The following is a 72,089-nucleotide window of genomic DNA, read 5'->3' as shown; positions in this document are numbered from 1 at the left end:
CTCATCTTATGCCTATATGTAGATGAAATACTTATCATTGGGAGTAATGATAAATTAATCAAATCCGCTAAAGATATGTTAAACTCAAGATTTGACATGAAAGACATGGGTCTAGCTGATGTAATTCTAGGAATCAAAATTCTTAGAACAACAGAAAGACTTGTTCTTAGTCAGTCTCATTACGTGGACAAGATTCTTGAGAAATTCACCAATGATGATACTACGTCGGCATAAACGTCGATAGATACGAGTTAATATCTATCAAAAAATCAAGGTGATAGTATCTCTCAGATAGAGTACTCTTAAGTGATTGGAAGTTTGATGTACTTGATGAGTCGTACACGACCAGACTTGGCATACGCGGTAAGTAAACTGAGTAGATACACGAATAATTCCGGTGTTGAGCACTGGAAAGGGATAACAAGAGTACTGAGGTACTTGAGATATACTCGTGAATATGCACTACACTATACGAGATATCCTGCTGTGATCCAAGGATACAGCGATGCGAGTTGGATATTTGATATAAAAGACTCTAAGTCTAAGAGTGAATATATATTCACTCTTGGAGGTGCAGTCATATCCTAAAAATCTTCTAAGCAAATAGTAATAATCAGATCCACGATGGAATCTGAGTTTGTAGTTCTTGACAAATGTGGCGAAGAGGCTAAATGGTTACGGTAATTCTTAGAAGATATTCCATGATGGCCGAAATCTGTGCCGACAATTTGCATACATTGCGATAGTTAATAAGCAATTGGTCGGGCACAGAACCATCTGTATAATGATAAGTCTAGATATATACGTCATAGATATAATATCATTAGCCAACTACTCTCAACGGGAGTTATCACTGTTGACTATGTGAAGTTAAAGGATAACCTAGTGGATCTGCTAACCAAACGGTTAAATCGAGAGTTAGTTGAGAGCTCATCACGAGGAATGAGCTTGATGTCGTTGTCAGCGATCAGTACAGAGGACACCCAACCTATGCTGACTAGAGATCCCAAGAACTAGATTCAAAGGGACAACTAATTTGCACTGACTAGACATACTGTGGGGAACGACCCAATGAATCAGTGAAGGATGGAGGTTAAGCACACGACTTTTAATGATCCAAAAAGAGTAATATGGAATACTCTTAAGGGATCACCTATGTGAGAAAGAAGTGGAGCCACTTCGAAGAGAATTGGAGACACAATTCTTAGAGTTTCTTACATAACTAGGCATGTTCATGGCCAAGAACGAACACACTCATGAGAACTGAGTTGTATCAGGGAGAGTCTTGGGTGAGATTTGTCACTGCTTGCATAAACGACAGTATAGTTCAAGGGCATCATGTCTACTATCAGCTAGTAAGCAATCAGATCTTCATAAGGGGAGGTTCAAAGGGTAAAACCTACCTATCCTATACTTGACTCAACTGCTGAATGCTATCACATACCCTATCTCCATTCATGTGGAGAATTTTTGGATATAAGTGATGTGAATGGAAAAGAGGTGGAAGAGGAAAGAGGCTCTATTGTGAATGAGACTTTAGTCCCAGATTGGGAGTTTCATGGCATGTTGGTTGGTTTATATTGATTCACATGCATTAAGGATATGAACAAATGCATGGGGAAAGGCTCTCTATCACACGTGGGTGCGCAGGGGGTGCAAATCCAAGGCCCGGATTGCACTGAACCATGTTGACTCGTGTGCGGGCACAACTTGCGCGTCGAATGTCAGACCGGTCGGGGCAAAATTTGCCCAAGCGAAACAACCAACATTTTGCCACGTAAATCTTTTTGCTACTTGTGTAACGGATGCATTAAAGCAAGATTAATACAGAATCAAAACGGCCGAGTGAAACGTTGGCATTTTACAGCTTGGCGAGTAGTGATCATTAATTGATCATTAATCATGCCCTTTGGTCTTGAGTTCCTATATAAGGAGGCTGCGACTACAGGCAAAAGGTTATGCGCATAGAAAAATAGCAGAAGCTCTCCACCTATGTTCCCCTTCTCCTTTGTCGGTACATCTCTTGCTTGGCGGAGTGTCCGTGATAGCGGTCGTGTACCTCTCAGTTCACCGTGACCCTTAGTGCTTGGGGAGAATCATGATTCACCGTTGTATCCTAGGAAATAGACAACCTGAGAAAGCTTTGAAGCACAGTCAAAGGTGGGGCCAATTTGTTTCAAGGAAACTGTATTCGTCGTAGGCGTTAGTTCACTCAGTTCACTCGTCTGATCGCTTTCTAGGCTTTGCCCTGCTATTCGCTTCGTTCTGTTGCTCGGCAGCAACTCGCTTAGCAGAAGCCTTCGACTCGCTCAGCAGCAACTCGCTTGGCAGAAGCCTTCGACTTGCTTGGCAGCAACTCGCTCGGCAGAAGCCTTCGATTCACTCGGTCGGCCTTAAGCTTCTCTCGATCTGCCTCTTCGCTCTGTCGGCCTTAAGCTTTGCTCGATCGACCTTAAGTTTTGCTCGGTCGGACTCTTCACTCGATCGGCCTAAGCCTCTACTTTCGGTCGGCCTTAGCCTATTTCGCTCGGTCGACCACTATGAAGCCTGCGTTCAACATTTGACGGACATCAACCCCTACTGGCAGCATGAGATTATCAACTCAGATTATTTCAACAGATAAGTGAATTTAATTCGATGTATTTAAATTTATTTAATACCCCGTAAATCTCCAACAATAGATTATTTTTATCCAACATTAATTTACTTTTTGAATTTAATCAACCATAAATTTCCATCTCACAAATAAACCATAAGATTAAAATGTTTTATAACTTAAATTGAGTTAGATGAAATAATTAGGTGAATTTAATCAACGTATTTTAAAATTCTTAAAAGTTAGATCTAAATTAAAGTTCTTTATGGGTAAAAATATAAAGATTTGGACCAATAAATAATGAATACTCTAGACATATGACTGAGAATAAATTGAAGTTTACTAAACTAAAATTTAAAAATTTAGAATCAATTTATATTTGATAATAGAAACGTTAAGATAATTAGAACACCTGGATGATTTTGATGCACGAGTGGGACTGGGAGGCGAAGCTGTGGGACGAGGCAGAAGAGACGTGGCCATTGGTGCAGTGGGACAGTAAAGAAACATGGGAGGGGAACTAAGAAAGCTCACTGCCGGAGAGCAATTGGCTAGTATGATCGATAGCATGGTTCGATCAATTAAGTGCGGTGGTGCATGGTTGTGACTTTGCTTGTACAGCAGCCTGAACATGCATACTTTGTATGTGTATTAATTAGAATAGGAGCTTTACTTTGGGATAAACTTAAATATGAAAGCAATTGATGATTATTTCAACGTGTGGCAATTTTAGCTAGTAAAACAATTTTAATCGAATGTGAGATAAAAAAAAAAAAAAGAATCTCTTTCAGCTCCAGTTTCCTCGCAGCTCGGGCATTCATTTCTGAATCAATCAGACAAACCGTCACAGAGCCCTTCTCTCACGGCTCCATTGATTGCTGCTCTCTCAGGAGAAAGAGACTCGAATTACCAAAAACAGTGTTCTGTAATTCGGTCAGAATAAATATATTGATTTTCATATTTAATTAAAGTCTTAACTTTATTACTTAAATTCTGTCAATTTATCATTAATCGAACGGTTGAGAGATAGCACAAACAAACAAATGAACGAGCTGTTAATTCCGATTTGGTGAAGCTGTCTATCGGAACACTGTGGAATGGGAGCAGCAATTAATTCCATTAATTACTCTTCTTCCAGAAGAAAGAGACTCCAAGTAAGAAAAAACACTAATCGAGTCAGAATAAATATATTGATTTTCATATTTAATTAAATGAAGAAAAAAAATTACAATCAAGGTGATATTAATTTATAGATGCATACGACACTAAGTCTCCCTTCACTAAACACACACGGTAAATAAGCAGTGTGGAAGTCTTAACTTTATTGCTTAAATTCTGTCAATTTATTATTAATCGAATGGTTGAGGGACAGCACTAACAAACAAATGAACGAACGAACAATTAATTCATGGTTTATTCCCAATTGGTGAAGCTGTCAATCTGACTACTGTGGAATGGGGGAGGGTGACTGCTATCTAATTGAAAGCAACGATCGCTCTTACTCATTACACAGATATTGACATAATAATATGAATTGAGAGCTCGATAATAAGATTGGGTTTGGTGTTTAGTAAGTAAGCGCTTGAGAATCGGAGCTAGAGCCAGAAAGTACTTGGAAATCAGGTTCGGAATTACGTACTTATGTTCGGAGTTGTTGAAATTGGTAAGTATTTTGGTAGAGCTCTTGAGGAGAAATAGATAGTTTTTCTTGATTCTTAAACTTTTGATTACAAAGCCTTTATATAGACTTGAAAGAAACTTAGGGGGCAAGTAACCTAGCAACTTAGGGGGCAAGTAACCTTAGAAACTTAGGGGGCAAGTAACCTTAGTGATGAGTAAACTTAAGTGATAACACATTAACTTTAACACTCCCCCTTAATGTGTTGTCGGATTCCAAGTTTGGCTCGGAGCTGTTGAAATCTTTCTCTCGGAAGTGCTTTTGTGAAGATGTCAGATAATTGCTCCTCAGATCGACAGAACTCAAGTTGAATTTCTTTATCTTCAATTGCCTGTCGAATGAAATGATGCTTGAGTGCTATATGTCGAGTTCGGTTGTGGTGAACTGGGTTCTTAGCCATAGCGATTGCAGATTTGTTGTCGCAGTATAGCACGGTTCCTTCAATCTGATGGTGACCGAGATCAGCCAAGATTTTTCGAAGCCAAATTGCTTGTGAAGTGGCTACTGATGCTGAGATGTACTCGGCTTCCGCAGACGATTGTGCAACACTTTGTTGTTTCTTGGATACCCATGAGAATATTGCTGAACCAAAGGAGAAACAGTACCCCGAAGTGCTTTTCATGTCATCTAAGGATCCACCAAGATCACTGTCACAATATCCGACAAGATTAAGTGCGTGATTCTTCTGAAAGCTTAGACCGAGGTCAGTTGTCCCTTGAACATATCGTAAGACCCGCTTTGCTGCACCGAGATGAAAATGGCTCGGACTCTGCATAAATCTTGAAAGTAGACTTGCAGCATACATGAGATCAGGTCTAGTTGCTGTGAGATATAACAAATTACCAATGAGGCTACGGTAATAAGTGACATCCGCTGCTTTTCCTCCATCTTCCTTTTTCAATTTCTCCCCCATAATGAGTGGTGTAGAGACAGGATTGCATCCCAGCATGTTGAATTTCTTCAGAATCTTTTCTGCATATATCTTTTGGCAGATAAAGATTGTCTCTTCTTCTTGGTAGATCTCCATGCCCAAGAAATGTCGAAGTAGACCCATATCGCTCATTTCATACTTTTGAGCCATGTCATCTTTGAACTCTTCGATCATCTTCTCGTTGCTTCCAGTGAAAATTAGGTCATCAACATAAAGAGTGACTATAAGAACATCATTACCTTGCTGCTTGACATACAAAGTTGGTTCACTCTTGCTCTTTTCAAATTTTGTTCGGTTGAAATAGTTGTCGATCTCACTGTACCAAGCGCGAGGAGATTGTTTAAGTCCATATAGCGCTTTCTTAAGTTTGTAGACTTTCTCTTCTTTTCCTTTGAGGATGAAACCCTGAGGTTGATCTACATACACTTCTTCCTTCAATTCACCATTGAGAAATGCTGACTTGACATCAAGCTGATAAAGTTTCCACCCTTTGCTGGCGGCGAATGCAATTATAGCTCGGATTGTGTCTAGCCGAGCTACTGGGGCAAACGTCTCCCCGTAGTCAATTCCAGGCTGTTGAGAATATCCTTTGGCCACAAGTCTTGCTTTGTGTTTTTGAATGGATCCGTCTGGGTTGTGCTTTACTTTGTAGATCCATTTAACACCTATAACTTCTTTGTCTCTTGGTTTATCGACGAGCTGCCATGTCTGATTTTTTTCAATTACACGAACTTCCTCCTCGATCGCTTTTTTCCATGGTTCTTCTTTGATTGCTTCAGCAAAGTTCTCAGGCTCAATTGAGCAATAATTGCATGTAGCATATATATCGCTCAATGATCTGTACCTTTTTGGAGTTGCGCTTGGGGATGAGGAGTTTGATGAAGTTGGATCAGTTGAGCTTTCTTCGTTGGGTTGAGATGAGCTTGAATCTGGTGTGCTTGGCTCAATTTCATCTTCTTTGTCAGTACTGATCAGAATGTCTTTCTTTTCAACTTTGTTTTCTTCCCAATTCCATAAAGCATTTTCATCAACTTGAACATCTCGGCTAATAATAACTTGACCCAGCTGTAGGTTAAATAGTCTATAACCTTTGCTCATGGTGCTGTAGCCGACAAAAATACATCTTTCGCTAGATTCGTCAAGTTTGCTTCGTTTCTGTTTTGGAATTTGAGAATAGCAAATGCTTCCGAATACCTTGAGATGGTTCACCGATGGTCTTCTACCACTCCATGCTTCAAACGGAGTCTTGTTTGGTATGGCTGTGGTTGGGCATCGATTAGATAAATAAACGGCTGTGTAGACTGCTTCAGCCCAGAAGATTTTGGGTAAACCTTTCTCGTGCATCATTGATTTTGCCATTTCAACGATTGTCTGGTTTTTCCTCTCGGTAACACCATTTTGTTGAGGGGTGTACCTTACCGTTAGTTGCCTTTCTACTCCTTCATCTTCACAAAAATTGTGAAATTCTTTAGAAGTGTATTCTTTGCCTCTGTCACTTCTTAAGGTTTTGATGAAGCATCCACTCTGTTTTTCGACGAGACTCTTAAACTTCTTGAATATCATGAATACTTCAGACTTCTGCCTCATGAAATAGACCCAAGTCATACGAGTGTGATCGTCGATGAAAAGAATGAAATACCTATTCTGAGCATGAGAAAGGGTGTCCATCGGCCCGCAGACGTCGGTGTGGATAAGTTCCAACTTTTCTTTAGCTCTCCATGATACTCCTTTTGGGAAAGGTAATCGATGTTGCTTTCCAAACGCGCATCCTTCGCATACATGTTGCTTTCCTTCTATGTGAGGAAGTCCTTGCACCATACTCTTGCCAGATAACTCTTTGAGGCTTTGTAAATTGAGATGACCGAGTCGTCGATGCCATAAGGTTGATGTCAGGTAGTCCGAGGTAGAAGCTTGATGAGCTTTTAGGTCGGCATAATTGATGTTGAGAGCGAAGCTTCGATTGACCATTTTGATCTTTGTGAACACCTTTGACTTATCTCTCCTGTCAAATATAACACATTCATTGTTATCGAAGCAGAGCTTGTACCCATTTTCCACCAATTGTCCGAGGCTGAGTAAATTTTGACTCAAGCTCGGCACACACAAGACATTGTTGATGCAACTCGGTCCTTCCTTCGTCTCGATGGCGATTTTCCCAAGTCCTTTTGACTTTGTTTGCTCTCCGTTTCCAAACTGAACAGGAGCATTGATGCTAATGTCGAGTTCAGAGAAAATTTCTGAGATCGGCGTCATATGGTTGCTACATCCGCTGTCCAGCAACCATTTTCCTTGCTCCTTGTTGGTGGCCGTGTGACATACATAGAATGTTCCATGTGTCTCCTCAGCTGTTTGATTTTCTCCAACCTGATTTGCCTGATAAGTGTTCCTATTTAGGCAATCTTTGGCGAGGTGTCCAAATCGATTGCATATTTTGCATCTCGATTGACCTTTGAACCAACAGTCCTTCTCGGAGTGATTTGGCTTATTGCAATTGCTGCAATTCGATGAGTTGTCTTTTCCTTTTCCTTTTGAGATACGTCCACCTCGTCCTCTTGATTTCCATCCAAATCGTGATTGGCCTTCTCGTTCGTTGTTACCAATTTTGAGCTTTGATTGGAATGCACCCTCTATTGGCTTCTCAGAATGTCTGGACAATCTTTGCTCGAACGATTTTAGGGACGCCATCACTTCTTGAACGGTGAGTGTTGTTAGGTCCTTTGTTTCTTCAATGACGGCAATAATGGGATCATATTTCTCAGGAAGACAGATGAGAATTTTGCGTACCAGCCTTTGATCTGTAATATCTTCACCATGAGATTTCATTATATTGACCAGATCAAAGATTCTGGTTGAGAATTCCATGAGTGTTTCTTTCTCCTACATCTTGGCATTTTCGAAATCCTTGAGTAGTGATTGGAGCTTAATCGCTCTTACTTTCACATCTCCTTGAAATTCGCTCTGCAAGATCTCCCACGCATCTTTAGCCGTGTTGGCTCGCATGATTCTGGGAAATATAGCCTTAGTGACTGCTCTTTGAAGGATTGAGAGAGCACTTGCGTCGGCTTGTCGAGACTTCTCTAATTTCTTCAGACCGGCCTCATTGAGGGCAGTGGCTTCTTCGGGCTCTTGTACTCCATTCTCCACAATCTCCCATTGGTTAAGAGATCGAAAGATGGTCTTCATCTTCACGTACCAGAAATCATAGTCTTCGCCATTAAACTCTGGAATGAGATGGTTGATGTTTGTTAAACTCGAGCTGGCCATGGATTTGGATTGGTAGAACCTGGACGCTCTGATACCAACTGTTGAAATTGGTAAGTATTTTGGTAGAGCTCTTGAGGAGAAATAGATAGTTTTTCTTGATACTTAAACTTTTGATTACAAAGCCTTTATATAGACTTGAAAGAAACTTAGGGGGCAAGTAACCTAGCAACTTAGGGGCAAGTAACCTTAGAAACTTAGGGGGCAAGTAACCTTAGTGATGAGTAAACTTAAGTGATAACACATTAACTTTAACAGGAGTTACTTAGTGCTCAGGAATTGCGGAATCAGGGTCTGAGCATTGGGAAATTAGGTTCGGAGGATTTACTATATCACCGAAGCGGAGACATAATAATAGCAGCTAATAATAACAAAGATTAATTGCCGATGAGGCATTACTAAGAGACGGGATGGGATCATATGACCGTTGTTGAAGGAAAACGGAGCAGAACCGTAACAAGGAATAAAAGCTAGCTAGGAGAATTTAAATGACATAATTAAAAGCTGTCGTTACACAATGAGAGTTATAAAAGAAGAAAAATAATTCGAAGATATATTTTCTACTATCTATAATTTTTGTTCTCTATAGCTGTAAATAAGCTGAGCTAAGCTAAGTCAGGTTTTAAATGAATCAAATTTTTGAAAAGATTGTTCAGCGTTGACTTAGTTTATTTTTTATGAGTTTGAGCTTGTTTGAAACTTGACTTGAGCTTGGTTCATTTTGATGTTATAGAGCTCTCAATTCAAACTTGACTTGAGTTTGATTTGAGCTTGATTTGTTTAGATGTTATCAAGCTCTCAATTCAAGTTTATTTGATTTAATATTGATTTTGTATATATTGAATGAACATAAACAAACTCTTTCCAAGTCAAACACTAAACTTGTTCACGAAAGCTCTCTGACTTCATGTTAACTTTTAATAGAAATTCTTCGACTCGATGCAGAGACGACAAGAAGCACTTGGCCATCAATGTTCTAAAAGTACTCTACTAGGAGCTTCCAAATTTTACCGTATTAGGTATTGACGCTAAGCAGGATAACGATTATCTTGTGATTAGCTGACGAGAAATGGAAATTGAGAAGAAAATAAGAAGATATACCGCCGTCCTCTAGTTATTTAAAAAAAAAAGGAATTTTATTTAATAATTAAGGATAATTTCTCAAAAAATTAAATATATATTTATATAGACAAAAAAAAGAAATTTTTAAAAAGGAAAAAGACTCATAAATCTAAAATCTTTAAATGGACTCAAAATTCAAATATAAAAATAAAAATGATCAAAAAATACTTGAAATATAAAAAAAAAAATTACTAAAAATAATAATAAAAATCATCGGATCTTCGGCATAAGTCACCCCAGACTGCAAGATAATATGTGGTAACTCAGGAAGAAGATTATCTTATACTAAAACGACAAATTCCACTAATAACTATTAAATTTTGAAAATCCTCATCCATCCTCAAAAATGATATTATGGACATTGATGTTGTCCATCTTAAGTCCCATGAGCACTTCTCCCATCCAATGCGACACTGGCCAAGGTTCGATACAAATGATCCCTGTTCAGCTATTAACTTTCCAAGGACTCTCCTCTTGAGTGCTCTATCTCAAATCCTCGACATTCCCTTGAAAGAATGTGTTGGTTATTATCTTTAATTGATAGATTTAATTCTAAGTTATGCATATGAGTATAAATAAAATCTATTAAAGTTATATAATTTAGATTTATTGGATTTCGATTATTGGATGTAGACTTTGTATGTGTAATTCGGCGTCTATTATCATTTATGGACTGATAATAGATGCCCACTATATATATGGTTGGCTCTCAAGGGTTTAGGGTTTAATCTTGACAGAGCTTTTGGTTTCCTATTTACTTTTTCGGTGTCGTGATCACCTATAAGTCCTTTGGAAGACTTTTCTTTTCTTTTCGTTGCATATTCTTCCACAGGGATTATTTCTGGACGATGCTAAAGACAAGGATGACTCTTCAATCAGGTGATTCAGGTTCCTTGTCATATTTATTTATGTATTTATTTTTCTTATGTCGTATTTTCAATGATACAAAGATTCATGTTCATATGTTCTTATTTTTCCTATTCGAATTTTTATTTTGATTATCTAGAATTCATGCGAGTTAGGTTTACAAGAACTATCAATTTGTATCGGAGCCAAGGTTCTGTTTCATCGTTTTTATTGGCAATAAAGTTTAATTTTTTTTGTTGATTTTTTGTTTGTATGCTAGATCAAGTTTTTCTAATTAATATAAATTTTTTATCATTAAAAATCATATAAGAAAAAACTATATAGACTTATTTTTAAGTTTTTCGTGTTTATGTGAAGAATACGAAAAACGATGAAAATCGTCACTATTTAACCTGATTTTAGGTAATATTATGATGGTTCAATCGATTACTTTGTCGAGTAATTAATTGTTGAATCTAAAATTTTGAATAGAAATAATTAAAATTCACTCAATTAATAACCTTGAACTCATGACTAACTCAATTTTAATTGATTAAGTTTGATTGATTAAGATTATTTTAATTAATTAAGTTTTTTTAACGTTTCTTCCTGCAACCTTAAACTTACTGTTTCATGGAAAAAACACTTAATTAAAACAGTCTTAAAAAATACTATTTCATTGAAACAAAAAAAGAAAAAAAAACGAACTTAATTGCAACACCATACTGTTTTGTTAAAACAGAAATCGAAAAGAAAAAAAAATGTAATTATTTCATTATTTCATGCATTAAAAAAATATATTAAATATTTTTTTTAGCATGAATAATTAAGAAATTAAATAGTATTAAAGAAGTTTTAGCTTATTATGGGGATTCTATGTATAACCATATAATAGGCTTTCAGATCGATTGGGATAGTCAATTGGCATAAGGTATCAATTGATTAATAAGTCTAATTTTATATTATTAAGGCTGATTAAGTAATCTCTGTTCTAATTAAGTTCCTAGAGTTTTCTTGGGTCTATCTACACAACGTGCAACTAAGTTGAACTAATGTATCGGCCCAAAGGAAGACACCTTAGGTAGGCTTAGTACATTTTGTGTTGGTAGATGTATATCCATGCTAAGAGTATTCTCCCAAAGGAAGGTTACTTTTATGCCAGATATATGCACAAGGTAGCCTACAGCTATCGAACAAAACTTTATTTTGTTCAGATCATGCACAAAATATATCGGCTCAAAGGAAAACATATTATATGACTGATTAAGATTGTTATGAGCTATGAATCAAAATATAACTCATATAAAGTATCATATTATGTGCGCAATAGGTCAACCCAAAGGAAGGCACATTGTGTGACCAATTAAAGTTTGAATTAAATTAGAGAGTATCACTAACAAATACTGTGTCGGTCCAAAGGAAGATACATTATGTTGTACTTGGTATCTCATAAAGAGCTCATTCATATGTATTTAAAATTTTGTTTTATTTACATAATTTTATATTACTTATATGTTCTTGGCTCTAGTTAAATCGTGAGCTTAAATAAATTTCTCTCTCTCTTTAATTTCAGTGCAATCCGTAACTACCAGCATTAATAATATCCCAACATTAACTAGTTTGAATTTTGCTGAATGGAAAGAATAAGTGATCGTAGTCTTAGACTGCATGGACTTAGACCATGCATTAAGGAATGATCGTTTCGCACCTCTGACTAGTGCTAGCGCTATAGAGCAGAGGGCTAAATTTTAACTGAAAAAAAATAAAATCACATGTGTCTAAGTATCATGAAGCTTTCCATACTGGTACTAATAAAGGACTCAATAACAAAGGGAGGAGATGCTAGGAGTTTCTTGAACCAATTGGCAGACCGATTCACCTCAAATAAAAAGGTCTACCACACTTCTTACAAAGTTGGTAACCATGCGGTACAATGGTACAGAAAATATAAGAGAGTACATTATGGAGATGTCCAATGATCCTGTCCGAACCGGTTATCAGTGGACGCTGGGCACGTGGCGCTTCCTGCTAGATCCTCGAATGCTCCGGTGAACCTGCAACAAAACCGAGCCGGGAGGGGTGTCCCGGCGACGGCCCTCCGACGCTCAAGTCAGGCGAGGAATAACAAAAAGGTGGCTTCAAGATGAAGATTTTTTATACCTCCAGTGGAGAAATGAAAGCCTTATATAGATCTCTCAAAGAAGCCTGGGCGTGCCAATCAAAGCAACCACCTGCCTTTGACCATGCCCAGGTATGGGTCTGTCAGAAGGGCCATGTCTGAATATGGATCTGTCAGGGAGACGTCCATGAGACCATACTGTTACTGTATCAGCCTCTCCGTGATGTGACGGCAAGATCGTGCGATCTTGTACGGCCTAATCATCAGACATGCTTCTGCTGATATCTCATATCCTGAGCCGAGCGCATAGGCCGCTCGGCACCCTTTATACCCTCGCCCCTATTTGGCCGAACGGACAACCCCCTCGGCCCCGGACTCCCGCTTGGCCCTTCGGTCTTCCTGCCCTGGCGTCGGAAACATGAGCCCATGGATGGGCTTATCTCTAGCTCCGTTCGGACCTACCCATCCGCTCGGCTCGGCCATCCACCGCACAGCCTTTCATCGGTCCTCAGGTTGATCCCCTTCAGGAAGTGGGTTCCCCATTCTTACTGCCGGATCACTTGCCTTCCCTTCAAGTCTAGTCGAAGGAGACAGTGAGTCCGACTGACTGGACTATATGTGTCCGAGCGGGCGGTCGCCGCTTTTCCGTGGCTTATAATATTCTTTGGGCCGTCCGGCCCTTCCGCCAAATTCAGCCGCTTTTATTTTGGTTGTCTTGTCGCTTAATGTTGATATTTGCTTGTCTAGATCTCCTCGGAAATTATGCAAATCCTCTCCATTAAGTCGGAGCATGCGCGGTTTGGGCGCATTAATTGCACTCGGTGACAGGGCGCCACGTGTCGACCCTTGTGTGGCGGCGGCGTCACTTACGATGGGACGCCCCCGTTTGAAATGGACGGCCCGATGGCGTCCTTGTTTCTCGTGACCTGGATCGGACGGCGGTGGCTGACCGGCCTCGGCCGTATAAAGCCTCCGTCTCTTTTTTGGCCGCATATTCGCTCGCGCGTTGCCTTCTGCTTCGTTCTGTTGCTGCGGCCTCCGGCGATCTAGTGTCTGGTTTTAGGCGGCGATCACCTCATCAGTGATTCTTTCCACCCGTTTCCTTCCCAGTGAGTCCTCTGCCTTCACTTAATAGGTCTTCCCTGCTCATTTCGCTCCTTTCGTTTCCCTTCCTTTGATTTTTTTCTGAGATGGCGAGTTCCTCCGAACCCGCTGTTAACATTTCGGGCCCCTGGTACCTGACCATGGAGAGCCGATTCGATGAGGAGCATGCCCAGCGCCTTGTTCGGACATACGAGCTTCCTGATGACCACGAAATAATTATAGCCGGCCCGACCGACCGTCCACATGACCCGCCGATCGGCTCCATTTGTTTCTTTTTAGACCAATTCCAGGGCGGCCTTAGATTTCCTACCCATCCATTTATTCTGGAGGTTTGTAATTACTTCCGCATCCCGCTCGGCCAGCTTGTGCCGAATTCCTTTAGGTTGCTGAGCGGGATGGTCGTCCACTTTAAGTTGCACAGTATTCCTCTTGACCCTAAGATATTCCATTTCTTCTTCTACCCCAAACAATCCGAGCCGGGCACCTTTATCTTCCAAAGTAGAATAGGCTTTAAATTTTTTGATAACATGCCGACCTCCAACAAACACTGGAAGGAGTTTTTCTTCTATATCCGACTTCCCGATCGGCCAGCCTTCCGAACCAAATGGCAAAGCTCGGCAAGTTCGAAGTAATCCACCTATCTTCATGCGGCGAACTGGTTGTCCGACCAGCGATACAAGATCGACCAGTTGCTCCTGAAGGTGCTATATATTTTCGGTTATCTCCGTTCGGGCGAATCTCCTTCCGCATGAGTAAGGACTCTTTACTCTCTTAGTCTTTTGTCTAACTGATTTTAATTTCTTTCACTGCATGATGTCATGTGGCGCCAAGGCTACCGCTCACTTGAAGTGAATCAGTAGAAATTGAGCGGCCACCAAAAGGAGCTCGCCGGCGGGTTTAATCCTAGCCGCCCGGCAGTGCGGAGAGGAGGGGCACAATCCGCTCACAAGCAGTCGCCTCATCCGCGGCGGTTGAGGCGGAAATCGATCTGTTTCCTCGGCTCCCGTGGCGTTCAGGTTGGAGATCCACCTTTGGAGGTTCGGCGGAAACGTCGAAGAGACCCCGCCTTCCGCCAGACAAGAGGGGAACCACAGGCGCCGATCGGCGTAACCGCCCGACCGCCGCCATCCGGATCGGGACCCCTAGCCGCTGCCGCGATCTTGGCTCTCCTCCCGACCTCGCCGCGCTTCGTCGGTTGGTGAAACTTCCACCATAGGGGAGTCCTCGCATCAGGCGGCCGCGATCAAGAAGCGCCGTCCGGCCACCCTACCATCAAGACTACCCTCATTCCCATCGAAGGAATATTTATCGTCTCCGATCGCCATCGAGCCCGTTCACGAAATAACCTGGTGGTCCGCGCCGCCAAACTCTTGAGGGCCTTGATTCGGTGGCCCTTATGGCGTAAGCATCGGCGATAACAATATCGAGCTACTCGGGTAAACCGTCTTCATTCCGTGTCATGCTATTGTTTGATTCCCGACATTATTATTTCCCTTACAGTATGGGGCTGAGCAAATTGCCACTAGCCATCGGCTAGCCGAGTTGGAGGGCCTTGGAAAAACTCCAAGTGTCGGAAGGTCCCACGGCCGAGCGGGAGAAACAGCCGAGCAGAAGAAGGTGCCGACCTGGCTGCTGAAGTAGCTCGGCTAGCGGACTTGGTGAAGAAGCGTGACAAAGATGTGAAGCGGTGGCGGAAGAGGCGATCGCGACACGGACGGAAATGAAAGTAGATGTCCATCTTTGAATCGGCGATCTAAGGATCTGAGGCCCGGTGAGCGAGCAGGAGGTCCGTTCATTTGAGCACAAAGGTGAAGCAAACTTGAAGGCCCTCAAGATTCCTTAATCGCTTCCGGGCGTTGCTCAAAAATATAAGGAGGGAGAGCGAGTCGCCTAGTCTGTAGTCGCCAGAATACATCCGCTCGAGGCGATTTGGTGAAAAGTTTGGTGGCAACGTCTCCTCAACCTTCCTCGAGGCGGTCAAGGTCACCACGCGTACTTCAAAAGGGGGGCATCTTCCTATTCCCCTCCCGAACTGGTGGCCATGATCGACGACATCCGGACACCTTTTTAATTTTGAGGACCCGGAGTGATGTGGGTTATTTCAAGCACTTTTTGTACTTCCTCCGCTCGACGGATGTGAAATTTTTGTACGTGTCGTTCGGCATAATTTTTCTTCTAATGAAACGATGCCCCTTTTCCTGTCTTCCTACCCATTGTCCATAATATTCTTCTGTTTGCTTAACACTAATGCTTGTAAAATTTTCGCCAGTCGTGCTCTTAAGCTTTCTCCCTCACGCGTCCGATAGGCTTGGCTCATTGCATAAAGTGCGAGTGAGCAGACCTACTCGCTCTGCACGTATCCTGCTTGCGTGAAGTCAACAAACGCCGAGTGTCGAAGGACCAACCCCCCTTCGGGCCTGAATGCTTTAATATTTATAGTTTCCGCAGTTTCTTACTCCGATATTCGTCCTTCCGCTTGGTATATTTATAGCCGATCGGCGCGGCTCTCGATTTTTAACGACGGTGCTCGTCGGCGCGGATATTTATAGCCGGCCGGCCCGTCTCTCGATTTTTAACGACGGTGCTCGTCGGCGCGGATATTTATAGCCGGTCGGCGCGGCTCTCGATTTTTAACGACGGGGCTCGTCGGCGCGGATATTTATAGCCGGTCGGCGGCTCTCGATTTTTCAGCGGTGCTCGTCGGTAGCGGATATTTATAGCGGTCGGTGCGGCTCGATTTTACGCGGTGCTCGTCGGCGCGATATTTATAGCGGTCGGCGCGCTCTCGATTTTGCAGCGGTGCTCGTCGGCTTTCCTTCGGATTATTTATAGGCGGCCCGTCTCGATTTTAACGACGGTGCTCGTCGGCGCGGATATTTATAGCGGTCGGTGCGGCTCTCGATTTTTAACGCGGGGCTCGTCGGCGCGGATATTTATAGCCGGTCGGCGCGACTCGATTTTTAACGGCGGTGCTCGTCGGCGGCGGATATTTATAGCGGTCGGCGCGGCTCGATTTTAAAGCGGTGCTCGTCGGCTTTCCTTCGGATTATTTATAGACGCGCCCGTCTCGATTTTTAACGGCGGTGCTCGTCGGCGCGGATATTTATAGCCGGTCGGTGCGGCTCTTTAACGACGGTGCTCGTCGGCTTTCCGCTCGGATTATTTAGACGCCGGCCGTCTCGATTTTTAACGACGGTGCTCGTCGGCTTTCCGCCGGATTATTTATAGGCGGCTCTCGATTTTAACGGCGGTGCTCGTCGGCGCGGATATTTATAACCGGTCGGCGCGGCTCTCGATTTTTAACGACGGGGCTCGTCGGCGCGGATTTTTATCGCCGCTCGGCGCGGCGCTCGATTTTTAACGACGGGGCTCGTCGGCGCGGATATTTATAGCCGGTCGGCCGGCTCTCGATTTTTAACGACGGTGCTCGTCGGCGCGTCCCAGTGAGACTACACACCGGCCGAACGGCTCAGCCTCCGTCTCGAGCGCTAAGCTTCGCATAATCATCCCCGAGGTTTTATCGGCTAGTATGTACCTGGCCGAACAACTCGGGGTCTTCAAGTTCGAACAGTGCTTATATTCTATACGCAGCCCGGCCGAGCGGCCTGGGGTCTTCAAGTCCGAGCTCCCGGCTCGGATATGAACCTTACGGCCGAACGGTGAACCGTTCATCGGAGAATGCTCAATGTGTTTTTATCTTTTTGCTTCCTGCATCGCAAGCATATAGGCGACGAAAAAGTATATACATTTATATTTAGCGCACCTGTCACCCAGCGTGGAGAACGTACTCCCGACCGAACGGCTCATTGTCTATTTCGTCGAGCATTTTGGCTCAGATAATTTACCTCCGTCCGAACGGTACGGGGCCCCCGATTTTCGAGCGCTTGGCTCGACCCATATACCTCCGGCCGAGCGGCACGGGGCCTTCGTTTTTAGATGATAATGCCTTATTTTCGCTCTTTTGACCTTTCATTTCTGCATTTTCAGTAATCAGTCGAAAAATGTACACATGGTGATTTACAGTGATACACCTTTCACCCCGCCCGGTAAGGCTGGAGGTGGTTCGCACTCCACGGTCTATCTAGCTGCCGACCGTCCTCATCCTCCAGATAATACGCGCCCGAGCGGAGCTTTTCGATGATTTTGAAAGGACCTGCCCATGGAGCTTCAAGCTTGCCGACGTCACCGACCGGCTTGATCTTCTTCCAAACAAGATCGCCGACCTGGAATGATCGGGGAATGACGCGCCGGTTGTAGTTTTGCTTCATCCGTTGACGGTATGCCATCAGCCGAACGGACGCCTTCGCCCTCTCCTCTTCTACCAAGTCCAGCTTCATGTTTCTTCGTTCGGCGTTGTCATCATCGTAGCTCTGGATCCGGGTTGACTTAACTCCAACTTCGACCGGAATGACAGCCTCACCGCCATATACCAAATGGAACGGTGTGACTCCTGTCCCTTCTTTCGGCGTCGTTCGGATGGCCCACAGGACGCTCAGCACTTCATCTGGCCAACTCCCTCCCAAATGGTCGAGCCGAGCGCTCAGAATACGAAGAATTTCCCGGTTGGCGACTTCGGCTTGACCGTTGCTCTGAGGATAGGCCACGGATGTGAAATGTTGCTCAATGCCGTAGCTCTTGCACCAATCCTCTAACATCTTCCCTGTGAATTGCCGCCCGTTGTCGGACACTAGTCGGCGAGGGATGCCGAACCGGCAAATGATGTGTTGCCAGATGAATTTTTTAACCATTTGTTCAGTAATCTTTGCGAGCGGCTCGGCCTCCACCCACTTGGAGAAGTAATCCACCGCCACTAGTAAGAATTTCCTCTGCCCGGTCGCCATCGGAAATGGACCCACAATATCCATTCCCCATTGATCGAACGGACATGAGATGGTTGATGCCTTCATCTCCTCTGCCGGTCGGTGAGAGAAGTTGTGATACTTCTGGCATGAAAGGCAAGTAGATACTATCCGAGCGGCATCTGTTTGTAAAGTTGGCCAAAAGTATCCGGCTAAGAGGATCTTTTTGGCTAACGAGCGTCCTCCCGGATGACCTCCGCATGATCCTTGATGTACTTCCTGGAGGATGTAAGCTGAGTCCTCCGAGCTTACACATTTCAGCAGAGGACGCGAGAAATTGTAAAGCTGATCTCCGATGAGTGTAAATCGACCGGCTCCGAGGAGCCGGGCTGCATATTCATCGGATGGTGTGGTGCCCGACGGAGAAATTCTATAATAGGTGTCCTCCGGTCTCTTGGAAATGTGAGGCCTTGCATCCGGTCGACATGCGCCACCGGCGTTTTTCAATTGGTTCTTGAATGGCGACCGGCGTTATGAACTCGCGAGTTTGGCTAACTCATCGACCGCTTGGTTCTCCGTTGGGAATCTTCCGAATAAGCACCTCTCGGAAAGTAGCTTTGAGTTTTCAAAGGCCTCAGCGAGAGCTTAAGCCGAACACTGTTGATTTCAAAGGTGCCGGAGAGTTGCTGAGTGGCTAATGTGAATCCGAATAAAGTGTCACCCGACCGGCCCCACATGCCGCGCTGCAATCCGGCTATAAGGGCCTCGTACTCGGCTTCATTGTTAGTCGCTTTGTAATCTAGCCGGATGGATAAGTGCATCTTTTCCTCCTGAGGTGAGAGTAGTAATATTCCGATCCCACTTCCGAGCCGGGTGGAGGATCCATCCACATATATTCTCCACATAGCCTCCGGCTCTGGTCTTTGCACTTCGGTCACAAAATCAGCCAAGGATTGGGCTTTAATCGCCGAGCGGGGCTGATATTGGATGTCAAATTCACTTAATTCTGTCGTCCACTTGATAAGCCGTCCGGACGCTTCTGGATTCAACAGCACCCTTCCGAGTGGACTGTTCGTTCGGACAATGATGGTGTGAGCCAAGAAATACGGTCGAAGGCGCCGAGCGGCTAGAACCAAAGCTAAGGCCAACTTCTCGAGCCCAGTGTAACGAGATTCAGCGTCTTTTAAAATGTGGCTTAGAAAATACACCGGCTGCTCCTCGCCGCTCGCCCTCACAAGTGCTGAGCCTACAGCATGCTCAGTTGACGACAGATACATATACAGTGACTCACCCACGATCGGCTTGGCCAGCACAGGCAGAGAATTTAGATATGTCTTCAACTCTTCAAATGCTCGGTCACACTCTTCATCCCACTGGAACTTAGTAGCCTTGCGCAGGATCTTGAAGAATGGCAGGCTCCGGTCGGCGGTTCTGGAGATGAATCTGGATAAAGCAATTATCCGACCGGTCAACCTTTGCACTTCTCTTGTATTTCTTGGGGGCGGCATGTCTTGCAGTGCTTTCACCTTGCTGGGATTTGCTTCGATTCCCCGCTCGGTCACTATATACCCCAAGAAACGCCCTCCTTTAGCTCCGAACAGGCACTTCTGGGGATTTAGCTTGACTCCATATTTGCGCAGCGTTCGGAAGGTTTCTTCCATATCCTTGAAAAGATCGGCCGCTCGGACAGATTTGATAAGAATGTCGTCCACAAAAACTTCCGTCCGATTTGCTCCTTGAACACCTTGTTCATCAAGCGTTGATAGGTGGCCCCGGCATTCAATCCGAACGGCATCACTTTGTAGCAATATGTGCCATCGGTGACTTTTCTTGATCCTCCCGGGCGAGCGGCACTTGATGATATCCTTGGTAGGCGTCAATGCAAATTAATTCGCGGTACCGTAGAGTCCACCTGATCTATCAGGCGGAGGATAAAAGTCCTTGGGGCATGCTTTGTTTAGGTCTCGAAAGTCGATGCAGACCCTCCACTTGCCGGGCTTGGAGACCAATACTACGTTGGCGACCGGGAACTGCACCTCGCGTATGTGGCGGCCTTCAGAATTTCTACTTCGCTCGGATGATGGCATTTGTTCGGCCTAAAGTCCTTTTTCTCCTTTCGGCGTCCGGTCGGACATGCAACTCATGCTTCGCTAGGTTCGGCGAAATTTCAGGCAACTCATGTGTCGACCAGACAAAGACATCATGATTTATTGGAGGCATTGGATCGCTTCTCTGCTCTTCTTCCGGATCCGAGGCGATAAAAGTCGTGGCCTCCGGTTGGGTCGGATGGATCTGAACTTCCTCCTTTTCATCATAAATTAAGAGGAGGTTTCTCGGTTATGGCATTTACCTCGATTGAGGCGTCTTCCGAGCGGAGCTTCTGCTCGGATCATCTCTATATAGCACGCCGAGTTGCTAGCTGATCTCCACTCACTTCTCCTACTTTGTCCTCCACGGGAACTTTATCTTCGGTGGAAGGTTGAGACAACCGCTCGGAATTCATTGAGGGATCCCAAAATGACGTTGTAGGATGATGGAGAGTCGACCACTACGAAGTTTATTGTCCTGGTCCTCCTGCGGATCTGTCCGACCGGTAGGACTTCATTGGCCGTAAACCCGTAGAGCGGGGTCGTCATGGGCAGCGACTCGGCTCGATCAATTTGCAGGCTGATCGAACGCCTTCTTGAATATGATGTTGACCGAGCTCCCTGTCAACAAATATGCGGTGAATGGTGTAATTTGCTACTACCACTTTAATGAGCGGTAGCGTCGTCGTGACACTTCTACTCCTTCAAGTCCTCGGGTCAAGTGATTTCGGTCCACTTGCCGCTCTTAGCTCTGACCGCGTGGATCTGCGGTGTCGGACGCCCGCCTTCGGCTCGATTGAGTCTCCTCCGGTCGGTCCGCCAGTTGATTTCGCCGGGAAGTATTGTTCGGTTTTCCTCTTCCGGCGGTGATCGTGACCGTTCTCTGGGCCCGGCGATTCTCCCCTTGGAGATCGGTGCCGCTCGGGTGTCTGCTGATGTCGTCTCTCGGTGCGGGTTCGGTCCGTTTCATGGGTCCTATGTCTCCTGTCGATGGGAGGAGATCGTCGTTCGGCTTTCCCGGGAACAGGATTGGATACAAAGGGAAGGCTTCGGCAATCCCTCGTGTTGTGCGTATCCGTCTGATGGAGGTGCAGAACATAGGGGTCCACCTCTTCTTTGGCTTGGGCGAGCGGTGCCACTTCTGTGAGATCCGGCATGGGGGGATCGGCATCGGCCCTCGGTCCTCTAGGGGGCTGCTGAGCGGTGTGCTGTTTCCGCTCGGCATGAGTAGATGCCCGCTCGGCTGGAGCTTCCTTTTTCCGAGCGGCTTGCGCTTCTTCCACATTTATATATTCGTTGGCTCGATGTAGCATGTGATCATAATCTCGGGGCGGCTTTCGGATGAGCGACCGGAAGAAGTCCCCATCCGCAAGGCCTTGCGTGAAGGCGTTCATCATCGTCTCCGAAGTGGCCGTTGGGATGTCCATCGCCACTTGGTTGAATCGCTGAATGTAAGCTCGAAGCGATTCTCTCGGCTCTTGCTTGATGGCGAACAAGCTGACACTTGTCTTTTGATACCGCCGACTACTGGCGAAGTGGTGGAGGAAGGCCGTTCGGAATTCCTTGAAGCTCGTGATGGATCCGTCCGGCAACCTCCGGAACCACCGTTGAGCAGATCCCGAGAGAGTGGTAAGAAAGACGCGGCATTTCACTCCATCGGTGTATTGATGGAGCGTGGCTGTGTTGTCAAACTTACCCAGATGGTCATCCGGATCCGTTGTTCCATTGTACTCGCCTATCGTCGGAGGCACGTAGTGCTTGGGTAGAGGGTCTCGTAGAATAGTCTCCGAGAATTGGCGATTGGTCCGCTCGGGAGATGAATCCGCCCAGTGAGCTTTCCCTTTTCTGTCATCTCGCCTTGGCATCTCGTCTGAAGAAGAGTCTCTATCTCTCCGAGCTGGTCCGGCTTCGGGGGTGCAAAATAAGGCCCGGTGGAATGCGACGGTGGCTGGAGGTGCTTCCGCTCGGCCGCCCGACGCAGATGTTGCTTGTTGCTCCGGCCGTTCGGCCGTTGCTTTCTGTTTTTGTTCAACAATTTTGGCGGCCCTTATCTCGACCAGAGCGTCCTCGAAAGCGTCACCGTGTGTTGTCGTCGACCTCGTCCATTGTTTCGATCGGATGCGGGGCGTTCCACAGACGGCGATTTGATCTGTCGAACCGGTTATCGGTGGGCCGGGCACGTGGCGCTTCTGCTAGATCCTCGAATGCTCGGTGAACCTGCAACAAAATCGAGCCGGGAGGGTGTCCGGTCAGGCCTCCGACGCTCAAGTCGGCGAGGAATAACAAAAGGTGGCTTCAAGATGAAGATTTTCATACCTCCGGTGGAGAAATGGAAGTCTTATATAGATCTCTCAAAGAAGCTGGGCGTGCCATCAAAGCAACCACCGCTGACCATGCCGGTATGGGTGCATCGGAAGGGCCGTATCGAATATGGATCCGTCGGGAGACGTCCATGAGACCATCTTATTCTTGTATCGACCTCTCGTGATGTGGCGGCAGATCGTGCGATCTTGTATGCGGCTAATCATCGACATGCCTGCGATATCTCATATCCTGAGCCGAGCGCATAGGCCGCTCGGCACCCTTTATACCCTCGCCCCTATTTGGCCGAACGGACAACCCCCTCGGCCCTTGGCCCCTACTGAGCGGACTCCCGCTCGGCCCTTCGGTCTTCCTGCCCTGGCGTCGGAAACATGAGCCCATGGATGGGCTTATCTCTAGCTCCGTTCGGACCTACCCATCCACTCGGCTCGGCCATCCACCGCACAGCCTTTCATCGGTCCTCAGGTTGATCCCCTTCAGGAAGTGGGTTCCCCATTCTTACTGCCGGATCATCCAATATAGCGAATAGTCTAGAAACACTAAAACTCAATATGTCTGAGGGTATGTTTGTGCATTTCGTCTTGATGTCCCTGCCTGCACGGTTCACTCCTTTTAAGATATCATATAATACTCAAAAGGAAAAGTGGACATTGAATGAGCTCATTGCTCAATGCGTGCAAGAGGAAGGGAGACTAAAGATTGAGACATCTAAGAGTGTTCACTTAGCATCTAGTTCTCAAAGTGCTAGCAAGAAACGAAAGAGAATCAATAACAAAGAAAAATGAAAACAAACTACAGATTCTGGAGGTAATGACCATAAGGAGCACAAGAAGCAGGATGAGGAATCCACTTGTTTATTTTGCTAGAAGAAAGGTCATATGAAGAAAGGCTGCCTCAAGTATGCCAATTGGCGTGTAAAGAAAGATAAACTTCTCAACTTTGTTAGTTCATAAGTCAATATAACTATTGTAACCACTGACACTTGGTGGATAGATACCGGTGCTACTACTCACATAAGTGTCACTATGCAGGGTTGTCTCAGGAGCCGACTTCTACTTGATGGTGAAAGATATATCTATACAGGAAATGGAAAGACGGCTAAAGTCGAGTCGATTGGTGTTTTTAGGATTTATTTAAGAACCAATATTTTTATGGATTTAGAAAATACATTTATTGTACCATCTTTTCGACGAGATTTAATTTCAATTTCTTATTTGGACAAAATTGGTTATTCTTGTTCATTTAGAAATGGAATTTTCAGTATTTTCTTTAATTCAGTGTTGATTGGTAATGGTTCCTTGATTGATAAGTTTTATAAATTGAACACCTTTACTCCTACAGTTGATAATATAATAATGCATAGTATAGGTACAAAATGCAAACTGATCGATAAGAATTCTTCCATGTTATGGCATAGGTGTTTAGGACATATATCCAAACAACACATAGAAAGGTTAATGTCACATGGAATTCTTGATTCCCTTGACATGTCAAACTTTGATATCTGCATAGAGTGTGTTAAGGGGAAGACCATTAACAAAAGGAACAAGGGTAACATTTTGGAGCTAATACATACGAACATTTGTGGACCATTCCCAAAGTCATCTTGGAATGGACACACATATTTTATTAGCTTCATAGACGACTATTCCAGATTTGACTATCTGTACCTTATTCATGAGATATCGCAATCTTTGGACATGTTCAAAATTTTCAAAGCTGAAGTTGAACTTCAACTAGGTAAGAAAATTAAAGTCATCTGATCCGACCGTGGAGGTGAATATTATGGTTGATATGATGGATCAGGTGAACAACGTCTAGTACCTTTTATGAACTATTTTACTAAGTGTGAGATTGTACCTCAATATACCGTTCATGGTATACCCAATCAGAATGGTGTAGCTGAGTGTTGCAATCAAACCCTATAAGACATGGTAAGAAGTATGATGACTTCCACTTTTCTACCAGAGTCTTTATGGGATGAAACACTCAAGACTGCAGTTTACCTACTCAATAGAGTACCACCTAGTAAGGTAGTAACTAAAATCCCATTTGCGACGTAGACATGTATAAAGCCTAGGTTGTCCAGCTGAAGCTAGGCCTTACAGGCCTAATGAAAGGAAAATGAACTCAAGAACAGTTAGCTGCAATTTTATAGGTTATTCTAAGAAGTCAAGAGGGTAAATTTTATGATCCCTCTAATATATCCTTCTTCGAAACGAGAAATGCCAAGTTTATTGAGGAGAATGAGAGTGATAAGGTAATGCAAATATCTTTTGAGGAATGCATTGGCAATCCTCCTGTGGTCACTAGTAGTACGATTAGTAGCGGCGTGGTTACCATACCGCACATTATAGGCATTACACATCCAGTGAGTGTAGTGAACCAAGATATTTTCATGGCATCTCCAATGCAATTGGAGGAGTCTGCCATTGAAATTAAAGTATTTCCTCATATTGATGAGTAAGTACCTCAACCACCTCAAACACAAGTGGCTTTAAGGTGATCCACAAGGGAATGGAGAACTATGAATTCTCATGATTATGTTTATCTCCAAGAGCATGATTTTGACATAGGGTTGGAAGGTGATTCTACATCTTTCAAAGAAGTCAAACAATGCTCTAACCTTGAAAGGTGGATTAACACCATGCAAGAAGAGTTGAAGTCTATGACAGATAATGACGTTTGGGAACTTGTCGAATTACCTGAAGGAAAGAAGCTCGTTGGTTGTAAATTGATATTTAAACCAAGCAGGATTCAAGGGGCAATGTCGAAAAGTATAAGGCTCGTCTTGTTGCCATGGGATTCACTCAGAAAGAAAATATTTATTACAATGAGACTTTCTCACCTGTGTCGATGAAAGACTCCCTTAGGGTAGTCATGACACTTGTAGCTCATTATGATTTTGAGGTACATCAAATGGACGTAAAGACTGTATTTCTCAATGGAGATATAGACGAGTCTATATATATGGTGCAACTAGAGGACTTTGACTCAAAGCACCTAGTATATTGATTAAACAAGTCCATTTATTATTTAAAGCAGGTGCCCCGTCAGTGGTATCGAAAATTTGATCAAGTAGTTATCTCATTTAGATTTAAAGAGAACCTCATTGATCAGTGCATATATATCAAGTTCAGTGGGAACAAATTTGTTATACTTGTTTTGTATATGGATAATATATTACTTGCAAGCAATAATAAGGGTATGTTATATCAAACCAAATCATTTCTATCTTGTAATTTTGAAATGAAAGATCTTGGTGAAACATCCTTTGTTTTAGGCATATAGATCTATCTTGATCATTCAAGAGACATTCTCGGACTTTCACAATAGACTTATATTGAAAAGGTACTTATAAACTATGGTATGCAGAACTGTACACCTGGTGACACACCTGTGTCAAGAGGTGATAAGTTCAGTTTGCAGCAGTGTCCATGGCTTGAACTTGAAATAAATGAGATGGAACAATTCTCATATGCGTCATGAGTGAGAAGTCTCATGTATGCACAAGTTTATGTTAGGATGTATACTAAAAGCCTAGTTTTTTATATGAACATTTATATTTTGAAATGAGAATCACTCTGGTCAAATGTTGCATGTTAATCCAATTGTCCATTTAATTTATATTGTAGATAACATGGTGTATGGTGTCATATAGAAGATCATATTATCAGTTCCTTATAAATTATAAATAGTAGCTCACGACTGAGATGGATAGGGATAAACCATTGGAACGGTTGTAGTGTAATTTGGAATTAGTTTGTCTTGACTATATAATTACACTAATACACTATGTGTGTATTGAGCAGGACCATTTGAGGTTGTTCTTTTTATACTGATTGCATAAAGGAATAAAACCTCTGTTATTATGGATGTGCGTACTCTTAATCCCGATATAATAACAAACACATATACTTAGTATTTATTTCTTTAATTTATCAAAGGGTGAGATTTATTCAGTTAAATCAATAGGCCCGATAAGTTGGGAAATAATATTATTTATATGGTGTGTTATTGATTATAAAATGAAACTGTATCCTAGTAATCTAAGTTGATGGTGTCCCCTTGAGGAGCTCATAAGGATTATCATGTAAACCCTGCAGGTGGACCTAGTCCGACATGATAATAAGATTGAGTGGTACTATTCTTGGAGCTAGGTGTTAATTAAGTGAGTTGTCAGTAACTCATTTAATTAACGACCATACGATATCTTAAACACAAGGAGACTAACGCACTCATGATAAGTAGGAGCCCATATTGTAATATAGGATTGGTGTAGTAGTTCAATAATAACTCTTTAGTGGTATGAGTTATTATTGATGAATTTAAGTTGGGTGTTCAGGTCGAACACAGGAAGCTCAAGTCCATCAGGAGGCCACAACTAATTCCTCCTCTAGGTCTCTGTTGCAGCCTCTATAAAGTCTCGCATTCACCCGTTTTGGTTTTGCTTCCTACCCAAGAAAGGGGTCGGCCATATCCTTGCTTGGTTCCCAAACAAGGGGTCGGCCAAGCCTTGATTCCTACCCAAGAAAGGGGCCGGCCAAGCCTTTCTTGGTGCCCAAGTAAGGGGTCAGCCAAACCAAAAGAAAAGAAAAGAAAAAAGAAAAGAAAAAAAGGGGAGATTTTTTCTCAATAAAATTAGAGATTTTTCTAAAAAGAATTACGTTGATTCTTTCTTAGAAATTTTCTAAAAAGAATTATATTAATTCTTTCCTAAGAAATTTTTCTAAAAAGAATTATGTTAATTCTTTCCTAAAGATTTTTCTAAAAAGAATTATGTTGATTCCTTCTTAGAAATTTTCTAAAAAGAATTATACTAATTCTTTCTTAAGAAATTTTTCTAAAAAAAATTATGTTAATTCTTTTCTAAAGATTTTTTCTAAACAAAATTCTATTACTTTTTCTCCTTTTTTATCTGGGGCAAAGGGTTATAAAAGGAGAGGAGGTTGTGCAACAAAAATCAACGATTCATAAGTTTTTCTTCACAACTAAAAACTCTCCTTTCCCTTAAGGCCGACACCCATTTTTTCTTTTCTTTCCTCTAGGGTCGGCGCCCCACTTCTTTTCTTCTTCCCTTTTCTTCCCTCTAGGGCTGGTGCCCCATCTTCTCTTGGTGGCCAGAGCTTGGAGGAAAAGAAAATGAAGAGACGAAGCACCTTGGTGGCCGGCGGTTTGGAGGAGAAGAAGAAGGAGGAGGTATTCCTTTCTTTGCATCTTTTGGTGGTAGGCGGCTTGGAAACCAAAGGGGTTCGGGTGTTTTTGTCTTGGAAGATCGTCGCCGGCACGACGTCTAAGAAGAGTAGAGGAATACGACAGAAGATCAAGAGGTCTTTTTCTACGAAGAAATGTACAACTAGTTATTTTTCCGCAGCACAACTAGTTTTGTTTTCTTTGTATGGATCCTGAAATACCAACACAAGAGGCTAGCGATTTCGTGTTTTCATTTTTGTGCTTTGATTTTGTGTTTCGATCTTGTGCTTTGATTGAGATCTCTGTAGTTAAACCTAATGTTACTGTGAGAAGTTTAAATATTCAATTTCTTTGAAAGACTTTGTCTAGGAAGTGGTGGATGATCCCATAACCAAGAAAGCCTAGTGCCTCGCCAACGACCTGGAAGTCAATCCTTGAAATAAATATTTAATCAACTTCTGTAATATTTTTTAACTTTTGAAGAACACAAGAGTTGAACTTTGTGTAAAAATGTTAAGTTTCGTTTTCAATCCAAGTTTAACTTCTGAAGAGCACATGTGTTGCTAAGAAACGTTCTGTGCTTGTACAAATTTTTGTACAGGGGAAACAGAACAGTATTCCAAGAAGCACCCAACAGTTTGTACTCGACCAGATATAATATTTATAGTGGGGATATTAGACAGATATGTAAGTAACCCAAGACTATCGCACTAGAAAGAGGTAAAGAGAGTGATGTAGTATTTGCAAAGAACTAAAGGATATATGCTCACGTATCGGAGATTAGATCATCTAGAGGTAATTGGATATTCAGACTCCGATTTTGCTGGATGCTTGGGAAATAGGAGATCTACTTGAGGCTATATTTTCATGCTTGCTGGAGGGGTCATATCTTGGAAGAGCGTCACGCAGACGCTAGTAGCCACTTCTACTATGGAGGCAGAGTTGGTAACATACTACGAAGCATCCAATCACGGGATTTAGCTGTGAAACTTCATCATAGCATTATAGATCATTGATAGCATTGACAAACCACTTAGGATCTACTGTGATAATAAAGTCGTAGAACTTTATGTCAAAAACAACTACAGTTCGTCAAAGTCTAAGCATATCGACCTTAAGTTTCTAACAGTTAAAGAAAGAGTTCCGAGTAGTCAAATTATAATAGAGCACATCAGCACAGATTTTATCTTGGCCGATCCACTCACCAAAGGCTTGGTGCCTAAGGTATTTCATGCGCACGTTGTGGATATGAGAGTCCTTTTTATGGAAGAAGATCTAGTGGGGGGCTATACTTATCTTATTGCTCTATATTTGATAATAAAGATAAATATTTTATTTTGATTATTGTACGTACTTAAAGTTCAAAACATTAATGAGAATTTCTATGTTTGTTTGACATTCTGACTGTGATATCATCATTTACTACTACTGTTTAGCATTCGATGTTTATAAATATGATACAGATTCCTTTTAGAACCATAAAGTTGATCATGATTTGCTATTACAGTTTAGCATAAGGTATTTCACAAATATGATCTGACCTCTTTTGAGGTCATCTTAGGATCAATTGAAAATTGACATGTACTGATTACATTTCATGTAATTTTCACTCTATACATCTACATCTTAATCTATGTCATTAAGGACATGGTATTGTGATTACCGTTGGGGCTTGTTACGATTGTATACAGTAGCTATGACCTCTTTAGTCCTGTACTAATGAAGTAAATGAACTAGATTATTTACAGGGGTATTCTATACCAATAAAGTTTGATATCAACTAAAGTTTTGCTTGTATTTAATATACAACTCACAAATAGCCAAAGTGGAAGATTGTTGGTTATTATCTCTAATTGGTGGGCTTAATTATAAGTTGTGCATATTAGTACAAACTGAACCCATTAAAGTGATCTAACTTAGGCTTATTGAGTTTCAGTTATTGAATGTAGACTTTGTATGTGTAGAACCTATAGTTCCACATCTATTTCATCTATGGGCTGATAATAGATATCTACTATATATAGGGTTGGTCCCCAAGGGTTTAGGGTTTAATCTTAACAGAGCTTTTGTTTCCCTATTGACCTAAAGCTTTTTCGGCGGCGGCATCCCTAAGCCCCTTGGAAAACCTTTCTTTTCTTTCCGCTGCATCTTCTTCCATAGGGATTATTTATGGACGACGCTAAAGACAAGGATGACTCTTCAACCAGGTTCCTTGTCATATTTGTTTATGTATTTATTTTCCTTATGTCATATTTTCGATGAAACGAAAATCCATATTCACATGTTCTTATTTTTTCTATTCGAATTTTTATTTTGATTATCTAGAATTCATGCGGTTTAGATTTTACAAGAACTATCAGAATATTCTTCGCATGTGCTTGACTGACGTTTTCGAAAATTATTCAACATGGCCATGAGGTGCATCATCAAAACCTAAAGCGAGCAAGGGTCTTTTTATGCACACCCCACGAGTATTTACATCCACTAAGATCATTGATTTCCAATTGTGTATCTTTTCATCAATCAAGTACGTTGGAAACTTACATCCTCATATAATCCACAATTTTGTTTTTCTCATCATTTTGAACATAACTTAAACATAAAAACTATTTCCTTTCAACTCTTCCACCAACCCTGCCTTCATTAGAGGAATTCTAAGTATTCGAAACATGCAACACATTGTCACTAATTTCATCGACAACTTCATCGACCTCATTATCATCATAAACTAGATCATTAGCCACATCGGTCTCATCTCCAATTTGAGATTGAGATTCCTCTTCAATTTCTTATAGGCTAAATTCCTCCTCTAAATCATCTTCAAATTCGTCCATGAAGAAAGTAACCTTTTATCTTCTTCTTCATCTTCTCTCAATCCTTAATCTTGGCCTTGTCTTGTCGATTTCATGAGCATTGCAATTACTTTCATCATGTCGATGCTAGACCTCTGAGTTTGAAGATAACTAATTTTACTTTCTTTTAATTGGGAATTTTCTCATAATAAAAAATCCGCTTCACTTTGTTAAGCCAATCAACAAATCCCTTGGTCAACCGAAGAAGGGAATGTTGTCTCGGTCGACTGATAGCATGATCAGTCGACCATTCCTATTTTAGTAACCGAAGTTCAGATCAAACAACAAAGTAAATAACAGAGTCCAGTCAACCGAAGATAGGGTCGATTGACCGAACACATTTTGTAAGAGAAGATTGGATAAGATTGGGTTGAAAAGCAAAAGGAAATTCAAAGGTTTAGTTGATCAAATAGGGAGTCGGCCGACCGATAAAGGAAGATTTCATGGAAGATACGATCTGGATATATCATGAACTTGGATGCGAAGTTGGGTAAATTTTGGAGGTCAGTCGACTCAAAAGGATTAGTCGAACGAATGAAAAGGTTATAAAAGGAGCCTCGAAATTAGAGGCTGGACAATCAATTCTCTCCACGTCTCATACTCTCCCTATTGTTCAAATTATGTAAGTGCTGCTATGATGTTGAGAGACTCTCTGACAATCTACAATTAATCTTCTACTTCTTCGATTGTTGGTGTATTTATTTTATTACTTACATTTATTTAAGGTAATAGCGATTTGTTACTATCCACTTTCATTCATTATACAAGTTTGCTTCGTCTCCAAAAGTTTTCGAAAAGAAGAACTATAGTGGATTGCCCATCAAAGCGGTCAAAGAGCATGAGCTTTGGAGTAGTAATCGGTTGACCTACGAACCAAGTAACATTGATTGTGTTTTTTTTCTTTACTTTTATTCTATTGCTAATACACTTTGATTTGGTTTTACGAAGAAAAGAAGTTTTCAAACAAATGATATTCACCCCTCTATCGTGATTTTCGGTCTTACAATATCCGTAACTTGTCTATGAAATCATCAATCTCGTCTTGGGTACTACGACCATGCAAGCCTTTCTCAACTGGAACTTGCCTGTTGTTGCAACCGTGACCATGACCACAATGACCTTCCATTGAATTTGATACTGGACTTCCTTAATCGGAATTTGTCAGTTCTGATACCAATTGACGCTAGACAGAATAGCAATTATCCTACAGACTGACGAGAAGTGGTCAATCGTTGGATTCAGACAAATTTGATCTTCCTCACCAAATCCAACGTCTGTATTTGCGTAGGCATGACTGCATTAATCACTTGTGCTGCCTTACCATTTGAAGGTCTTAGAGATAGATGTATTCGAACAATACATGATTTTTGCCACTGAAGATCGACTTTGTATTGATATCTCACTTTTGAGCTTTAAAGGGGCCGGAAAGGAGGATTTTCCAAGCTACTTGACTAGATCATCACCTGTAAATTGATTCATAAATATATATAACTCAGGTTCATATGTTATATATATATATATATACGAGAATGAAACTACACTAAAAATCATATAAATTTGTTGTTCATATTTTGTATATGAAATCAATATAATCCTTTTACATTTCTTTTCCAAATATTGATTGATGGAAGTGTAAAAAAAACTCACTGAGAAGAAAACTCTCTTCTGTAATGCACAATTTACTACAATTTAATAGCTACAATTCAAAATTATATCGAAATTGTATACGATTTAGAGTTAATTAGTGCACAAATCTGCAAAATATTTATCCAAAGACTAAACTGAAACTAGGATTAAAGGCTGAACAAGATATGAAAACTGCAATTGATAGGCATAATCGTTTACATCAACTTTAGATGTTTAAAATAGCTAGCTGTAAATGCAAAGAAGTGCGTTGCATGCTGTTAGCGCGCGCTGAGTACTTGATCAGGTGTCGTAGGTGCGGCACTCGTCGCTCTCGGGGTTGTCCTTGCAGTAGTTCTCGAGGGGGTCGGAGTTGGCCTTGAGGGTGTCCCTGGCATGGCTAGCCGCCGCGCTGAGCTCCTCCACCTCGTCCCACGCCGCCGCGCACTCCCCGGCCACCGCGTCGCCCGCGCACGCCTCCTCCGCCTTCTTGATGCTCTCTTCCACCTTCTTCGATATCTCGGACGGCGTCGACGGCGCGCTCGCCATCACCCTGCAGCCTCGCCCTGCCACGCGGCGGCGCGACGCTTGCAGTCCGATCCTAATTACGGACCTCGGCGACACCTTGACGACGGAGACGGCTCGAATCGGGGCCGAGAGACTGACGCCGGCCGCCGCCGCTGTTGCCATGCTGTTAACTTAGCTCGCCGGATTAATGGTACCTTGGGTGAGGAGGAAAGATCGGGGGTATTTGATTGGCTGCGTGGGCGTTGGAGGACACTCGTTTCTTATCTTCTTCACCGCAAACTTGGAGCCTCCACATCCACACGCTTGTAGATATTTTGTTAATACAAACGGTGAAACAATGTTAAATCTTTGGAAATGTGTGGGAATATAGATATGTCATTTTATAATTTGAGAGTAATATTTATTTTACTTATTATAAAGCTGCTCTAATTAATAAAATACAATATGTATAAGATTTAAATGTTACAAAATTATTTTCTTTTTATCAATTCATAGAATATGTATTTATATATTTAGTTATAAAAATGGTATCTAGATATCAATTTCTTTCATAAAATAATTATTTTATATTAGTTTAGTTTTGAGTGTTAAATGCATATACATCCCTTAGTTTAGAGATCGTTGAATATAGTTACTGATATATGTTTAGTCTCGTATTAAAAAGGAAGGAGAAGTTTGATAAACTTTAAGGAGAAGTTTGATAAACTTATTAAAGAATGTACATCAAATATGTTATATTTGATTGATGATCAAGTTGACATATTTATACATATAAATTAAAGATGGATACTTGAGGCAAGTGGGCACAAATTAAAAATTAAGAGTGACACTCTTAATTTGGATTTTAATTTTATTTTAATTTTTTTAAATTAATCATTTCTTCATGAACAAGTGTGATGGTTAAAGTACCTTTTCATGAATAGTTGTCTCTCCAATATTTCCCAAAGATTGTATCATTCATTATATATACATCTTTTTAACATCTTCTCTAACAATCACTTTTCCATTCTCTACATTGTCTTGGGGGAATTTATAGGTTTGTTGTCTATAAATTCTATTTTGTTTTGAGTATCTTGGAGGGAATTTGTCATCAAACCCAGCAGCAATATAGTGGGGGTAAAATTTCCTTAAGGAAAGTGATTTACACTCAAAGTGAAGTTCTGTCATCGAATATTTCTTTTAACAATCTTAAGGAAATTTTCGATCCATTTTTGCAATGGAAGCCATTGGTTCAAAGTCTGTTTTTGATGCATTCAAGTTGGACAGTTTCGATGGGACAAACTTCATTCGTTGGAAGGACAAATTGTTCTTCCTCCTCACTGAATTGGGTGTCGCATATCTACTGTTGCATGATCTATCTGTGATTCCTGCACCAACTGATAAGGATACTGATGAGATCAAAGCAACTTGGAAGAAACAGGAAGAGGATGAAGTTCGCTGTAGAGGATACATACTAAATGCCTTATCCGACAGATTATATGATCTCTTCCGTTCGATCAAATATCCACAAGAAATTTGGAACGCATTGGAAAATAAATACACATCTGAAAAACAAGGTACGAACAGATTTCTAAGCATGAAGTTTTTCGAATTTCGTATGCTTGATAATCAGTCTGTCATGGATCAAGTCGATGAATTGCTTGTCCTAGTTTCTAGACTCAAGTATCTGAAAATAGAAGTATGTGATCCAGCAGTAATTGCAAAATTGTCAACCACTTAGAATGGATACAGAAAGACATTGTTACACACTTATGAAGATTTCACCATAGACTAACTCATAAAGCATATTCGAATTGAGGAAGAAACTTGAATTCGTGAGAATAAATTTGCTTATGAGTCTGGTTCTAAGGTTAATAACATTGAGTCTAAGAAAGCGGGATATTCTGAAAAGAAAAGAAAGTTTGTTGAAACTTCATCTCAAAATTTTACTAACAAAAAGAAAACTAAGACATGTTACTTCTGTGGAAAGAAAGACCACTATAAAAATGAATGTAGGTTTTACAAGAAACTAAAGGTGGAAGGAAATGTTGGACAAAAAACTGTGAATGTTTTTAAGCGTCCTCCAAGTCCTCTTGATATCGTTGCTATGATTGTTGATCTTAAAATCAGCATGATAATTGAATGCAACATGGCAACAAGTGAAAAATCTGCTGATTGGTGGTATGACTCCGGCGCTTCAGTTCATGTTTGCAATGAAAAAAGTTTATTCAAAAACTATAAACTTGCTGCAAAGGAAGAAAGGGTCTTGATGGGAAACCATGATATGGCCATAGTGCTTGGAAAAGGAACCATTGAGATACAATTTACTTCTGGAAAGAAGATGATCTTAATGAATATACTGCATGTTCCTGATGTGAGGAAGAATCTAATTTCCGCAAGTTTGTTATGCAAGAGGGGATTGAAGGCTGTTATAGAAGTAGAAAAATTTGTAATTTCTAAGAATAGTGTATTTGTAGGACAAGGATATTCATGTGATGAAATGTTCAAATTGAGTATCGATAAAGATAATAATTCTGCCTATATGTTTGTGTCTCTATTTAATTTATGGCATGCTCGCTTATCCCATATTAATTTTAATTCGATTAAGTTTATGTTAGAGCATGGTTTAATTTCATGTCCAAATGGAAATTATGAAAAATGTGAGATTTGCATATAAGCGAAAATGACTAGAAAACTTTTTCCTAAAAATGAAAGGACAACTGAATTACTTGAACTAATAAATTCTGATATATGTGAATTAAATAGTTACTTAACGAGAGGTGGAAAAAGATATTTCATTACTTTTATAGATGATTATTCTAGATTTACACAGGTTTATATTTAATGACAACAAAAGATCAAGCATTTGATATATTTAAAAACTATAAAGTCTTGGTTGAGAATCAATTGGAAAAGAAAATTAAGATCCTACGAAGTGATCGAGGTTGTGAATATTTTTCAATTGAATTTTCAAAATTTTGTGAAGATAATGGCATAATCCACCAAATTAGTGCACCCTACACCCTACAACAGAATGGTTTGGCTGAAAGGAAAAATAGAACGTTGGTAGATATGATTAATGCAATGTTTATGCATGGTAAATTACCAACAAATCTATGGGGAGAGGCATTACTAATAGCCTGTTATGTACACAATTGAATTCCATCAAAGAAAACTAAAACTTCTTCATATGAAGTATGGAAAAGGAGGAAGCCAAATCTAAGTTATTTAAAAGTGTGTGTGTGGGGGGGGGAGGGGGTGTTGGACCCCGTGGTAGTTTTATTGTGATCAACCAAGTTGGTTAGGTCCTGCTGTGTTTGATCCCTGTGTCTGAGTGTGCAGAAGCTTAGGAGCACAGGAAGTCAAGCGGAAGACGCAGCTAGCGAGAAGGACGACACGGGAAGGGAGCCGACGGGCTCGGTGCGTCCGAAGGACGAGAGAGCTGCGGAAGAGTACTCCGGTGGGCGTGAAGAGCGTGCGCGGCGTTCGAGGGACGTTAAGCGGAAGGCGGCTCGAGGAGAAGGCCGGGAATTGGGTTGGGTGAGCCCTATTCGGTTGGCCGCAATCACCCAAGAACGGAGCTTGAAGCCAAAGCGAAGAAGAAAAGGAGTCAAAAGAGGCTATAGCAGAAGTTACTGTAGCTTGAAAGCGCCTTAAACAAGATTGAAGGCGCCTTGAAGCTTGAAGGCGCCTTCAAGCTCGTTCAAGGCGCTTTGACCGTTTGCGCTGCGGATAAAGTTTTATCCTCAGATCGAGTTGGAGGCGCCTTGAACCCTGTTGGAGGCGCCTTGGACTCTCGGGATAAGATTTCCAGGGCCTATATAAAGGCCCCTGGAGCTAGGAATTCAACAACAACTCAAGCAATCAATCTGTTAGCAATTCCTAAGCAACTAGTGAGCTTCAAAAGTGTAAAAGGCTTCTCCGCCTTCAGAGAAGGAGATTTTTCTTACTACGCTTTTCTACTGTCCTGGATTAACAACCTCCTTGGTTGTAACCAGGTTAAATCTCTGAGTCTTTTCTGTTCGTGTTTCTTTTTCTGTTTCATTAATTTAGTTGCTGTTATTTTATTGCTGATTTAAATTCTGAGTTGAAATTCGAGGAGGGTATAGTTTGTTTTTGTTTTCAGCAATTCACCCCCCTCTTGCCGGTCTCCGCTGCACCAACAAGTGGTATCAGAGCCTGATCGCCTCAGAAGGACTAACCGCCAACTGAAGCACTACGATCAAGACGATGGCCGGAGCGAACATCCATCCCCCGAAGTTCGACGGAGACTTCGCCACATGGAAGCGCAAAATGGAGGTATTTTTTAAAACGGATTTTGATATTCTTATTACAATGAAATATGGTTTTGCAGCGCCGAAAGACAAAGAAGAAAACACATGGAGCAAGAAGGAGCAAGCCGATTTCGTCGCCAACGGAAAGGCAGAGTTCCACCTTCACTGCAGGAGGTAAATCGGATCGGAAGCTACGACTCAGCGAAAGATCTCTGGGAGAAATTCCTGGAGCTTCACGAAGGTACTTCCGAAGCGAAGCTAGCAAAGCGCGACATCCTCCGGAACCAGTTAACGAACCTCCGGATGAACCAAGGCGAGAAGGTAGCGCAACTCCAAGCGAGAATCAAGGAGCTGATAACGCAACTAACGACCCTTGGAGAAGAGGTAACCAACCGGGATTCTATCCGATACGCGCTCAATGCCTTCCCGAGAACTCCAGAGTAGGCCTCCTTAGTAGATGTGTATTACATCTCTAAGGACCTCGAGGTAAGTACGTTAGAACAATTATTTTCCACTTTCGAACTTCACGAGTCTCGAGTTTCAGAACCCAACGGAGCAGAGAAGACAAGTCAGAATATTGCCTTAAAGGCAAAGATGAACAGTTCTGACTCCGAAGCCTCAGTCGACGAATCCGAAGCGGCACTACTGGTAAGACGCTTCAATAAGTTTTCAGTACTAATAAATTTAAACCGCAGAGGCATCATCGAAAGAAGAGGACGGTTCGCTGCTATAACTGCAACGAAGAGGGGCACATCAAAGATGACTGCCCAAAGCTAAAGAGAAAGGAGAAAGAAAGGGAAAAGCCAAAATACAAGAAGCCAGAACCCTCCAAACACAAGAATCTGAAGGCTACTTGGTCAGATTCGTCAACCTCTGAGTCGGACATCGAAGAATTCTCAGGGTTAGCACTTTTGGCGAACCATCAACCGGAAGAAGACTCAAGCTCGGAGATGAGCATCGATGAAGGGGGAGAAACCTCAGAAGAAGAAAGCAGCAGTGAAGGGGGAGCGTCACCAGACCAGGTAAGTAAGGTACGCAATCTAACCCCAACTCAATCTTTCAAATTTATCAAGTCTCTTTCTAAAGAGTTAGATCAATTAGAAAAAGAGAATGCTGAACTAAAGTTGAACTTAGCAAAAGCATGCCCGTTAGAAATGTATGATCATCTAAAATCAGAGAATGAAAATTTAAAATTAGAAATTGAAAAATTGAAAAATGATGCATGCTTAAAGAAATTTCCAAAGTCAAAAATTAGAATTTATGGTAAATTAAATTGGTATATAAGGAAGCATCAAAGTCAACTTAGAAAAATACCAAGAAACTATGTACCCCCTAGATTTTTGAATAATCCTATAGGAAGGAACCTCTATTGGGTTCCAAAATCTGTGCTTCATTAATTTTTCAAAAATTAAAAGCTTAAAGTGAGAAAATTAAACATTGAAATTCTTTATGGAAGCTTTGTCTAAGGAAGTGGTTGTTGCTCCAATAACCAAGAAGGCCTAGTGCCTCGCCACGACCTGGAAGCTAAAATATTGAAAGAAAATATTTAATTAACTTTCTGAAAAAGCATTAAACTAGAAACAAATAATACTTTAAAATTTTTTAAATCTTTTTAAAATTCTAAAAAGTCAGATTGTGAAAATTAAAAAAAAAAATAATAATGTAACTTAGAAATTTTTTTTTGACTTAGAAAATTTTTTCTGAAAATTCAAAAATTTGACTTAGAATTTTTTGGGGGAAAAATTCATTTTGACTTAGAATTTTTTTTAAATAATTCATATTGAGGTAGAAAATTTTTTCTGAAAATTCAAAAATTTGACTTAGAATTGTTTTTTAGAAAAATTTATTTTAACTTAGCAATTTTTTACAAAAATTCATTTTTAACTTAGAAAATTTTTCAAAAACCTTCAATCTTACTTGAATATTCTTAAGACCCCATTTTTGCTGTGATCAAAGGGGGAGAGAAAAGTACAAGTTTAGGGGGAGTTAGAGAAAACATAAAATTTATTTTTTTTAAAAAAAAAGTGTTGCAATTTTACTAATTGCAAAAATTATTCTTAACTTGTTAGTTTAGTAATTTTTCTTTAAAATTACTGTTGTTTGTCTATTTTTAACCCTAACTTGAAATTGGGTTGATGCACATCAAAAAAGGGGAGATTGTTGGACCCCGTGGTAGTTTTGATGTGATCAACCAAGTTGGTTAGGTCCTGCTGTGTTTGATCCCTGTGTCTGAGTGTGCAGGAGCTTAGGAGCACAGGAAGTCGAGCGGAAGACGCAGCTAGCGAGAAGGACGGCACGGGAAGGGAGCCGACGGGCTAGGTGCGTCCGAAGGACGAGAGAGCTGCCGAAGAGTATTCCGGTGGGCGTGAAGAGCGTGCGCGGCGTTCGAGGGACGTTAAGCCGGGACGGAAGGCTGCTCGAGGAGAAGGCCGGAAATTGGGTTCGGGTGAGCCCTATTCCGGTTGGCCGCAATCACCCAAAAGAACGGAGCTTCAGAAGCCAAAGCGAAGAAGAAAAGGAGTCAAAAGAAGTTGGAAATTACTGTAGCAGAAAGTTATTGTAGCAGAAGTTACTGTAGCTTGAAGGCACCTTAAACAATATTGAAGGCGCCTTGAACAGGCTTGAAGGCGCCTTCAAGCCTGTTCAAGGCGCCTTGAGCAGGCTAGTTTGACCGTTTGCGCTGCGGATAAAGTTTTATCCGCAGATAGAGTTGGAGGCGCCTTGAACCCTGTTGGAGGCGCCTTGGACTCTCGGGATAAGATTTCCAGGGCCTATATAAAGGCCCCTGGAGCTAGGAATTCAACAACAACTCAAGCAATCAATCTGTTAGCAATTCCTAAGCAACTAGTGAGCTTCAAAAGTGTAAAAGGCTTCTCCGCCTTCAGAGAAGGAGATTTTTCTTACTACGCTTTTCTACTGTCCTGGATTAACAACCTCCTTGGTTGTAACCAGGTTAAATCTCTGAGTCTTTTCTGTTCGTGTTTCTTTTTCTGTTTCATTAATTTAGTTGCTGTTATTTTATTGCTGATTTAAATTCTGAGTTGAAATCCGAGGAGGGTATAGTTTGTTTTTGTTTTCAGCAATTCACCCCCCTCTTGCCGGTCTCCGCTGCACCAACAGGGGGGGTATACCTTATTATAGAGTTTCAGATCCTAAGAGGACCAAGTTAAGACCTAGAGTTCTTAAAAGTATTTTTGTAAGATATGCTAAAAATTCAAAAACATACAGGTTGTTAGATGCATATTCTCATACTATTATAGAATTTAGGGATGTTGAATTTTTAGAAACAAGCTTTCTAAAAGATTCAAAAGATAATCCACAATCAAATGAAGAAGCCCCTGAAAATGCAACACAAAGCACTACTATGAATTCTGGTTCAACTAAGAAATGAAAATCAGTAGAACCTCCTAATGAACCAAGGAGGAGTCAGAGAGCAAGAAAAGAAAAGTATTTAGAAGGAAGTAGAGGTGAGGTGTTGAGTAAAATATCTATTGTTTTGCATTTAGAAGATGATCCAAATGTTAACTTGTTTGGTCCGGGTTCTAGCTCCAGCTTCGCTCGCTTGGGTCCAGGTCTTCCGCTCTGACTCCGACTCTGCTTGGGTGACCTCGGCCATCCGGAATAGGACTCACTTGAACCCAACTTTCGGCCTTCGAGCAAACTTCCGTTTCGGCTTCTCGTCCCTCGGAAACGCCACGCGTCTCCTTCTCGTCCGTCATTGTACTCTTCCGCAGCACCTCGTCCCTTGGACACACCGAGCCCGTCGACTCTCTCTCGTGTCGTCCTTCTCACTAGCTGCGTCTTTCGGTTGACTTCTTGTGCTCCTAAGTTTCTACACATTTAGACACAGGGTTACATACCAACATGACTTAATTTTACTTGGTTGATCACAACAAAACTACCACGGGGTACTTACAAAATAAAAACCTGCACAAACAATAATATAAAGTTTACAATCAAATATAATAGTCCACAAATTAACAAATATAGCCTTGCCCGCCTACCGCAGCCAAGGTCGACATTGGCCCCCCCATAGCCAAGCAAGGCCGGCATAGGACCCCATAGCTAGCCAAGCCTATCAAGGCCGCCAATGGCCAGGCCAAGCTCGGCCATGGCCGGTAGCAGGAGACCCTAGGCACCAGTGACTGTTGGCGGCCGCTAAGGCCAAGGGGCGACCCTGGGCGCTAGTGACTACTGGAGGCCGCTGAGGCCGTCGAAGGCCACCTGCAACCACGGGTGGTCACTATAGGCTAGCTAAGGCCACTTGCAACTGCTAGCTGCCGGTGAAGGCCGCTAGTGACCACTACTTAAGGCCGCCAGTGGGCGCCGGAGACCACCAGTGGCTAGTTCAGGAGATCAGAGGAGAGGAAAGGGGAGGAAAAAGGAAACGGGCTTACCGGTCGGAGAGAGAAATCATTGCCACCATCTCAAGTGAGAAGACACTAGGGTCACCGCCACACAGGAGAGGAAATGCTAGGGCAAAGGAGGAGAGGGATCTGGATCTGATGTTGAAATACTAGGGTTTTTTGGGACGAAATAATTTTGTTCCTAACTTCGTTGCAAATTTGTAACAAAATAGTGGTTTCATTGAAACCACTGTTTCGTTGCAATTTAAAAAAAAAAAAAACAAAGAAAATCCCCGAAGCCGGTTGATTGACCTAAAGAACTCAGAATGAAATGAAATCAGTTTTTATGTGTTCATCTATTTCTCCTAATTATATAATTACCCTCAAACATAAATTTGACTAAATATATTTTTATCCTTAATTTTTTGAACTCCTATGTGTTTGAAAAATAAATTCTGGTTTAAAAACTCATAGATTAAAATATATTTTATCAAATGGATGTTTGAAGTCATGAATATAATTAGGTCTACTAGACGAACACAGAAACTAGTTTCCTTTCTTTCTAAGCTCCTTAATATAATTTTGTAACTATAACAAATTCAACTAACTAATGTTCCTTTGTAACTATAACATGTTCAACTTACACTTTAAATTCATGTAATTGATTTAGGTATGAAGAAAAATATATTGGGCCAATTTTTTTTTGAGAATATCTATAATTAGGAGAAATAGACGAATACATAGGAATTGATTTCATCTCATTCTGAACTCTCTAGATTTGTTAATCGGCTTTGGATAATTTTTGATTTTTTAAAAACAAAATTGTCAATTTTCAATGAATCCTCATATTCATTGCGACTTGGCAATTTTTTTTTCTAAAAATTAAAAATTATTCGAAGTCATTTAATAGACTTAAAGAGTTCGGAATGAGATGAACTCAATTTTGATATATTCATATCATTATCCTGATTGTATAGATATCCTTAAAAGATTTTTTTGACCTAATATATTTTTATCAGTGATTTTTCGAACACCAATGTGTCTGAAAAATAAAATTCATGCTTAAAAAATCACCAATCAAAATATATTGAGTCAAATTATTGTCTGAAGATATGGATATAATCAGGAGAAATAGACGAATATATAGAAATTAGTTTTATTTCATTATGAGCTCTATAAGTCAATTAATCGGCTTCAGACAATTTTTTTTTAAAAAAAATTAAAACTTTGCAACGAATCTTAAGTTTTGTTGCAAATTTGCAATGAATTCTAAATTTGTTGCAAACTTTGATTATATATGTCCGAAGTCAATTAATAGAACCAGAGAACTCAGAATGAGATGAAATAAATTTCTAAGTGTTTGTCTATTTCTACTGATTAAATAAATTTTTTTAAATATTTTTTTACCTAATATATTATTTTCAGTGATTTTTCGAATACCAATATGTCAGTATAATATAAAAACACATATCCAAATATATTTAGTTAAGTTAATTTTTTAAGACATATATATAATTTGGACAACTATATGAACACATAAAATTAATGTTGTATAGCTTTGTGACATTAATTTGTCACTTGAACAAGTTAAATTAATTTTATTTACTTTCTATCTTTAACATTTTCAACTTCATTTAAAATTTATCTATTTGACTTATCTATGAAAATAATATATTGGGTCAAGAAAGTATTTGAGTAGATTTATATAATCAAGAGAAACATAAATACATAGAAACTAATTTCATCTCATTTTGAACTCTCTATGTCCATTAACCAACTTTAAAGTTTTTTTTAATTACCAACGTTTGCAATGAATTCTGAATTCATTGTAAATTTGAAACGAATTCTAAATTTCTTACAAACTTTGATTATATATGTTCGAAGCCGGTTAATAGACCTAGAGAGCTCGAAATGAGATGAAATAAGTTTCTTTGTGTTCGTTTATGTCTCCTGATTAAATAAATCTTCTTAAATATTTTTTTTACCTAATATAATTTTTTAATGATTTTTTAAACACCATTGTGTCCTTAAAATATAATTCAGGTTTAAAAAATTATAGATTCAAATATATTTAGTCAAATTGATTTTTGAAGATATACATATAATCAAAACAACTATACAAACACATAAAATTAATTTTGTATCGTTCTAAGCTCTCTGACATTAATTTATTACTCTAAAAAGTTCAACTAATTTTATTTACTTTCTAACTTTTACATTTTCAACTTTATTTGAAATTCATCTATTGGACTTAGTTATGAAAAAAAAATATTGGGTCAAAAAAATATTTGAGAAGATTTATATAATAAGAGGAAATAGATGAACACATATGAACTGGTTTTATCTCATTCCGAACTCTCTACGTCCATTAACCGACCGTGTCACCCACAAGAAAGATAATTCCACCTCGTATGAAATCTGAATAGAGCACAACCGAGTCAGGGGGCCACGAGCTGGTTATCTTCCTTATTGGTAGTCTCGATCATCCTTCTTCAAGACCCGGAAGGGAGGTTGGTACCTCATTTTCTTCACGTTATTGCTTGAAAGGGAATATAGTCATATCAGAGGGCATAAATTGATTGTTTTGTTAGATGCTCTGGCATTAGACATCTCGAGTTAAAAAGAACTCATCCTCAAGTTTATAATTGTATCAGGTGGTAGCCTAGGAGAAAAATCTTGTGGCATCAAATCAACAAAATCTACTAACAGTTGTTGCACTTCTACCAATAAATCAACATTAAAATTCTGGAGTATATTTGCTTTGCTAATAGAGAGTCCAATAAATGTAGATTGAATGTGAAAAAGTGTCATCTATAATCTACGATTAGTGCTTGCCAAGAACTGATCATTCTCCACACTATCATCATTTTCCATCTGTTCACCATATGGTTTGCAACTGAGTTAGGACTTAGGAGGTCATGGGCTAGTCATTTTCCTTGTTAGTAGTTCTTCAAGACCCAAAAGGGAGGTTGATAGTCTTGTTTTAATTACTTTCTGGTTAGCAACATCTTCTCAAAGAATTTTCATATGATTGAGTACTTTAATTGCTTTAGAGAAATACTATGTAATAGATTCAGATTCCTTCACTTTCAGATTTTTTATACTCTCTACGAAAAGTTTGAAGTTTGATAACTTTAGCTTTGCTAGCTGCCGCCTTGAAATTCTCATTCTAGAATATCCCAAGCATTCTTTGTTGAAGTAGCTCTCATAATTCTTGGAAAGATAGTTGTCGTGACTCCATTTTGAATTTTTGAAAGAGGCTTAGCATCTTTCATTTGCTCTGCTTCAAGCTTCTTAATATTTAATTTGCTGCTGAAAGTAATTCTCTTCCGAATACTGGAATGGTTGTATATGAACGTGTAGGATTTCGCATCAAGTGGATGCCATCTTTGAACTAGTAGAAGGTTCAAAAAAAGATCTTTAATCCCGTTCTGAAATCACTTTGTTGGAAATGAATATATTTTGTAGAACAATGACAACAAGAGAATAGAAGAAGAAGACTTCAGTGGAGAATTGAGTCGCTATAGTAAAGTTCCATGCTTTCTTTTTATATCAAATGAGAGGCTTTCAGGACGTAGCGCAGACGTTGAGGGGTCGATTCTCAGAAACTAACGACTTAAAATTTACACCATACGTCTGTGCATGTATCTGTATTTACCTCCCAAGCCAATAATAAAAAAAATCGTTAAAGTAACAGATCTATCTTTCTATGTCAAATGAGAGTTACAAATCACATGATTCCATTACATTAATTAAATCCTAAAAGCTATTCATGATAATATTCTTGTAAATAGTCATATTTGACTTATAATACTAATTTTAATTATCGAATATAGTATGTCCTTGAAAATTGTAGAGCTATTTATTTTCTTGAGAATTATCATTCTCTTTAGATTCTCAACGAGTGTATTAATTCCAACACAAATCATGAAATGAATCTCGAAAGGCTTCCACACACGTGTATGAAAACACATGAAATTTAGATAAATGACTAGCTTGCTATAACACGCCATGCACACGCTTCACCCGCAAATGCACACAAAGTTGACAAATACAACCTTACAACACCTTGATCACACAGATTTTGTATATTTAGATTCATATATAGATATGAATACCTCATACATTCTCACTCGCTTCTGGAGCACAAGCCTTGACTGCATCTTCAACAGTGAGGAAGATTCTATCACGACCTATGTGCTCAATGAACTCCGATGACTGCAACTTGTGGATCACTTCCACCCCAGGATTTGAGAGAAGCAGCTGAGAAAAGTTGAAGACATGCATGCATTAATTTTGAGCCATACTTTGCATGTATTTAATAATATACAGTCCATTACTGACCTGAATATCATGTTTTTTCAGGCTAACAAGTAGTTCTTCAAGAGCATGAATACCACTTGTGTCGATGTCAGACACCGCTACATAGAGGATTTAGTGAAAACAGGTAAGATCTTATGAGAATATAAACGAATAGATCAGCAATCAATGAATCTACATATATATAATTCTTACGCGACAGAACTACAATCAAGAACTTGATTTCTGTCTCTTTATTCTCCTTTGCGCGTTCTTGTTCATCCCTTAACCACCTCAGAATCCTGAAGAGTGGGTTAAAACTAAGACAGTCAAAAGATGGAGCAAGCATACAATTAAGATTGTGGTTTAAAAGTATGAACGAAGGGAGGCATGCACCTCTCTCTTGCATAATTGGCATTGGTGAAATAGATAGCCGCATCAACTCTGACGATCAGAACTCCAGGGATTTTGATTGTTTCTGCATATTGTTCCACATTTCTGTATATCGTGGTCCCTGGAAGTTTCCCAAGTTTAGCCGTCTTCAGTCTCGTCACATGCAGAAGTATCTTAGTGAATGAGATGCAGACCTGAATTATTAAAGACAAACAATTAACTTCATGAATATATATTTACTACGAGAAGGATAGTTGAGAGGGGATTCTTGTGAGGAAAGGATGGCTCACAGCAATTAGGAGGCCAATTTCGATGGATATGAAGATAACGCCCAAGAAAGCTCCCATGCACGCAACGAAGTCAAATTTGTCGACCTTCCAAATAGTATAAGCTGCTTCAATGTCGATCAGATAGAGCACTGCCGAGATGATGATGGCTGCCAGTACTGCATTCGGGGTGTACTTGAATAGGGGAGTGATCACCAGCAAGGTTAGCATCACCACCATTGACATAACTATGTTGGAGACAGGGGTCCAGCAACCAGCCATGTAGTTGACTGCCGAGCGAGAGAAGGAACCTGCAATTTCATGTAAAGAATTAATTAAACAACATGGCTAGCTAGCTACGATCGAGCAGCTATGTGTGTGTGTGTGTTTTTACCTGTTGCGACATAGCAGGAAGTCAACGAACCGATCACATTCATGGTTCCCATCGCGAGCATTTCCTTGTTTCCATCCAGTTGATAGTCTTTCATAGCCGCAAAGGTTCTCCCGATGGCTACTCCTTCCTAAATATTGAATGATTTGTGCTAGCTGTACATTACTACATATATACTGCATATGTATATATATATATACACACACTTTTAGAGATGAAGAAATCTATAATATATACCGTGAGGGCTACCATTCCAGCTATTGCTCCAATTCTAAGTCCTTGCTTGAGGTGCGGACCACTGAAGTAGATCTGACTTGCAGACGAAGGGTTGAGTCCTTTTTTTATATGATTCACCTGTTGATGCATGACAAAAACTTATGTATCGAACATGTAGTCAACTTTCGATGCATGCATGTATCGATATATGACTCACAATTGCCACGCCTTTCTTGTCTGCACGAGTTATATACACGAAAAAGGTAGAAACAATCACGGATATGAGTGGCGCGATTGCAGAAACCCAGAAAAGCTTCTTGTTCTTCTTTGCCTGTGTATGGTGCAAATTACTTAAATGGCCTTGATTAATCATCACAAATTAAAGTGATGCAATTTTTATTTCAGTTGTGAGGAGATCGATCGAGCTACCACTTACGATGTACTTGGCGATTAGAAGGAAGATTAAACAAGACGTAGCTATCATGATCGTCTGCCAGTTCCACTGCCGTACGCGCGATATGATGAATGAATGAATTAGTAAGCTCTTAATCGACTAGGTGCAAGATAATTTGAATCTTAATTACCCCGTGATGAACTGGACGCCAAACAGATCTCATGACGGAGACGATGTCGGTGTCCTTGGTAAAATTCCTGATGCCAAGGAATCCTTTCAGCTGCTGAAGGCCGATGGTGATAGCCGCGCCGCCCATGAATCCGATGATGGCAGCATGAGACAGGAAGTCGATGATGAAGCCCAATCTGTGATATATATGCACGAATGCGAGTATAAATAGTGTCATTAATACTATAGATCATATAGATGAGATCACCTGAAGAATCCAAGAGCTGCCTGAAAGACGCCGGCGAAGAAGGTCGCTGTGAAGGCCAGGCGTAGGTACTCTGCCTTGCTCTCTATTGGATCCACCTCGTCCTGAAGGAGGTTACCGAGAAGGATGGAAACGACCGCCACTGGCCCTATCGCGATGTCCCTCGAACTGCCCATGAAAGCATAGACCAAAGGTGCAACGAAGCTGGCGTCTGAAAATTACATTTTGTACAAATCATTTTCATTAAATACAAAGTGCACACTATTGTTTGACAAGTTTTACGAGGTTCCATCGATCGTAGTAGTAAGCAACGCTGTGTACTTACACAATGCATATTGTGGCTCCAAGTTTGCAAGTTTAGCATAAGCAATGTCCTGCACCAATCCAAATAATTAACCTCAATCAGCTTTATAAGATCACTTTGCACATATATAGCGTGTATACCTGAGGTATGCAGAGGCTCGCAATGGTCAATCCGGCGATCGCATCTCCCTTGAACTTGGTTAAGTTGTAGCCTCTCGACCACTCGAAAATGGGAAACAAGTACCGGAGGAAAAGCAAGAGTTGCTTCGACCTCGGCTGGCCTTTGCAGGGTCGCAAGGGATCGTCGGGAAAAAAGATTTCCTTCGCCGTCTGAGCGATCTCCGCCGGCAAGCTCTTGCGAGGCGGCCATTCGACGTTGCGGCCGTCGGAATTGGGGTTCTCGATGACCCCCCTCGATTTCAACGAGTATTCCGATCTTCTGCCAGCTTCGTCGGTGATCGAGTGGCCCATCGATCGATCTCCCCGCTCCCGTCTAAGCAATGCAAGTCCCGAACTGGGAGGACTCGAGAACTTATACGTGCCCAGAAGCGCGGCTCCGTTGACAGGGAGAACAGAGGTTCGAAAGTCAAAGGGTGGCGGGGCGAAACCTAGATCGAAATGCGGCCTTGTTCATGATGAGGAAACATGGTGTAGTGTATTTGGACATGAGCGCCGACGCCGATGCTGTCACCCCTTAGGTTGACTTTCTCTTTCTTTCGAGTTTTTCTATTCGGATCTAGTCATAAATCCCAACTTGTCTTCATTTGGATATCGTCCCCGAGTAGGTATTAACGTGACCCGCCTAACTACCAGCAAATCGTATGTATAATCAGAAGTCAAATTTCTGAACTCAAGCTAGTGGTTAATTAATTCTAAGCCGGTTTGTGGATCCGGATGACTTTACGGCCACGTTCAAGTCAAGATGCCTTAATAATCATGATCAAGATAAGCGAGAGAATTCTCTAATACACAAAGCGATTTTGTTTTCTGTATAAGAAGGGAGTTGACTTCCCATATAAAATTGTGATGAACGAGTTGACTTTTTTTTTCTGGATGATAATAATAACGACGCTGTCGGATGGAATAAAGTATGACAATTTGCAAGTAGAGCTATAAATAAGTCGAGTCGAGTTTTGGGATATTAAGTTTGTTTAATAAGGTAATCAAGTCGAACTGAGCTGAGCTTAAAATGAACCAAGCTTTTGAAATGAGTATTCATGCTTGGTTTTGTTTATTTTTTATGAGTTTACGCTTGTTTGAACCTTGGCTTAAGCTTGATTCATTTAAATGTTAGCAATTTCTCAATTCAAACTTAGATTGAGTTTGGTTCAAGCTTGACTTGAGCTTGGTTCATTTAGATGTTATCAAGCTCTCAATTCAAGCTTATTTGATTGTTTAAAATTTTTAATTGTTTAATCAGTTATTGAAATTGATAATTTAAATTTATTTATATATTTTATTATTTATTTAGCATATTGAAAAGAGTTTTATTAATGAATATGGTACGTGAACGTACACGAACGTTGTTAACGAACGTTAATGAGTTGAACACATATGTGTTCAAGCTTGCTTGTTTAGCTTAACGAGTTGTTCAAGATTATTTGTTTAATTAATCTTATATATATTGAACGGACATAAATAAATTTTTACCAAGCCAAATACCAAGTTTGTTCAATTCAATTATAACCCTATTTATGAGAGGATTTACGGTATAGAATATCCAATTTTATTTCCAGATTTTTCGATAATTAATTGGTACTTATTTTAACATACGCAACACTGAATTTAGTGACATTATAATACGAGAAGGACGTGATTGAAGTCGAATGGCTTTGTAAATGTCTTTTGCTGGCTGAAGGTCGTCATTCAAGAATTAGGATAATATAAAATAATAAATAAAAATTATTTTAACAGTTTGGACTAAAGATATTATAATTTAAAGTAATTTTAAGTTAAAGTTACTGGCACGTACATTCAGAATGAAAATAGCTGAGACGTTTTTTTTTTTGCTAATTTTTTATTAAAATAGAGTATCTTTTTAACCGTGAGATAAATAATGAACGTCCTAATAATTAACTAAGTTAAATTTTAATTAATTAATTTTCGGATTAGAAATAAACAGAAGTTGGACTTGAAGACTGAACTGGGCTCCACCTCGGGCCCTGCGGACTCCTCGTTTTGATCCGGTTTTTCTCTATACGATTTAATTTTTTCAATTTCGGTTTTAAAAATCTTTGATCCAAAATTAAATTATATTATTATGGTTCAGTCCAATTTTTATTGTAATACGGTCTGATTTATACAGTCAGTTATATACGATTTATATAATAAATTAAATTAATTTTGTATGACTACAAATATTAGTTTAGAGACAAAAAAAAAAAATATCAATTTATTAAAATAATTATAAATTTAAAGTAATATTAAAATTTTATTATTGGGTAACAATAAGTAAATATATAAATATACAATTTCATTGTACTATCATATTACAAATGATCAGAGGCACAAACCAGGCACAAACCACTTGTATGACCTAATATTCATAAAAATCATATTTTAAGTATAATACGGTTGATTCGGTTTACTTGGTTTTTTGGGAGTTAAAATCGTAAATCGAACCGAATAACCGAATTTTAAAAAACTTAAATCCAAACCGGCCGAAACACCAAAAAAACCGAACCAAAAAAATCGAAATTTTTCGGTCGGCCGATTTTCCGATTTTAACCAATTTATGCCACCCCTACTCCTTGCCAATCGAACTATGTTGCGATGTACTCGCAAACCATTTAAGCATTCATGATGGAGGTGTTACTCTCTTCAGTCCGAGACCGTAATGTCATCGTCTTTAATTTGGTCACGACTAATTTAACTAGAGGTGTAAATAAATCAAATCATTCGTAAATTATTCGAAGCTCGAATTCGTTTAAGCTTGTTTAATGAGGCTTGTTGAGATAAATAAATCAAGCTCAATTTTCACAATACTCGGTTCGTTAGCCCGTGAACACATTCGTTAAGCTGATGAATCAATTTTTAAATAAAATAATGATAATTTTGATATTAAATTTATAAATTTTACATTTTATTTATGAAAAATATAAGCAAGTATATTAAATTTATTTATTAGAATAAAATTATAATTTCTTTAAATATATAATCTAGTTTTAAATATATATTTTATATTTATTAAATTTCATAAAAATTTGAATAAGTTCGTGAACTATGAATATATTCGTTAAATAAAACTCGAACACAATTTAATTATAAACGAGTAAAATTCAAATAGGTAAGAGTCCCATTCGATTACACCTGTAACTTTAACATCCGCCCGAAGTATCAACTTAACTTAAGCAACACTAGACAGAAAGGGTAAGGCGTCCGCCCGATCGAGACCACCACCGCTGCCACCTCCACCAAACTTGCCTCCCCTTCGATTCCTCGCACCGATTGCTTCCCAGAGGGCTCATCTCCTATCTCCTCCTCCGGATCTCGATTTGCCTAGTCGTCTCTACGTTCGTCCTGCTCATCTCGTCCACCGCCAGGATGCATAACCTCCTATCGGTAATTTTATTGAATGTTACTATTCGAGGGAGGGGGGACTAGATCTCGCAATCCTGTTGAAATTGGTTGGTGTTATAATGAATCTGTTTCTGGGAGATTTCGAATGTTCTTCTTTTGGTTGAGAGGATTTAGTCTGGATATGGGGTTAGGGCTGTAGCATCGAGGAAGAAAAGTGAATTCAGAAAGAACTGTTTTGGGAAATCAGTCTTCGCTGTGGTACCATTGGCTTTTCTGCAAGAAAGTATGAAGAGGATTTACTTGATGGAGAGCTCATTGGAGTTTTACTTGATTCATTGATTATATGTGTGCTTGGATTCTAGGTGTATTGGTCATACTTTGAGAGAACTTTTGAACAATTTAAAAGAAAATGAAATAAATGAAACTTTTTCTGGTCATTGCTGATGTATACTTGACTTGTGACTTGTTATTTACTCTACTCAGACGCAAAGATATCGCCAATAGATCATTAATGAACCTCTTCTCAAATTTCACGCAAATACATAAAAAAAAACAATAGTTCCACAGAATGATCTATAAGACATCTGTTAATATAAGTATAATTTTAAATTGAAAAATTAGTAATGAACTTAATCTGTATAAAGCTCTGTAAAAACCAAAAAAAAAGCAATGTAGAAATGATTAAATTTTAACAAATCCAATGACTGACAGAGACTTTTTTGCTTTTTTGGTAAATAACTTAAATATACATAGTTTGATCCTGTGAAGCAGCAACTTCCTCTTTGTTATGGACAATCATTCTTTGGTGCTCATTGTGCTTGCTGATTCTTATGATCTTGTCTATCTGCTTTGTTGGTAGTATATTCACTTTCCCTGCAGTCTAATTCTGCATATGTTAAATTGACTTGAACCTGCCAAATTTATTTGGGGAGTCAATTAAAGACAAAAGCAATATGCAGTCCCTATGCTATATGCATGCAACTTTTATTATAATCTCTAATTTTACTAGCCATTCATTGTGATCACTAAGGGTAATGCACATGAAATATGCAATGAGGTAGCCCTGTATACGCTTTTGCAGCATCATGTGATGCATTTCAGAAAAAAAAACCCCATCATATTGCTTGAACTTGAGTTTTTGATCATTGCATCAAGTATCTACTTCTAGAATGTCACTTGCTTTGGATTATGAATGAGATTAATGATTTTTTAACATATTTGCTATTGTCAGCCATTTCCTAGAAAATGCTGTAGCATGTAACAACTCTCAAATCTACATCAAGGTTTTGGTTCTTTGCGGAATGGGCACGTCAATTATGAAACATAGATATACAACATAGTCAATCTATCAAAAAATTAATTTAATTGATTTAAAATCTACCAGTGTTATATTTTTACATAGTACTTAATGGTTTATAGCATTCATGTAGCCGAATCCAAATAGTCGGGTTCACAATTTGCTGATGGAAATATTGGACAGTGTCCTGATGGTTCACAATTTCACATTGTGTAAAAGCAGTAATATAATTCTTGTTTTTCTTGTTTCTATATAAACCTATCACCAACAATTTAAATAGCTTGCACTATTCCAATGGCAAATATCTTTTTGTTCAATATGTCTACCATACATCACTAAATAAATGCATCTGGTTCTTAAAGATCCAAAATAGTCTAATTCTAGCCAACTGCATTGCTCTTCATATGGAGACAATTTTTTTGTCAAGGCATTCAGAAATATATGATAAGTTTGATGACAACATACTTCATTTTTACTAGTGGTTGAAGTTTTTTCTATTTGGATATTGCTACACAAACAAACATGTATATTAATATATTATTCTATCTCAGCTGGTAAATAGTTGTCAGTTTTTTCTCGATTGCTTGAGAAGATAATTTTTCAAATGGATGCAATTCTAACATTCTGAAATATTGCACTCTTATTCTTTTCTCTAGAGAATGTATATATTATGAACTGAGGTATTACTATTCAATTATTTTGGTAGGATTCTTTTGAACTCCCTCGAGGAGAACCTTCAAGAGATGCCGACATTGAATTAGGACAGCAGCCTCCAGTTAGTGTTGCAGAACAGGGACTGGAAGTCTTTTTTAAGCAGGTGCCAAGTCTACAACATTAAGTTTATGAAGTATGCAATATCATAGTTGAGCTGTTAAAGAGCTTGATGCTTGTTTTTTCTGCTAGGTTCAAGTAATCGAGAAACAAGTTGACAAGCTTTCAACTCTATCAAAGAATCTTCAGGTACACATTCCAACAAGTTTGACTTTTCCTCATCATTCAAATCCATTATGCTCCAGAAACTTTAGCTCATTCTATTAAAGTTCTGTCTAACTGATTATAGTTGAAGTTGGCCTCATGATTTGAAATCTTATACTGTGTCAGTGGCATGGTAAATTACCAAAAATCAATACTAATCAACATAGGTATTTTTTTTTTCTATCTCCTCTATGTTAATGTCTATGTTGATCACACTGATGATGACTATCTAGTCATATACACACATTTGACACCCCTTGGCATGCTATGACTCATGTTAATATTAATTCATTTGTTATCCTTTTAAGACTTGTATAGGGGTGTAATTAAACCAAACCGAGCTCAACAAGAAGTGGTTCGAGCTCGGCTCAATTGGTTTTTCCCTAAGCTTGAGCTCAGCTCAAGTTCGATTTGAGCTTTAATTTGTAAGTTTGAGCTCGCTTCGTAATGAAATTAAATAGTTCGTGAACGGCTCGAACTCGGTTTGAAAATAGTTGTTTAAAAGTTAAACCAGCTTAGTTTGAGCTCGGCTCGTTAACATATCATTTTCAGATGTTAAACAAGATTGAGTTCTAGCTCGTTAGGCACGTAATCAAGCTCGAGTTAAGGGTATTATTTTACTTTGATGTTTTAATTATTAAGATATTATTATATTTACAATTCATGTGATATATATATATGGGGTGTTTTGTTGCACACCCCCGTATCCATGCTGGTTTGCACGACTATGACACGCTGCCTGCGTGGTAGCGTCCAGTCAACGATGCCACGCGGGCAATGTGTCTGAGGGGCGCGGATAGGGTGGTGTGCAATAGAATACCACCCTATATATATATAAACGAGCCTCTAAACAAACATGCTTGTGAGCTCACTAACCAAATTTTGTTAAGCTCAAGCTTGGCTCAATAATGTTTTCGATCTCAAAATTAGGCTCGAGCTTGGCTCGTTAACCCGAATAGTTCACAAGCGGCTTGACTTGTTTACACCCCCAGCCTCATATTTACACAAAAATTTCGAAATTGTGTCATTCCACATGGATAGAAAGTCTGCCATGGCATGGAATGTTATTTTACAACTTATTCTTACGTATATAACTTTATCCTGGATAGAAAGTTTGCCATGGCATGGAAGGTTATTGTACACCTTATTCATTTGTTCCCTCACGTGGTCTATTTTCTCTTCTTCCTATTGGTAAAATTTGCCTTAATGAGGATTAAGAATTGTTCTCCACAAATCCAACATCTTCAAATTAATAGAGATTCACTTAAACCTTAGATGCATTATCTTTAGAGCTAAGACATAAAGCTGTTAAATCTCATGGTGATTTGCACTCAACTTCATTTTCAAATTTTTACTGGGTTCCTATTTAACTTGGATTTTGCTGCGTAGTACCGCAGGAATTGAACTGACGTATTGAACATTCTTTTAGAGAGAGCTGCAGCTGCTTTGATTACATGATTGGAATTGTTCCCTCAGTTATCATCATTCATCAGTGTGCTTTATTTTTATTTTCATATTTCTTTGCATGGGTTTAAAGTTTTTAATCATGGGTACTTTTTTGCTTAATAATTTTCCACTTTGACCTTCTTCATTTCTTTTCTTTCTGCACTACAGTCAGCAAATGAGAGATCAAAAACTTTTACCAAGGCTTCTGACATGAAAGGTAATTAGCATCAGTTATCAACTTTTTAAAAATATTGGCTAAACTATGTGATGTTTGTCTTCATATTTCGTAATCTGCATGGTAGTTATAGTGACTACTTTGTCTTTGGGATGTAGCAATCAAGCAACAAATGCAGAAAGATATTGATGAGGCAGGGAAAACTGCACGTTTAGCAAAGTCAAAATTTGAAGAACTGGATCGAGATGTATGGTTCATATCCCTGATGCTCAAATCAACTTGTGATAAATATATAAGTTTCAGAGCGCCTTTTATATAAGTTTTTGTTTAGTCATAATTTTTGCAGTATTGGAAAGCCTAATGAGCATCTTGCTTTCACCAATCCTATGTTCTGTCTCTTTTATAATTTCCCAACTTCATTATTTTTTAATGTATCTACTTTTGTGACTGCTTCCTGCTTTTTCTATTAGGAAAAAACTAGTTTAAATGTTCTATTTAAGGAAAGTACTAGTGTCAGCTGTAGCTATGAAGATTTTCATATATGGAAATTGACTTTCCAAGTTTTTCTAATTTAAAGTTTACCTTTGTCTTTCTGATAGACAGTTTGGCTTCCTTGCAGTCAACTAGTCAGTGGTTGATATAGTTTAATTCATTTTTTTTTGGAGTGTATTTCTGTTTGTGTTGAATACAAAGTTTCAAGATTTGGTAGTGTATCATTCCAGGACTGACTGTTAATAATTTTTGCTATCTAGAATTTAGCAAATAGGCAAAAGCCTGGATGTGGGAAAGGATCGAGTATAGATCGTTCCAGAACTGCAACAACTGAGTAAAGTTTACATCTTGACTCTTTTATATGATATGTGAGAGATGCCTTTATGAAATAATCTCATGTGCTTGGGACAATTTTAATACAGAGCACTGAAACGAAAGTTGAAAGATCGCATGTCTGAATTTCAGGCAAGTTCTTAATGGCACACTCCTAAGTTTTTCTTATCTGTTTTATTCCTTTTATTCTGCTATAAAGATGTGTGAAATTGACAAAAGAAAAGAACAAAAGGTATTTATTCCCATGCCAAAGCCAACTCAAGATCAAAGCTTATCATTTAAGTAGAAAAGAAGCTGCCCGACCTTTTGTTCTAACATGGCATGCTTCAAGTTTTTCTTTTAGTTCCTTTTTTGTTTAAAAAAAAAGGGAAATAGTATAGTTGGACAAGGTTTAAAGTATTGGCACAAGAGCGAGTTTTGGTCACAGCCCAGAACAATTCAGTGCATGGCCTGTTGGTACTAGACAGAGTACCTAACACTGACCAAGCATTTTGATTTGGGACCTAAAAAGTGTTGTGTTGGATGCATATGAATAAATATACTAGGATTGTTCAGATTTGTGCTTATAAATTCATGGGAATCTATATCTTACTAGTATGCAAGCCATGCTGATATGTGACTCTAACCTTGTGCCTGGAGATAGTACACATGATTCCTTTGTCTTGTAATCCCTTGTTGTCAGCATGGAATGTCTGATATCACACCAGCAGATGTCAGCATTCTACATCCATGCTGTCTACGGGTTTGCCAAGTGATGGTAAAAGCTGATCCATATTCTGGTACAATGTCTGTTCAGTAAATTCATCGAGCTCTGATTTTACAGGAGTTGCATGGCACTGTGGGTCTTTTGGTACCCTATGCTATATATATATGTGTGTGTGTTTTTATGTATATATGAATTATGATTATCATCACCTGCTTTTTCTTCCTTACTCATATCTTGCATCTAATTCAGGTTTTTTCCCTCAGACTCTAAGGGAAAGAATCCAGCAAGAATATAGAGAAGTTGTAGAACGAAGAGTTATTACAGGTTATCTTTGTTTGTTTTTGAAATGCTAGTCACCTCTTTTATCTTCATAACATGTTGGCTACTTTCCTGTCTTCTTGGATTTCAACAGTTACGGGTAATCAGCCTAATGAAGAGGTACAAGGGCATTTTCTATGATTATCCATCCATATTTGACCTTCTCGACTTTGTAAGAGAGATTCCACCCTTTTCCTTTCAGACTATTGACCAGTTGATAGAAACAGGCAATAGTGAACAAATTTTTCAGAATGCCATTCAAGAACAAGGACGGGGCCAGGTTTGTTTTACAGGCTCTTTGACTTATCTGTAATTGCAAGTTCCTTCACGTAGGATCAACATGCATAATCAAACCTTGCTTATTACACTTACAAGTCAATTGTTTGTATGCATGCTAGTACAATTGTTTGAATGACCAAATGGGAGTGCCATGATAACTTTCTTAGATCTACATGGTGAGGTTACTACACGCTTTATATAGTCATCAATAATAACTGCAATTATATATTAATACAAAATTTAATAAATATACTAAACATAGAATCTATTATAAGTGCAACATACATTTATAAAATAATATTTTGATCTATGGTAATTAATGACTTCATTTTGTATTGTTTTTCATCCACCGATATCTATCAAATTCTGAACTGTATGATTTTAATCACTCTCTAATGCAGGTAATGGATACCCTTGCAGAAATCCAAGAGCGTCATAACACTGTCAAGGATCTAGAGAGGAAGTTACTTGAGTTGCAACAGGTCAATCATATTTTCATTTTTTTATATGATCAAAGGATTCTGCTTATACGTTTTTTTAGATGAATTGCTGCTTCTTTCCCTATTCTGGAATTTTTTTCAACGAAAATAATTTTTTAAGTTATTGTATCTTCCCAATGTCATTCTAAGTCACTTAAGTTAACTTATTGCATTGTACAGTTTTTCAGATGCTTTTAGTAGTTGTTTAGATGATTTTCAGTATTCCGAATCAGTGCTTTATGAGATTGTTGGATAGGCCAACTCGTGGACTGGCTTTTCGTATTGTTATTACAACTTTTATTGGATAGTTTTTTAAAGTGATCATGTGCTACAGATAAAGTATTCCATCACGAATATGTATTGCCAGTTTGTTTGCTTAGGCCTTCATCCAACCAGATCACCAAGCAATCTAAACTGGCTATGTTTTTTTTTGAGTTTTTGAGGGCATCTGACTCTGTTTAATGATACTCCTGTTGGTTGCTACTCGGAAAACCCAATGGCTCCACTGTACACAAATTTTGTACGTGATCTGAACCTTTCCTAGCTACCATGTGTTCTTTTAAGTTAAACTTGTATCTCCTGCGAAACTTAACACGTTTGATTCTAAGTTTAACTTATATGTTCTTTTAGGTTTAGATTTAGATCTCCTGCGGAACTTAACACGTTTGATCCAAATCACCTAGGTTATAAATTCAATTAAATATTAGTTTCCAAAATTGGCTTCCAGTACTGTATGGCGAGGCACTTGGCCTTCTTGGATATGGGAGCAACCACCACCGACTAGACAAAGCCTTTTAAGGAAAGTTAATATTTAATTTCCTTATATAACTCTAGGTTAACCAAAAGGAACAATCAAATCACAAGGAAAAAAGAAAAAGAACACAACATCGAAATTAAATTCGAAAAACAAGAATCGAATGCCTCTTGTATTTGGTATTTATACAAAGAAAAATTAACTAGTATGATGCGGAAATTAAATACTAGTCATACCTCTTCCTTGTATGCTAAAAACCTCGAGATCTTCTGCCGTATCCCTCGCCTCCTCTTGGACGTCGTGTGGGCGACGATCCTCCAAGACGAACACCACCCAGAGAGCTTCTCCTCCTTCTCTAGAATTCGGCCACCACCACCACAAAGGAGCAAAAGGGAGTAAAGGGAAGAGAGGGAGAGGGGTCGGCCACTTGATGATCTCCAACAACACAATATCAATTGTTCTATTTTTCAAGGCCTCCCCTTCCCCCCTTTTTATATTAGTTTCCCAACGGAAAATTATGGAAAGAGTTTTATAAAAAATTAGACTCATTCCTATTTCCTTTTAATTTTTTCTTTTTCTTTCCTTTTAATTAATCAATCCTAGATTGATTTATTAATTAAACAACTATTTGTTGATGTTTAATTATTTGACCGGCCCCTTGCTTGGGCACCAAGCAAGGTGGCCGGCCACTTATTAAAAGGGAAAGAAAGAAAAAAAATTTATAAAATTTTAAAAGAAGAAAACTTCTAATAAAATTTTACAAACTCTTTTTTTTTTCTAATGTGGATTTTAAAAGGAAAGTTTTAAAATTTAAAACCAAGTTTTAAAATTTAAAACATCTCTAATAATATTTCCTTTTTAAAAGAAAGTTTTATAAATTTTACAACTCTCTTTTAAAACCTTGTGGTCTAATTTAAATTAGGAAAATTTTATAAATTTTTAAAATCTCTCTTTTTACAAATTGTAAATATCTGAGAAATTTAAAAATTCAAAAACAACCTTCCTAATTTAAATATTGTGGCCGGCCCCCTTGCCCAAGGCAAGGGCCGACCACTTCTAGAGAATATGTGGCCAGCCATTGCTTGGTCACCAAGCAATGAACCGGCCTCTTCTTGGACACCAAGATAGGATTTTCTTTGGATGGATTCGAGGCTTTATTGAGGCTACAACAGGGACCTAGAGGAGAAATTGGTTTTGGCTTTCCGATGAGCTTGAGTATCCCGTGCTCGCCCCGAACACACAACTCAAGTTCATCGATAATAACTCATTCCACTAGAGAGTTATTACCGCACTACCGCACCAATCCCAAATTGCATTATGGGCTCCTTCTTATCATGAGTGTGTTAGTCTCCCTGTGCTTAAGATTACGAATGTCCACTAATTAAGTGAGTTACTGGCAACTCATTTAATTAATATCTAGCTCCAAGAGTAGTACCACTCAACTTTATTGTCATGTTGGACTAGGTCCACCTGCAGGGTTTAACATGACAATCCTTATGAGCTCCTCTTGGGGATATTCTCAACCTAGATAACTAGGACACAGATTTCTTCTATAATCAACAACACATACTATAAGTAATATCATTTCCCAACTTATCGGGCATATTGATTTATCGAGCTAAACCTCACCCTTTGATAAGTCAAAGAAATAAATATTAAATATACATACTTGTTATTATATTAGGATTAAGAGCACACACTTCCATAATAACCAAGGTCTAGTTCTTTTACTAAGTCAGTAAAAAAGAACTTACCTAAATGATCCTACTCAATACACTTAAAGTCTATCAGTGTAATTTATTAGTCAAGATAAACTAATACTTAATTACACTACGTCTATTCTGATGGTTTGTTCCTTTCCATCTTAGTCGTGAGTAACTATTTATAATTTATAGAGAACCGACAACATGATCTTCTAAGTGTGACTCCACACTCCATGTTATCTATTATATAAATTAATTGAACAATTACAAATAAATATAAACATTTGACCAATGTGATTCTTTATTTCAAAATAAATGTGTACAAAAGCTAAACTTTTAAGTATACACTCCAACAACTCCCGCGGGAACAAAAAGTGGAGCAGATTGGTGCAGAAGTCGAGGCATCCGTTCACTATTTACCAACAACATCCAACTCCAAAGCAAGGAAGAACAACCCAATCTGCAGATTGACTATTGGGTAAAAATAGCGTTCAGCCAAATTGGGCAAAAACATTTTCCTCCCATTTTTGCCCTTTCTTCCTCCCTCTGTTCTCCCATGTCGTCAATGCCACTTATTGTAGCCTGTTGTTGCTCGTTGTTGCCTGCTTACTAGTCAACATTAGTCATTTTCCGCCAACCCAATACCATTGCGCACCTGAGCATTGTCGATCCTTTGTGCGCAGTCCATTACGTGAGTTCCAGCAGTTTATCACACATCTTTGGCGACATAGTCATGTGCTTGTCACGCTCTTTGTCACTGCCTCTCACCCAATGCACCCTGCCACTTGCCATGTGTTTGCTCAGTGCACATCCCTTGTATTCCATGCACAATTGAGCACCAACTCCACATACAATCCGCAATACGTCTGACAAGGAAGATGATAGGCACACATGTCAACATGATTTATTCCCAATTATTTTCCTTGGGTTTCTAAGTAAGGTAAACATGTTTGGATGATTGACTTTCCTCATCCCTTCCACTCCCTTTCTGTGCTCCTCACTGTAGCCTGCCCCTCCACCTTCTGCTTCTATAGGTAAACCCAGCATTTGTATTGAAAATTTTGTACATTTATAATCCGGACGGGTATGCAGCATGCTTAAACCAACAATTCTCATGGAAACTCAAATTTTTTATTCAATATTTGTCTTGTTGGGATATTGTAGCTTCTTGAAGAATAGCTAGCTGAAACTTTTATTTTCCCTTCCACATCATATTGGTGCAGTATGTGTTTGTCAGGTTGCAAACCTGCAAGTGAAATGAAGTAAATACAATTTTATTAGCGTCATCCAACTTTAGTGACATGTGATTTTGTGATGAATTCTTTGAGTTACATAAACCTAGCAAGAGAATTCTTTGTTTTTTACAAGCATTTGGTGATTGCATCATCGCTTTAAGATGAGGCTGAACAAATTTTGGAGGATAATCTGAGAATAATTTTTTAAATATTTATTCCCAGAAGAAGCATATCTAAGTTTTCAGAGGTCGTTCCTAAATTTTGCATGGCTTTCTGCTTTGTAGATTTTTATTGACATGGCAGTGCTAGTTGATGCTCAAGGGGAAATGCTGGATAACATTGAGACCCAGGTATGAATAACAACAGAAATTTGCATTTCATAGTGACATCTTTTTGTGGAGTATTTTGACTTCTTAGTTGTAGCTGACAGTTTCAATTGATTTATTATTTAAAATCTCAATTTTTGTCAACTATTTTCTATGTACAATTTAAAATCTTGAGGGGCCGTCAACACGTTAACTACAATTTTTAACTATTGTAGAGACACTCAATGTTAACAAATTTGTAAAATCAGCTCAAAGTTCAGTAACTTGAAATTCACTCAATGGCACAGTTAAGAAGGGCTCTGCCAGACTGCCATCTTAACAATTTTTTTTTCCGTGTTTGTAGGTTTCAAGTGCCGTGGATCATGTTCAATCTGGGACGGTTGCTCTACAAAAAGCAAAGACACTCCAGAAGAACTCTCGCAAGTGGATGTGCTTTGCCATACTTATTCTCCTACTAGTCGTCGTTATAATCGTTGTCACAGTCATTAAGCCATGGAGCAAATGAAGAACGCTAATCCAAGCGCCAGTCTTGGCGATGTGCAAATACCTTATACTATGTTCAATATATTCTTTCTGAAATTACAGATTTGTTCCATTTGTTTGTCTTATGTGCATATCCTTCTGGTTTAATCTGTGGTATGCATGGCGTTGTTCAGGTAATAAAATCTGGCAGGCAGGTTCATTAGCGATGTGTTGCAGTTGAGCTGGAAAGTCACTCTTCAATTTTGATTGAAAGTCACTCTTCGTTCAATTTTGATTGATTTTTACTGGTTGAGTCAGAATGTAAAATGTAAACTGGACGTTGTTGCTCGAACTCTAACCTATATATATATTTTTAATATTTCAGATATTTAACTCTTACGCGACTAATTTTGGAGGTGGATGGCTGAATTGGCCGCTAGATGAATTTGGAAAATACAGATGGAGATGGTTCTAATATCATGGCCAAACTCTATCCTATTATGGTAAAAAGTCGAATACCTTCGTAGTGTCTCCATCAATTCGTCTCAAGGTCAACATAGAGGAGATAAATCACGAACGATTATTAATCTTTGGAATAGTGACTAGCACATAAGGGAGGTATTTATCTTGATTTTGTCGAAATTTGAATTCCAACTAGACCCATCCGAAGAGATGGTCAAACTCTACCCTATTGATCTACTAGTAAAAGGGGTTGATAGTGGAATTAATCTATAATAATTTGAACAAATCTAATAGCTAGAATATAAAGTGGCTAAATCTAATATCACAGTCAAACTCTACCCTATTGGTGGCAAAAAAAGGTGAATACGTTCGTCCCCGTCAACCCGTCTCAAGGTCAACACAGAGGAGGTAAATCACAGGCGGCTAGTAATATGTGGAATAGTGACTAGCACATAAGGGAGGTATTTACCTCGATTTTATCGAGATTTGAACCCCAAACTTCATTGATGATAACAACTTATGTGCTAGCTCTACTAATAAAAGAGGTTGACAGTGAAATTAATCTATAATAATTTGAACAAATCTAATAGCTAGAATATAAAGTAGCTTTAGCCGAAAAAAAAATTAATTTTTAAGAATGGATATGGATTCTTAGGTCATGATAGTTTTTTTTTAAAAAAAATAGGGCCAGTTTCGTGATTTTTTTTTTTATTACAAGGTGTCTAATTTTTTACGATCTAATAAATCTTAGAGATGATTTATTTGGTCGACAGTGTCCCTATAAAATCGTTCAACGTCCAATCGATACTTCGTGAAGACAAACTTATGAACTTTTTCCATCATAGGTATTTCGGATCATGGTTGTCCAGTCCAATTTTGTTTATTAAATTCAAATAAAATTTATTAAATTCAAATAAAAACCATAGCACTCAGTTTTAGCTCTGCTGTACCTTAACAGTTGTGCCATGGGCAACATTCATTTACTAGTTCTAGTCTCCTCAACTCTAAATATAAGCTTACATAAATAGAATATCTTTGGACAGCAAGATCTCAGTTATATGTATTTATTATTTGAAATTAAGTTAAATAAATAAACTCAGCTTGTTAGTATTTGATCAAAATTGAAACGACATCCAATGATATGGAATTTCGTCCCATGTGTTTGGATCCGTGTCCTGAATATATATATACCTTTAAACATGATTATGATATACCATCTATAGAGTAATGATTTTTTAAATATAATTCGAACATCCGGAGTGATATTAGAAGTTCAATATAAATGATATGATGATGATGATCACTCATCCATATCATATTTGAGATTCTTGATATTCTCTCTTTTTAGTATATGACAATTTTAATTTCCAGAGTTACTAAGATCTATTGGTCAGTTTTAATCAAAATCGATAGATGGATAATGATATTAGATTAACATAGGATCAAATCTTATATACTCAGGTTGATGTCATTCATCTATTCATAGCCTCAAATATCATTACTATACACCACACCAAAAATAGTAATTTTTTTTAAATATAATTTCAACACCTTTTATTATGGTTCCATAACTGAATCATTAAATCATTTTACGAAAGTACTCTAAAATCTCAATAAGAATTCAACACCAAATGTCAATAAAATTAAAATTCATTAAATCATTTTACAAAAGGTAATCATAAAATCATTTAATAACATACCAAATGTCAACTGACAATATATATTACATGTGATTTGAACAATAATCAGAATAATTTAGAACGTACTTTTGTAAATGCCAAAATAATCCAATACAACAACACAATAATTTTACCGAATTCATAAATTAATCTAATATATAGGAATAACACAATAATTTAATACAATTGAATAACAATACAATACCAGAATAATACAATAATTTTACACAATCCAATAACATAAATCTAATACAAGAACAACACAATAATTTACAAAACACAACAATCATAAACAATCCAATACAAGAACAACATAACTCATGATTTAGAACAACGCAAGATAAGAATTTTATAAAATTCATTTTACACAATCTAATACAAGAAATGTTAGATTGGGTGGACTGACTAGAGGGGATGAATAACCTACAATAAAAATTAGAACATTCTCTTACTTCTAGCTTAGTAAGGACACATAAATTAATTAATTAAAATAAATGATAAAAACATAAAGTAAGAGACAGAATTTTACTTAGTTACAACCTAGGTGATTGTTAATCCAAGACTGTAGAAAACTCACTAACACACTCATTCGATAACGTCGAAGGCGGAGAAACCTCTTATAGTAGTTGGGAGTTCAAAGAAAAGTAGTTGGAAGCTCAAAGAAAAGTTTACATAATTGAAAGAACAATGTGTTTGAACTCCTAGCTATAGGACACTATTTATAGTGCACGGGTTGAAATGACAGTTTGCTAACATGACAATTTGAGGCAACAGGATGAAGTTTGCCAACGTTTGATTGATTTGGCTAAATGGAGGCACCTTGATTCATCGGAGGTGCCTCAGTTCTGATGGAGGCGCCTTAGTTCTGATGGAGGCGTCTCGGTTTTGATGGAGGCACCTTAATGTGGTTAACGTGGACTCTATTGCTTATCTCTATGGCAATGACTCTAATTTCATTCGACCTTGCTGGGTTGATCTGAGGTGTCTCAGCTATTATTCATCCAAGGCGGCTCCAGTCCCATCTGAGGCGCCTCGAATACTGTTTATCCGAATGGTCAATCTCAGCATTAACCATTCTTCATTTTACTTGGTTAGGTGATGCTTTGGTCATCCGAAATTAAACTCACCTGAACCCAACTTTGACCTCCTTCTCAAGTAGATTTCTTCCTAACTTCTCATCCCTTTGATGCATCGCGCGTATCCTTCTCGCTCCATCGATATACTCTTCCATAACTCCTTGTCCCTCAGATGCTCTGAGACCGTCGGCTCACTTCCCATGTCATTCTTCTCACTTGTTATGTCGTCCGCTCAACTTCTTATGTTCCTATGTGACTGCTCATTCAGACACATGTCATTAAATACACATGATCTAATTTAACTCAGTTGATTAATATCAAAACTAACTTGGGATACTTACAAGAATAACACAAGAATTATATACGATTCATTTATCAATCCAATACAAGAACAACATAACAATTTAGAACAATGTAACACAATAATTTTACACAATCTAATAATAATCTAATACAAGAACAAAACATCAATTTTATACAATCTAATACTAGAACAAAACAACATAACAATTTAAAACAATAATAACGATTATTAATAAGAATCTAGACTTAAAATTTATCATATTGTTCAATTAGATGAAGTACCAATTTACAACAAACATAAGTACAACATCATTTGATATACAAGAAATACAAACATACTATAACACATCAACAAAAAGATTGATAATTCATTCTACTTTGAATTTACAAAATTTTCCCCTAATTCTTGATATCATAACCTCCACTTTAAATTTATGAATGTCTTTTTTTGTGTGAATTCCATATTCATATTAAATATAATGTTAATATACCAATGAAATTTACTAATAATGTAATAATTTACTTACAATAAAATTTATTGAGGACAAATTACTTTAGTAGAGACTCATTATCTAAAGGATAATAATCTTGTAATCCATCTTGTATTTCCTTTAGTTTATCGTTAGGAAACATTTTAAATTTAGAGATCTATAAGCATTGGATAGTCAAAAAATATCATAAAAATATATAATAAGTATTATAATGCTAGAATATAAATTTTAAAGAATTAATACTAACCAATTCTACAAAATGTTGATCATATTTATAGTTATAGGACAATGAATTATAATGATAGAATGTTTTTGCGTCAGTGTCCATGGTCATCAAATGATAATGTGTAAGATCAGTATTTATAGGTATAAAAATATACCTAAGTTCTCGATCAGTCGGATTGGTCTTGATAATTTGATATAAAATTATTTCTTATAAATATTTGTACAATGACCACAAGATTCAATATATAATCATAAATTTGGGTAATATATAATATGAAGTCAAAATTTTACCGTGAATCTAGTTGAGGAATATATGGATTTATTATAGGACCTACCATACGAGGACGCTTCCCTAAAGAGTAATGAAATGTAAGCATCAATTACTTCCCCGTCGGCAAATATACTACCTAATACACATGTGAGGATGACATTTATTGTCAATAAGTAGTAGTCATCCTTCCCTATAAACTCAAAAGTAGGCTATCTTAGCCCCCGGGGTTATGGTGCAGCGGCAGGGCATCCATGTTGTCACTCAGGCACCCACAGTTCGAGCCCGAGCTATGACAAATTTGTAGGAATTTTTCCTCCAAATAGGACACGTAACTAAAGGATGTTGGGCTCTTGGGTTGTCCGCTACGAGCGCTTCCCGATTTACCCTGGTGGTCAGTGGGAAACTTCCGTGGAATCGGGCCGATGTTACCCAGCCTGATTAATCATTTTTTTTTCAAAAGTAGACTATCTTAAATTTTGAAGGGAGTCTATCAGGTAGGCTATATCTTCTTGTCATTTTTTTTCTTTTTTGTTTCCTTGTAGATACTGAAAATAAATTCAACTCAATGTATTTAACAAAAGAAAAAGTCAGATTAAATAAAATATAATTAATAACAAACCTAAATATTATTGCATAAATGCCATCTTATTTTAATAGCATTCAATCTCATAATGTTAATTTCCTTCTCCTTTCTTTTTATTTTTATTTTATGGGCCTCTTCTTCTTCATCAGTCTTGTCGATGACTAATATAGTTTTATCCTCTTCTTGCATATTATATCATCCACCCTAAACTTTATCTCCAAGTTACCCCCTTCACCCTCCTTTATTTCTCTCTTGGCCCTTTTCCTACTTGGGACCCATGCTAACCAATTAGGTATATCTTTTTGAGTGGCCTTGAGTCTATAGAAACTTTTATTATGTCCTCTCCTCATCACATTTGTTGAAACAAGGTTAGGATGAGTATCTTATGTAGGGTGGCTAGTTGGATAAGAAAAACTTTCCCTTTCTGATATAGCAACTAATTCTTGATCAACTTTAACTAAACTTTCATTCCCGAGGGTACACTTTTGGATTTTCTTTTATTTTCAATGCAATGTGAACATCCAGCTTCATCCTCTGAGTCCATATGAAATTGTGCGGCTGATATCTAATCTCGTTGCGTTGTAGACTTATATTCAATAAAGAGGATGGTCCCAAGTAAATAAACTTTCTTGGAGTTAGGGAGAATGTCAACAATAATATACAAAAACATTGACATTACATAATTAATTAAAAACCTTTAACTATATTAACATTTAGCATGGGTGGAAATACATATAATAGTTACTTGGGTAGATAAAACTCCTGCTAACTTAGCTTTTACTTTATTTATATAAAAATAAGTAGACTTCCACTTATTTATCCTTGATGTTACCGTGTTGCTTGCCAATTGAATATGGACATTGTCAAGAAACCAAGCCTGTATCACAATTCAACAATTAGATACTATTACATATTTATGAAATAAATTAGCTAGTTAATTAAAAACTTACAGCAAGTAGACCAACAAATTACATGCTTTCATATAAGGTAGTGAGAGGATAGGGTTAGGAGTCTTCGATACAAAAGCATTCCTAAATATTGAGAGTTGAGGAGTCATCTAATTATTTATTGTCTCAACCCAATTATAACTTCCTAAGTTATCAAAATCATCGACAATATCTATAAGAAATAAAGGTAGCTTATATGTACTAGAAGCAAATAAAACGGAAGAAAAAAGTTACAAAATAGAAAATCATCTGTATCTGAATCCACTTGGAGAGAATATGTCCTCAATAGATTTTCTAATCTGGATCGGCTTAGTTCTTTCCTTGTAAAAAATCTTTCAAATAATGCACCGGAAATAATATTGAAATTCATCTCGGCATGCCTATCTTTATTTGGGATTCCAAACAATAATGCTACATCTTTGATTGTGAAGGACACATTCCCATTGGAGAATTTGAATATCTTTGCTTCAACATCCCAATTCTTAAATATGTTTACCAGTAATCTGGTGAGGAATGATGCAAATGGGTTATTCCTTATAATACTAATATGTTTTCTATAGAGAATATATAATTCCAGGATGACTCTTTCCTCGCTTTACTTTTCCCTTTGTGGAAATTTCAGAATAAAATTTTATAAAATGTTCTAATTTACTCATCTAATATAACATTTTCTCTAAAGTTGATAATTGGATCTTAGTTGCAAAACTAGATGCATTTTTTTTTAATTTCTTGTCATATAACAAAAAAATAATCAAGCTTTGTAAATTTCAATCAAAATGTTTTTTTTGTAAAACTAAACTAAATTTACTCACTAGAACAATTAAATTACAATAAATGGAAAAAAATAAATAACATATAATTTATAAAATATTAAATTTGAAGATAAGCTAAGCTAAATTAAGTTGATGAACTAAGTAAAACAACATGATGAGATATACACACACATAAGAGGTAGGTTAGAGATGATATAACCTATTTAAATTAAGAAATACTTATCACATTATATGTATGAAGTATGACATAGAAGAAAATAAAATACGCTATTTAGATTCAGTTTTAGATCATTCATCTAGATATTACTAACATAGTTAAATATAATATATCACGTACTGAATATGCATATATTCGATAATTGTACAAATTCAACCAATGATAAATAACTTAAATGATGTGTTTTCATAAATAAAGCTCAACGAAATAGCTAAATAACGATGTTTAAGACAATTTGATTACATAACTTTTATAAAATTAAGTAAAACTAAGTTTATGAACTAAGTTAAATTCAATTATAATGAGGGTATTAAAATAAATAAAAGTTTTAAAAGCACGTAGGAAAAAAAACTTATAATCTATAAATTATATTACCTTTGGAGACTGATACGATGTAAGTTCGTGGGGTGTGGAAGATGAGGTGGTCAGAAGTCAAGTTTACATGGAGGTCAGAAGTCAAGCCTACTTGGTTGGTCAGAAGTCAAACTTATGTGGCATGGGTCAAAGTCTCAGCTGACGGGGCGGTTAAAGGATAGGAGTATAAATCGGACAAGGGTCAGCCCTGATAGCGGTCAAGGACAGAGCCCATGGGTCAGGTACAGTTGAAGATTGAGCCCACAAACCTTGTAAAGGTAAAGGAAGGAAGGCCCTGGTCGTAAAATAAACAGACCTGGCGTACAGGTCGGGACGAACAAGCCAAGGATAACGGTAAACAGAAGCAGGTCGGGAAATAGACCTGGCGTACAGGTCGGGACGTATAAGGCAAGGATAACGGTAAACAAAGGTAGGTCAGGAAACAGACAGGTCGGGCAGGTTGGAATGTGCAAGCCAAGGATTACAGTAGACAAATGCAGGTCAGGAAACAGATGGGTTGGGCAGGTCGGAACGTGTAAGTCATGGATTATAGTAGACAAATGCAGGTCAGGAAACAGACGGGTCGGGCAGGTCGGAACATGTAAGCCATGAATTACAGTAGATAAACGCAGGTCAGGAAACATATCGGGCGGGCAGGCCGGAACGTGCAAGCCATGGATTACAGTAGATAAACGCATGTCAGGAAACAGACCTGGCGTACAGGTCGGGACACACAAGCTAAGGATAATAGTAAACAACAGATCAAGAAATAGACTTGGCGTACAGGTCGGGACATACAAGCCAAGGATAACAGTAAACAGCAGGTCGGGAAATAGACCTGGCGTACAGGTCGGGACATACAAGCCAAGGATAACGATAAACAGAAGCAGGTCGGGAAACAGACCTGATGTACAGGTCGGGACATACAAGCCAAGGATGACAGTAAACAGCAGGTCGAGAAATAAACCTGGCGTACAGGTCGGGACGTACAAGCCAAGGATAACGGTAAATAGAAGCAGGTCGGGAAACAGACCTGGCGTACATGTCGGGATACACAAGCCAAGGATAACAGTAAACAGCAGGTCAAGAAATAGACCTGACGTACAGGTCGGAACGTACAAGTCATAGATAACAGTAGACGAAAGCAGATCGGGAAACAGACCGGTCGGGCAGGTCGGAACGTGCAAGCCATGGATCAGTAGACGAAAGCAGGTCGGGAAATAAACTGGTCGGGCAGGTCGGAACGTGCAAGTCATGGATTACAGTAGACAAATGCAGGTCAGGAAACAGACCGGTCGGATAGACCGGAACGTACAAGCCATGGATAGCAGTGGATCGAAGCAGGTCTGATGCAGACCTAGCGTTTAGGCACTACAGGACAAACAATCCAAGGAATCGTAACCGTTTGTCAGAGAATATCAGAGAACAATCAATGTGTCAGGGAATATGCTAACAGTCGGGGCTCTTTACGTCTTCGGTTTTGCCGCCAGCCTATTAGGAAGAGTCACGTGTCATTCACCGCCAGACAAAGTCTGACAGCCGACATTCCCTGACACCTGTCAGGTCCCAGAAGTAGCAGTTGTTGTATAAAAAGGGATGCTTTGTCCCTTATGCAGGTACGCTCACTCGTCATTTCTCACCCGTCTTTACTTTTCGTCCTTCCTCTGTATTTTCTGGGGAAAAAGTACCTGACTTGAGCGTCGGAGGGCCTGACCCGGGAACTTTTTCTCTGATTTCTGGTCTCTAACGACTCGTGGGCTTGTCTGAGTGTGCACAGAGCAGCAGCGTCATCGTCCTGGTCATCTTCCTTCGTCAGCCGCCCGTGCAAACTTTTCCGGGGGATACCAGGTAGAT

At 38.9% G+C, this 72,089-nt stretch overlaps 4 protein-coding genes across 5 annotated transcripts; 1 reads left to right on the top strand and 3 right to left on the bottom strand.

The window, feature by feature from the left end:
* Positions 1-32,703: 32,703 nt before the first annotated feature.
* LOC121988935 (calvin cycle protein CP12-1, chloroplastic-like) lies at positions 32,704-33,329 on the bottom strand. The gene has a single exon (XM_042542671.1). It carries the CDS (start codon positions 33,221-33,223, stop codon positions 32,837-32,839), a length of 387 nt encoding a protein of 128 aa, XP_042398605.1. The 5' UTR covers positions 33,224-33,329; the 3' UTR covers positions 32,704-32,836.
* A 12,309-nt stretch (positions 33,330-45,638) lies between these two features.
* LOC122017894 (sulfate transporter 1.3-like) lies at positions 45,639-48,247 on the bottom strand. Its single transcript, XM_042575647.1, has 11 exons — positions 48,056-48,247; positions 47,810-47,984; positions 47,662-47,727; positions 47,443-47,556; positions 47,247-47,363; positions 47,013-47,139; positions 46,643-46,929; positions 46,356-46,546; positions 46,176-46,261; positions 46,005-46,081; positions 45,639-45,923 (listed from the first exon to the last, which is right to left on the bottom strand). Exons 1-11 carry the CDS (start codon positions 48,226-48,228, stop codon positions 45,780-45,782), a joined length of 1,557 nt encoding a protein of 518 aa, XP_042431581.1. The 5' UTR covers positions 48,229-48,247; the 3' UTR covers positions 45,639-45,779.
* An 83-nt stretch (positions 48,248-48,330) lies between these two features.
* LOC122044432 (sulfate transporter 1.2-like) lies at positions 48,331-48,826 on the bottom strand. The gene is made up of 2 exons (XM_042604915.1): positions 48,497-48,826; positions 48,331-48,426 (listed from the first exon to the last, which is right to left on the bottom strand). The coding sequence occupies exons 1-2, from the start codon at positions 48,824-48,826 to the stop codon at positions 48,331-48,333; spliced, it is 426 nt and encodes a 141-aa protein (XP_042460849.1).
* A 2,864-nt stretch (positions 48,827-51,690) lies between these two features.
* LOC121988923 (syntaxin-132-like) lies at positions 51,691-62,987 on the top strand. 2 transcript variants are annotated; one of them, XR_006114135.1, is made up of 13 exons: positions 51,691-51,916; positions 53,878-53,988; positions 54,075-54,131; positions 55,761-55,809; positions 55,926-56,014; positions 56,520-56,593; positions 56,682-56,724; positions 57,562-57,622; positions 57,711-57,736; positions 57,819-57,896; positions 58,316-58,377; positions 62,351-62,416; positions 62,736-62,807. XR_006114135.1 is itself a non-coding variant. In XM_042542656.1 (13 exons), exons 1-13 carry the CDS (start codon positions 51,899-51,901, stop codon positions 62,895-62,897), a joined length of 915 nt encoding a protein of 304 aa, XP_042398590.1. In that variant the 5' UTR covers positions 51,691-51,898; the 3' UTR covers positions 62,898-62,987. The 2 variants fall into 2 exon arrangements, 1 of the variants encoding a protein (XP_042398590.1); XM_042542656.1 differs by having other exon boundaries at positions 58,297-58,377; positions 62,736-62,987.
* The last annotated feature ends 9,102 nt before the right edge of the window (positions 62,988-72,089 follow it).

Source organism: Zingiber officinale, chromosome 1B (genome assembly GCF_018446385.1).
Source record: "Zingiber officinale cultivar Zhangliang chromosome 1B, Zo_v1.1, whole genome shotgun sequence".
NCBI lineage: Eukaryota > Viridiplantae > Streptophyta > Magnoliopsida > Zingiberales > Zingiberaceae > Zingiber > Zingiber officinale.
The sequence above is the reverse complement of the archived record's forward strand: the minus strand, read 5'-3'. Positions and strand labels throughout refer to the sequence as shown.

What these genes read in the sequence shown, in the direction of transcription:
- LOC122044432 (XM_042604915.1), bottom strand. Translation starts at nt 48,826, where the DNA reads ATGGGCCACTCGATCACCGACGAAGCTGGCAGAAGATCGGAATACTCG. An exon ending in CGAGCCTCTGCATACCTCAG is followed by an intron (nt 48,427 to 48,496) that starts GTATACACGCTA and finishes GGATTGGTGCAG; the next exon opens with GACATTGCTTATGCTAAACT.
- LOC121988935 (XM_042542671.1), bottom strand. Translation starts at nt 33,223, where the DNA reads ATGGCAACAGCGGCGGCGGCCGGCGTCAGTCTCTCGGCCCCGATTCGA.
- LOC122017894 (XM_042575647.1), bottom strand. Translation starts at nt 48,228, where the DNA reads ATGGGCAGTTCGAGGGACATCGCGATAGGGCCAGTGGCGGTCGTTTCC. An exon ending in GGCGTCCAGTTCATCACGGG is followed by an intron (nt 47,728 to 47,809) that starts GTAATTAAGATT and finishes CGCGTACGGCAG; the next exon opens with TGGAACTGGCAGACGATCAT. An exon ending in ACAAGAAAGGCGTGGCAATT is followed by an intron (nt 47,364 to 47,442) that starts GTGAGTCATATA and finishes ATGCATCAACAG; the next exon opens with GTGAATCATATAAAAAAAGG.
- LOC121988923 (XM_042542656.1), top strand. An exon ending in CTCTATCAAAGAATCTTCAG is followed by an intron (nt 54,132 to 55,760) that starts GTACACATTCCA and finishes TCTGCACTACAG; the next exon opens with TCAGCAAATGAGAGATCAAA. An exon ending in CAAGGCTTCTGACATGAAAG is followed by an intron (nt 55,810 to 55,925) that starts GTAATTAGCATC and finishes TTTGGGATGTAG; the next exon opens with CAATCAAGCAACAAATGCAG.